Source organism: Diceros bicornis, chromosome X, assembly GCF_020826845.1.
Source record: "Diceros bicornis minor isolate mBicDic1 chromosome X, mDicBic1.mat.cur, whole genome shotgun sequence".
In the NCBI taxonomy this organism is placed as follows: Eukaryota; Metazoa; Chordata; class Mammalia; order Perissodactyla; family Rhinocerotidae; genus Diceros; species Diceros bicornis.
The window spans coordinates 72631479-72703567 of record NC_080781.1 but is presented as its reverse complement, the minus strand read 5'-3'; the positions used below and the strand labels follow the sequence as shown (position 1 = coordinate 72703567).

Below are 72089 nucleotides of genomic sequence, written 5' to 3'. Positions count from 1 at the left end.
CTGATCACATTATAGTTGGAATAGCTACTAAAGTACCTAAACAATGGGCTAAATTAGAGTATCTTTAGGATGCCTTCAAATCTGGGGACTCTGAGTCTTTTTTTTTTTTTTTTACTTCTGTATGCCATGTATTACTGTAATGTATTAACTTGAAATGGTGCTTCTTCAACTAAATAAAGCAGGCTCCCACAGAAGCTACTAACATGAGCTGATTCCTATAAAAATGACTTCCCAAAGTTTCATTAGATTATACAGAGAGTTCTCATTGATATGGTTCATTTGACTTTTTAGTCTTACACATCAGTAAAATTCTAGATCTAATTTCTCTGGTTATGAGATGAACCAAATGACTTAATTATGATTATTATTTTGCCCATTTTTTATATGCTCTGACCTCAAAATGAAATTCTCTCATTGTTTATTGACCAATTAGTCCATATAATTCTAGCAAACATCAAGGAATTATTTCATGTTTCATACCTCTTTTCTTGCTTACTCAATTTGGTGCTTTCCTGGTCCTATCTAGAAAATCAAGTCTCAGGTTCAGCAGACTATATGCATCTATATCTCTATAACTTTTGGACTTTTTCAGCAAGAACCCTGGGTTTTCCACTATTCTTTCTAAATTTAAGACTTTCCATATTTTTCAATCTTATTTTTTATTTTAGCCTGAGTACTTATAACTTGGATGTTTTCCATTTTAATTTCTATCCTGCTCTTCATGGGTAAAAACACATAGCTACTTCTGAATACTTCTTTGATTTCCTATTGATACTCTTATCTTTGCTGTTGTTGCTATTCTAATAGTAAGTGGATTCTCTGATTTCAATTTGAAATTTTTTAATCTTTTGATCTCTCTAGACAGTATCAATCTTTACCACTATTTTTGGCCACTTTGAAAATATTGTTAGGTACCTGTATTTGCCAAAAAATGTAATAAAATACTCTTCTCATTCTTTTTCTTTTTTAAATAACAGTCTTATTTTAGCAAGTGTATCCTTCAAATCCCTGCTATCCTCAACTCTTCACTGTCACACTCTAAAAGTAATCCATAGTAAGGGATAATTATAGCCAACAAAAATACAGTTATAGAAGCTTACATTTAGTCTGAGAATCCCTTTTTAGCTGCTACTATTATTAGCCTTTATAATCATGTTTGTAATTGAGTATATTGTATTGTCAAGCAGAACAAGGTACCTTAATCAGAAAATATAGAATGCCAGGAAATTAGCATATACCTTAATGACAATCTGACCTTGAACAATTTTTTATACCTCAAAGTTAAATTACTGGGTGGGGTAATGTTGGTATGGTGCAACAATAGCAAGTATATTAGGAAGCCAGAAAGCATGACAGACTAAATACGTATCAGAGCACTAGATATATTTTTGCATTTAAATGAATTGTCTAGAAATTTGTATTGACTTTTTAAATCCTCAGTAATCAAAAGAAAAGCATGTTAAAAGAGTTTATATTTTTCTTAGATGTACTTTTAGCCTTTTTTATTTTATTTTATGATTTCAAATTTCAAGGCCAGGAAGGATAAAGAATATTAGGAATTCATTCATATTCTCTCCCTCATACATTTTTTATATTTTATACTGAATTTGTTTAATCTTTGTGCACAGACATTTAGACTACCATACATAACACATTTAACAATATTGGAAAATACTGAATAGCCTTTAAAATAATCAATAAAATATTTTACAAATCAAAAGAACCTCTTGATATATTTGAGAATCCTTCTGGAACCATTTTTTCTTAAGGTATTATTAATCTCTGTACTATGTCAAAATGAACTAAGGAATATAAACTCAGAATTCTAATCAGAATTGAACTGTTAATGTAAGACAAATTTTAAAATTCACAATAAAAGGGATCGTGTTATATTATGATTAGCAACACATAAAGAATTATTAGATTGTGGTCATTTCTCATTAGCTAGCTAGGTTAAAAGGTGTGATAGGTTTCGTGCTCTGGAGTTACTAGAGTAATATAGATTCAAATTCCAGCTCTGCCATTTAATAGCTATGAAGTCATAAGTAAATTACTTAAATGCTTAAAGTCTTAGATCTTGCATGTATATTTCTATCCACATGGATGCCGTGAAAATTAAAATGTACTATGTAAAGTGCCCAGTATGATACCTCAAACATTACAGAGTCTTCAATAAATATTGAAAGCAAAGTGATATAGTAGAAAAAGACTATGATAGTCTTGGAATCCCAACACACCAGGGCTTGGATCTGAATATCTGTAATTTATAAACTATTTTACCACGAATATGTTACTTAGTCTTTGTACCTTAGTTTTTTCTCATCTATAAAAGGAGGATAATAATGATAATACATTTCATATAGCTATTTGATGATTAAATGAGAAAACGAATAGTAAGCATTCAATAAAACATCCATTCTCTTATCCTTTCCTAAAAATGAAACAGAATATATGACTCTATCTTTTTAAAAAATGCATATCTGGTATGTCACTATAAAAACATTTAGCTTTTGTGTCTTATGTGAGACAAAGGATAACTGAAGTCCTTAACAAGAAAGTTAAATAATAAACTATAGCCCAAAATACTGTTTTTTACTTTTTTCGGGAAAGCATTACTACTTTAAGTGCATTCTAATAAAAGGGCAAAATCCTAAAATTAGTAAATTTTAGTAAATACAGTAAAAAATATTAAGATCTATATTAAAGCCAAAGTGCTAGAAAAATAAGACATTTTACTATTTTCTCAATAATAACACTTATTCCATTACTAAGACTTCATAATACATTTGTGGAATAAATTCCATAAAGAATACATACACACACACACGCACACTCTCTCTCTCTCTCACCCACCACTAGAGCAATCTATTTAGTCTTATAAATAATGGCATTGACAATACTTTCAACTTTTCTTAACATACCATGAGAAACCATTAAATAGCACAAGTGAGACTTTTGAATTAACCAGTGAACTAAATGTCTACTAGGAGAGATTTCACATTTGCTACAACATATTGCTATGACAAAACAAAGTATGGCAACAAGAACAACAAGTACTACTATTACAATTACTCTATTACTGCAGCTGCTGCTCTTAACAATAAAATAATGACTCCTGTCTTTTATTGAACATTAGTTGTGTTTCTTGTGGTCTGCTAAAAACTGTTAAGTATATTATCTCATTTAATCCTTACAACAAATGTATGAAGATGGTATAACTACCCTGATTTCATAGATGAGGAAACTAACTTGCCAAAAGTCACAGGTGGCAAAGTCAGGATATAAAAACCAGGTCTAACTCTAAAGCCTGCACTTTTTAAAACTACCTTTTACTGCTTCCTAATATCTCTAGAAGCTTTAGTCTTAAACTGCTACAAATAAATAAATAAATAAAATCCCATAAATCTTGTTTCTTACACAAACTTTTAAAATGAAAATACATGAAACCATGAAATGCAGGAATATTTATGCAGTGGGTAATTCTAATGGTTCTTACATAAAAAATGAGCAGAATACTTACTCTGTGTCAGGCGAGTTTCCTTAATATTAGGAACACTACTAATTATATCATTTAAAAAAACAAAAACAAAAACAACAAAGTACTTTGAAAACTTGGAAATATAATTCCTGGTAATCCTTTCTGATCCCACAAAATTCTTGTTATAAAGTATACTCTACAATGTCTTGGTAAGTCCAAATTTGAGTCCCAGCATCTAAGTTTCATACTCCCCAATTCCCATGAAAATAGCCAAAGGAATATGTAAAGAGGAAAAAAACAAACCCTGTGTCATCACTAGAAACTCTGGAGTGAGGGATTTCTGTTCGATATAGAGTAAATGAGGCCAAGCTGAAAGAAGGCACCAAAGACTTCCTGACAAAGAAAAGTGGCATCAAGAAGTGAGGACCTTGCCCCGTGGCTTAGCGGTTGGGTGCACGCGCTCCGCTATTGGCGGCCCGGGTTCGGATACCGGGCGTGCACCAACACACTGTTTCTCCGGCCATGCTGAGGCCGCGTCCCACATGCAGAAACTAGAAGGATGTTCAGCTATGACATACAACTATCTACTGGGGCTTTGGGGGGAATAAATAAATAAATAAATAAATCTTAAAAAAAAAGAAGTGAGGACCTTGAACATGATGTAATCTATGCAGAAATAGAAGTATAATGTTGTACACCTGAAATTTATACAATGTTATAAACCAATGTTACTGCAATAAACAAAAAATTAAAAATAAATAAATAAATAAATATAGAACTAAAAAAAAAAAAAAGAAGTGAGGACCTTGCCACAGACTTCACACACGGAATTTCCCATTTAAAAATAAAAGAAGAAAGAAAGAAAGCCCTCTTGGAGATAAAGTATAACTATATATTTATAGTTTACAAAGAGAATCTCTGCAATGATATTTAAAAGTATCAAAAGTAATAGGTTACCTATTTGTGGGTGAGGAAATAGAGAAGATCAGGCAGTGAGGGACAGGGATGGGAGGGAAACCTCAGTGTTTTGGATAAGTAGATAGACAGACAGACATATATATGGTGTGTGTGTGTCTTTAGATTTTTGAACCTATTTGTTCAAACTAAATAAAACAAAAACAAATAAACAAGCGGCCCCTGATCTCTCATCCTCCTCTGCAACCACCTTATTCATTCACTTTTAACTCTATTCAATCTGGCTTCTATCTCCCCCATCCTAACTGCACTGAAACTCTTCTTAAGTTCATGCACAGAGTACATACTGAGAAACCTAACAGACACTTTTCAATATCATTTCATTTCAGATGAAGATAATATAGATTCAGAAACATTTTTGGAGTAGAGTAAACAAGACTTGGTGACAGATTCAATGTGGAATATAAGAAAGAGGAAGGAGTGAAGAATTAATCCTGTCTTCTGGCTTGAACAATATGGGCGAACATTGGTGTCATTTACTGAACTGGAGTAAAGACAGGAAAAACAGGCATGTGCCGTTTGTATGCGTGTGTGTGTGTTAAAGTAGGGGGAATTGTTAGTTCAGTTATAGACATATTAAATATGAGATGCCTATATATGAGAAGCTTATAAAGTAGGCAGTGGAGTTTTTGAGGCTAGAGTTCAGAGGAGAGATTTAGTCTGGAGATCTAAATTTGGGAGTAATCTGTATATAGATGGTATTAAAAGATATAGAAATGGAAGAACCGATCTAGGAAGAGAGTATATAGAGAGAAGAAGAACCAAGACAAATGCTTTATGAACTCCAACTTTAGAGGGCAGATACATAAGGAGGAGCCAGCAAAGAAGACTGAGAAAGAGTGGGCAAAGAGGCAGGAGTAAAGCAAGAAGAATATGTTATCGTGGAAACTGAGAGAGGAGAGTGTTTCAAAAAGAAGGATGTGGCCAGGGCCAGGGCAGTGGCATAGTGGTTAAGGTCACATGCTCTGCTTCGGCAGCCCGGGGTTCGCAGGCCCGGATCCCGGGCGCAGACCTATGCACACTAATGAAGCCATGCTGTGGCAGGCGTCCCATGCATAAAGTAGAGGAAGATGGGCACAGATGTTAGCCCAGGGCCAATCTTTTTCAGCAAAAAGAGAAGGATTGGCAACAGATGTTAGCTCAGGGCTAATCTTCCTCACACCCAAAAAAGAAGGACGTGGCCAAATTTGTGGCATATTCTAATGAATAAACACTAGAAAAACGGTCCATCAAATAAAACATTAAATTAAGGCCACTAAAACTTTTTGTAAAAAAAAATATAAATTAAAACTACATACCTTTTGAAGGCACTATTGGTAGAAGAGTTTAAAACAAATGATTAACTTTGTAAAATTCATGACATTAAAGATAAAATTTTAATGTTTATCAAATTCTGCTCTAACCTGGATACACTCACGAAATGACTACTATGCCCCATTTTGTGTTAAGGATGTTAATGCAACGGGAAACTTTGGTTTTATATTCAATGCCTTCTAAGTTAGTCATAAGTTATAAAAATGCAGTAATTAGTACATTATGAAGTTAATAATTATGTCTTAAAATGTTATGGTATTTTAAGATATTCAATTAACAAAGAACCTATTCTAAGCCTGTAAAGAACACAGAAAAGCAGTATTATAGCTGGTTAAAAAAATGTTAAAAAAGAATCTTAACGACTTCTGTCTCCTTCATATTGCCAATGGTTTAGTACTGTTTAACACCTCCAAAATTCCTGATTATAACTACAAGGCATTTATTAAATTAATAACAGCTTAAGCAAAATAAAAATCTTACCAGATTGGTTTAATAGCAATACATGAGACTTTTCCATGTGTTAATATTTCTTAAAACAGGTTTGTAATTTTTATATAGTCTTATTTATCCTTTTATATCTACCTTTATCTAGAAATGCTGTCATTTTTTTCTGACGATGAAAATAATATATGAGGGCACGGACACTGATTAATTGCATATAAGGATTGATTAAGACATTTGGTCGATTCATGTTCTATTTCATAATCCATAACAAATGCTGTGGCAATTTCTTGATTGAATGGAAGAGAATCCTATTAGAGAGAAGGGGCTCTTACACCAAAAAGAGCTATATTATTATTCCTAGTCTTTAAGGTAGAGATTCTAGGGAGGACAGGATCAGTTGACAAGGAACTAGTTAGATGGGGAAAATTGGCACAAGAGAACTAGAGTGAGGGAAACAAGAAAGCCAAGGGAAAAACTCTGAAATGCTGGTAGCCAGCTTCTAGGGAGGGAGTAGAAGAGAACTAAAATATTTACTTAAAAAATATGGCGGAGGCCGGCCCAGTAGCGCAAGTGGTTAAGTGCACGTGCTCCACTGTGGTGGCCTGGGGTTTGCTGGTTCGGATCCCGGGTGCGCACCTACGCACCGCTTGGCAAGCCATGCTGTGGCAGAGTCCCATATAAAGTGGAGGAAAATGGGCACGGATGTTAGCCCAGGGCCAGTCTTCCTCAGCAAAAAAAGAGGAGGATTGGCAGATGTTAGCACAGGGCTGATCTTCCTCACACACACAAAAAAAATATGGCTAAGTGGGGGGCAGGCCGGTGGCATAGTGGTTAAGCGCATGTGCTCCGCTTCGGCAGCCCGGGGTTCACAGGTTCGGATCCCAGGTGCAGACCTGCACACCACTGATCAAGCCATGGTGTGACGGCATCCCACATACAAAATAGAGGAAGATTGGCACAGATGTTAGCTCAGTGACAGTCTTCCTCAAGCAAAAATAAAGGATTGGCAACAGATGTTAGCTCAGGGCCAATCTTTCTCACCAAAAAAAAAATATATATATATATGGCAAGGTGAATTTTATTACTGCTTTAGACACATGCCCAAAGGTTGTCTCTACATTAGATGGCACTGAAATATTAAAAACATCTGACAAAACTCAGCTTACTTACATGGTCACATAACACTATAAATTGATATCTTTTTGGATAATTTGTATTTAATTCCACAACAAAGACATACTGAATAAAGTGTTCATCGAAAAACAGTTTCAACCTGAGAACACAAAATATAAAATGAAGAGAGAACTCCACAGATGTACTCAAGATTCAGAGAAACTATGCATCATTAATTGGCAAGAAATGATAAGAAACATACAGAAAAGAAGACTCGTTTCCCATCAGACTTAGAAAGCACTACAAACACAGTAAGAATATATACAGTCAATTCTTGTTATTTGCAGTAGTTATGTTTTATAAAGTCACCACAAACACTGAATTAGCGAGTACTGAACCATTGCTCCTAGGGGAAATACAAGGTTAGATTCCTGTAAGCCTCTGGTTACAATATTTTCATCGACCAATTGATACATAATGTTGTTTGGATGTGTTTCTGTTTTAAGACAACTTATTTAATATATATATATATTTAGTATAATATATTTTGTTGATTCATTGACTCACAGCCAACAGCATTATATAACCAATGCCTGGATAAAGCTTATCTAACACATGTATTTTCTCCATAAGGTATATTACAGCTTTCTTGCACTTAGCAACACTAGACAGCACTTTAGCACTACAGTTGGGGGCCATTTTAAACAGAAAAATCTAAAAAAAAAACCCCACAAAAATGTGACACCAAATAGATGGTGAAAAGAACACTTGTTTACAGTATGAGAACTTAATAAGACAGAGCATCACTTTATTTGACCTCATCTGGGAACCTGCATTTTGGGCAACCCAAATTTTTCACTGCATGTGACTATGCATGTCAGCAAAAAAAAAAACAAAAAACAAAAAACTGCAAGTATTAGTTTGAGGTTACAAATAGATTGTAGTGAGTAGGCGAATTTGCAAATATGAAATTCATAAATAATGAGGGTCTACTGTACCTGGAAGTCATCACTCTATTTCACTAAGGATATGTAGGGTTATATGCTATACCTAAACCTGGAATCTCAGGATAGTAGCAGGTTTATTAAAAAATTCTTTGCCTAGGACTTACACCCAGTTAATTAGTCCACACATGAAATGCCCACTGTCATATTTAAGGTCTTCTACAGAGGGTGCACACTATTAATACAGGCACTTATCAATACATATATCAATTAAAAAAAGATACCAGACAATACTAAGTTTTTTTCATTGTTCAATTATTTCACAAATCAATGTTGTAATTAAAAGTAGATAACTTGATTTTGCAAAATGAAATAAAACCTTGATTATATATAGCTGCTCTGAAAATATGTGCTCACTGCACTGACATTAGAACCAAGGGAAAAAAACAGGAGAACAAAACCATTTTAAACATATATATATTTGCCTCTATAGAATTTGTCTCCTTTTTGCTCAGTTACTCATTAAATTAGTTCATGCTATTCAGTTATAGACCATATCATAAGATTTTATTTTCGAATTATATTAGAGTCTATAAAAACTACATATGAAGTCCACATGTAGTCTATGAAAACTACATATGGTTAAAATATAAGGCAATCTATTCCAGCCAGGAAATGGACTATTTTTTTTTTTTTTTGGTGAGGAAAATTGGCCCTAAGCTAACATCTGTTGCCAATTTTCCTCTTTTTGCTTGAGGAAGATGGTCCCTGAGCTAACACCTGTGCGAATCCTCCTCCACTTTGTATGTGGGATGCTGCCAAGCATGGCTTGACCAGCAGTGTGTAGGTCCACGCCTGGGATCTGAACCCACAAACCCCAGGCCGTCAAAGCAGAGTGCACGAACTTAACCACCACACCACGGGGCTGGCCCAGGAAATGGATTTCTTAAACTTAGATAGACCACATGTTCTCCTTAAAAAAAAAAAAAAAAAGGAAAGGAAATAAAAGCAGCATATCTGAGACCTATTTTGCTAGACAGAACTGAAATTCAGTAACCTTAGTTATTTCTGTGAAACTCTGTTGTAGAATACCCCTTCTTTCAACGCTTTGCTTATGCAGTTAGATTTCTCTTTCACCTTGAGGAGCAGAAGTATGCACTCTAAGAGACATAAATTTTTCCCTTTTTGGAAATAAACTTTTAATATTTTTATAATAAATGAGATAGAGGGAGTTTGATGTAACATATCATGGGGGGTGGAAAGAGAATTCACAGCAAACGTCAAAAAATAAAGAGTTTAGTGGTTCATTCCTTTGCAATATCAAAGTAAAAAAATAAATATAAAAATACAAAATATAACTACAGGCTCTTAATAACAAGCAGCTACTCCAAATATATGTTCAATCTAAAATTCGGAAGTTGCCCTGTCTGCTGTTTGGATAATTTCTTCCGTTAAGCCCTGAATAGTCAATTCTCACCCACTTCTATTACTTGGAAAAAAGTCATTCATATAGTGTTACATAATTCTTTGAATAGCATCCCCATCCTTTCCCCTGAACCTCCTGCCACACAGCTTGAAAAAAACAACAGGCTATTTTTGAGACAGTGCTTGTAAGAAAAAATTTTGCTTGTTTAAATGGCTTGGGCTTCTTTTACTCTTAAAACCTCACTTATCTCTTCTCACATTTGTGAAGGAAATGAACTTTGTGTTCAGTGCCATACCACTTCCACTTCCCATTTCCACATATTACTTTCTTTCAATGTCCCACTCCTACTCCTAGGGAGATACCAAGGTGTCATTTCCCTCCCAGGCCTGCCCTTTCTGGGCACCACTGCATATCCCAGACCTTTTCTTTTTCCTTTCTGTATCAAAACTTAGCTGTGCTCCATCTCCTCTAGATTTTGAAGCTTTTAGCCCTTTATAAACCAACTCATGTTAAAAAGTTGCTGGGTATAATGTGTTATCCCCTTTAGGGGATATTAAAACAGGATTACATAAGAATCACTAATATTGGCGATTTCTGGTGTATGAGAGGACAATGATAAGATTTAGTGGGGTTAGCATCTTTTTAACAACAACCTTCAAACCATACTGTGTCTCATATAGGCAATATATTACAGTAAAAACAAAAAGACTAGATTGAAAGGGAGGCTATCTAGATTTTAATACTGACTCTAATATTGTGTGTGGGACTTTGAACCTCAGTCTCCTCCTCTGTAAAATTAAAGGATTGGACTAGATCATTAATAGCCTTAGCATCTCCAACTTTATATGATTCTATTCTACATAGACAGAGGGCAGCTATACTGAGCACACTGCACAAAACTACTTTGCTTGACTTAGAATTATCTTCATTATAGTATTCAATTTTGTTTCAATAGGTAGAGTTATCAGTGAAGAGTTGTCTTGGTTCTTCCAATATACATGCCTTTATCATAAATATCCAGAGAAGCTGAGCTACTGCTCTGTAACCTCTCTGAACACAGACTATCAAATATCACACACCATTCTTCTCTCATATCATGTGCAACCAACAATCTGCAATCCTCCTGGTAACTTCTACAGACCAAGAACTTGAGTTGAACTTTATTCTGTACTTTAAGAAAAAAAATTATAATTTACTGAAACCTATTTTCTAGTTCTAGTTTATATAAAATCCGAAATTAATTTTGTTCATACCAAAATTCCACTTTAAATCACATACACTTGACCAGTCTGAACAGGAATCAATGCTATCAATTTCTAAAACAAATGATTCAAACTATCAAAATATTCTTCAAATCTTCCTGAACCAAAACGGCATTTCTTTTGGTTCAAAGCCTAAATTGGGTTCTTCTTCACTCTTCTATTAGAATTGCATGGTAGTTGATCTCACATTCAATAAGACAGTGTTAGTTTAAAATTTATTTAAAGGAACAAATAAAGAACACATCTTTCAATATCAACAACCTAAATTTTATTCACAATTTGTAAACTGTCTCATTATTTGTCTGCCCATTGAGTTCTTCAGTAATAATGAGATCTTATTGTAGCATCATTGCTTTTGTGTTATATTAAGTCCAAAGTGAAAAAAAAGATGATGTAACTATAGGTAGTACAGTAAAAGCTCTAATGATTTATGTTTTCCTATGTGTAAAATAGTTTAATGATGCCATAAATGTCAACCAATAAACAAAGGACAACTGATTTTTCAGTCTGATTCATCTGGTTCTGAAACCCATAAAACTATTTTAATATCATACAGCTCTGAATTATCTTTTAAAGATTGCCATCTTTAATTTCTTCTACTTAGAGTTAACTAGAGAAATGTTCCTAAGATATTTTCCTTAATATGCTTATTTGATTGGTAGTGTTTTCAGTCAGTGAATATATGCCATGTAATAAACAAGAAATACATTACTTAATTATATAAAAACTAGAGTTTCATAGTCTCCCAGTTAGGATTTAAAGGAGAGTTATTGACTAACCAACACAGGCATACCCCCGGAGTAGAAAAAGGTATTAATCCTTACCCCTGTGTCTTCGATCTTATCAGTCACCCTATCTGGAATTACTTTCCTTTTCCCCTGGGCTTATCATTCTGGGTCTAAAGTATAGAAATCTGGGTTGAGCTTGCAATTCCTTGGTCAAGTATGATTTCAAAGTATCCAAAAGGGTTGTACTGAGGATGAATATGAGAATTAGTAATGAAAAAAATAGAGAAAGACTAATAAGAAAGGAGAAAAGAATACTAATAGAGAAATACTACTGGTTTCTACAAAAGAAAGAAGAAATGTAAAAGAATAATATAATGAAGAATGTGCTTGCAAATTTATGTCCATAATCTTTTTTTCCTTAATCTATCCAAAGTTGAGCAACTGTTTATTAAATCCATACTTTATTTATTAATATAATTGTCAAAGGCAATTTTTAAGACAATCCTTTCTACCCTGTTCATAAATACATCTTAAATGACGGGTTATCTGAAGGTTGAAATAAAAATGAAAGGCTTAATCACACCAACCTGATGTATCGTCTTTAATAAGTTATATAACCCCTCTTTTTTCCTCCAATTTATAAATTTGTGTCCCTCTAAACTTTATAGCTTACCTCCAGTTAGTGAAATTTCAGTTAGATAGACGTGAAATATTGGATGATTTCGTTTTACAAGGAATTAAATCTGAAAAAAAGAAATAGAAGTTTATTAATTTTTGTGTAGTCTGAATCATTACCTAGTTCTGATTAAGCTTCGGCTTAGGATCTGACTTAGAAATGGGTTAGTTGAATTAAGTTGCCATAGAAATTCACTGTTTTGTTCTTAGGCAACTGAGACACACAAGGTCTAGAATAATTTGTGAAATAAAATTTTAAGCCTTTTTGGCCAAATATGGAATTTGAGACGTGTTGTAGTCAAAGTGGTTATCTCAATGAAAAATTCAATGATAAAAAGTCTGATAAATATCATTTGAATAAGTTGCTGCCAAGAGTGCCCACAGGATTGGCTTCTCATAGTTATACAACATTTTTCATAAATTATTATTTTTTCTATACATTCTTTTCAAAATTTATCTTTTAATCGACTGCCTCTTTTATTCTAGTTTTATAGTGGATCAAGTGATATATAAGTATATTTCCTTCTATATCTTCACATGCATTAGTCAATACTCATTTTAGGAAATAATTATATACACTGAAATGTTAACTTTCAGTATATCTCAGCTACAATGGACCAGCCATGGTCTTTAAAATTGTGAGATTCAGAGAGGACGAAAGCATATGACAAGCCCTCTAGACCATAGCTATGCAAATCAAATAGGCAATTAACCTGATATACTTACATTTTATAGACTTTTGCCTGATACATTGATCTTGTCCTGTAGATAGTCTTTCTTTCTGACTGAATCAGAGTATAATAAAAGCCCTTCTGGATCAGACCCATAGTCCATCCAGCTCAGTACTCTGTTTCTGATAATGTCAGCTGTGCAGTGCTGAGCACACAATAGGCAATCAATATTTCATTGAACTGTTCTTGAAATAAGCAGGCATGTCTGACTTCTAAGTCAACAATCCCAAGTGAAAATCAGCTCTTCCACAAAATACATGCAAATTTAACTCCTTTTAGAATCTTCATTTTCAGTATATAAAACCTTTTAACATATAAAATAGTACCTCCTTTATCTTAAAATAGCTATTTCTACCCTATGTGCCAATAATTCCACTTCCAGTATACACCTTAGAGAACTCTTGCAAATGTGTACAGCGAAACCCAGTGAGTCACTGCAGCATTACTTGTAATTGAAAAAAAAAATGAAAGCAACCTATAAATGTCCGTCAAGAAGGGAATGGATAAATAAAATGTGCCATATTTATATGATGGATTATTAAATAAACAAATGTAAATACATCAACATGGGTAGATCTCAAAAAAAAATGTTGAGTAAAAAGTATGGAACATTGAAGAAAATTTAAAGGAGCAGAAATTAATGAAATAGAAAGCAAACATCAATAGAAAAGACCAGCCAAGCTAAAAGTTGGTCCCTAGAAAACCAAGAAATTTCTTAAATCCATGGTGAGACTGATCTAGGAAAAAAAGAAGGAAAAAAAAGTATGGCACCTAGATATATACTAAGTGTAATATTTATGTAAATTTAAAAACACATACAAAATATTGTATATTATCCATGAATGTATATTTATGTATGGAAAAGAATACACAGTACCTCATGAAAGCAGTTATATCCAGGAGGGAGAGCAGAGAATAAGACTAGTGAGTGTGGTCAAAGGAGACTTCAGCTTCATCTACTGTTTTATTTATTTTATTTTAAAAAGGACTTGAAAAAATGTAACTACATATTAACTGTTGTAAATATTTGGAGAAGGTGGAAACATGGATGTTTAATATATTATTATATCTATTTTCTACATTTTAAAAATTTCTCATAAAAATAAAATTTCTTATAAAACTACAAAAAGAATCATGTAATATTGAGAGAATATGCTATTAAACATATTAAAAACAAAAAACAATGAATACCTCCTTCTAACATTGAGTAGGCTGAGTCATAGGAAGATCACCTACTCTTAGTTACTCAAGATTCTAGGAACAAAATTCATATTTACTTTACCCATATACTCCATGATAGTGTAAACTGATTCAATCAACATTTACCCATGCTTTCTATACAGAAGAATATAAAACAGTCTATTCTGATCAAAGCCCTTCTAGCACTTGTTATAACTGTCTTTCTCTGGCCCCTCTCTTGACGTTAATTTTTTCTTAAGAAATGGTGAATAGAAATAACTAAATTTTTCCAAGCACTAAGGTACCATGCTTTTATATCAGTATGGTTTTCTCTTTTGTTTCAAATATCTTTCTTGATGATGTTTACCTCTTTGTTGAGGGTTTTTTAGCTGCAGAGGACATTACTTAGCTACCATTTCTGAGAGCCACTATTTTAAGTATTTATTCAGAATAATCTCATTTAATCCCTACAATAAACATAAGAAATAAATATTATCTCTGTTTTTGCAAAGGAGGAAATCGAAACACAAAGAGGTTAAATAACTTGTCCAAGATAATCAGCTATTAAGTATGAGAACCAGAAATTCAAATCCAGTTCTAAATGACTCCAAATGCCCTGCTCTTTCCACTGCCTCCAAAGTGAAAAATTCTACAATGACTTCAAAAATTCCTTTCCTTGATCCTAACTTTACCAATTTTAGTAAAGTGATTCAAAATCTAGAGATGTTATTGTTGTTTTGCTCTTGCTATGGTTATGCCTAAAAAAAGAGTAAGCTGAAAGATGTTTTTGTTGCTATTGTTGTTGTGTCTGTTGGTTTAATATAAAGGTAGTGCTAGATGATCCTAGAGCTAGAGCAGTGGTTCTTAACTGGAGGTGATTTTATCCTCCAGAGGATATTTCGCAATCTCTGGAGACATTTTTGGTTGTCACAACTTGGGAGGGTAAAGCTACTGATATCTAGGGGGTAGAAACAAGAGATATTGCTAAATATCCTACAAGGTACAGGACAGCCTCCCAAAACAAATAATTGAGCAGCCCAAAATGTCTATAGTGCTGGTTGAGAAACCCTGATCTAGAGGCAAGCATTGTGGACCACAATATAGCTGATTTTGAAAAAAATAATATTCAAAAGTCATTGAATGTGTGTACTAAAATATAGAGGATTCGACAAATTTACAAAGCATGCTAACTCTGTTCTAACCAATTACCAGATAAAGTTCTAAAACCATGGGAATGGCTTTGACAGAATTTTGACTTGAGATTCCAGAATCGATCTAGGAGAAAGAGTGGTATGAAAATAATAGTAAATAAAAGCAGTATGGAACTAAGGGTGTAGGATCTGTGCCCAGTAAAATGGCATACAGGAGTACAGCATAGTAGTCTTTCAAGACTTAGTGATTTTGTTTTTTACCTTGCCTTCACTTGCTCTTCTGAAAAAAATCTCTTATTTTTGCTCTTTCTTCTCTAAGGAATTTTCTCCAAACAGCTCCTGGACAGTAAAACAATAAAGAAAAGGTTTATTAAAAATGAGTTTCTCTATGAGCACTTATACCTATATTAAAGAATTTCTGTATCACACAACTCTCAAAACTAATTTGGAATCATCCTGAAGTGGGAAAGTATCTCTAATAATAGCAAATTCTTAAATGAGTCCTCCTTACTCTGCTATATGCATTCAAAAGTACTGGATTAGATGGGGCTGGCCCAGTGGCATAGTGGTTAAGTTTGTGCACTCCGCTTTGGCAGCCCAGGGTTCAGGGGTTCGGATCCTAGGCGCGGACCTACACACTGCTCATCAAGCCATGCTTTGGCAGCATCTGACATGCAAAATAGAAGACTGGCACAGATGTTAGCTCAGGGACAATCTTCCTCAAGCAAAAAGAGGAATATTGGCAACAGATATTAGCTCAGGGCCAATCTTCCTCACCAAAAAAAAAAAGTACTGGATTAGAAATCAGAGTCCTGAATTGAATACAGACTCCATTTGCTCAAAACTTGTTTGGGCAAATCATATAATGTCTCTGAGCTTTGTTTTTTTTTCCTTTTTTTTAATTGGTAAAAAGAAGATTATAATACCTGCCCAGGTTGCCTCACATTACTTTAAGCATCAAATGAAATGATGTATAAAAAGCATTTTGTAAACTATGAAGTTCCAACCAAATTGAGCTATGTTAGCCAATATAAGATTTATATTACTCTATATTAGAATATTCATTTCCATTATACAAATTGAGGCAAAATATAGACTTCTGGGCCCCACTCCAAACTTATTCTTTCTATAGAAGTGAGGTCCAGCCATCTGTATTTTTAACAAGGACACCAAAGTTGGAGAAATACTATATAATACTGTACCATTCTCATTTCTGATGTACTCCGTTCTTTCTACTTCAATGGAAATTTAACTGTCATGTACCATTTAAATTTCTAATCATCTTAAAATCATTTGGTAAAAGACAAAAATGTGTTGTCACAAAACAACTGAAATTAAATTTTAAAAATCAGGTAATTTAGATTTCAACTGCAATTGTTTTATAAGTGTTTTTAACTTTAAAAATCAAAGCTTGCTCTTTGTAACACAGTGGATTGCAAAATATTTAGAGACCTAAGAATGATTAATCATAAAAATAACTTAATTTCCTGGGGGTATTATTATAATTTACCACATTAGCTTTATTCATGTCAAATTTTACCATATTCAATAGCTGCTGAGTTAACTTAAGAGACTGTATTGGTTCTTTACATCTCAATTATCCAAGTGAAAATTCACAGATCTTTTAAAACACATCTTTCTATGTAAACATAAGTGAAATTTATCATATCTGAGTTTCTCAATATGTGACTGATGTTGCTTCAGTTAAACCTTCATATTTAGAGTTAACTAAGTCCCAAAAGAACAACTTGGGAGGTACTATACCTATCATCGTCATCATTATAGTCTTGTTCTAAGGGTGAAAGGAGAAAAAGATTGTTGCCTATTTAGGTGAGACAGGGTAGGAGGCATTACTGAATTTGGTAGAGTGGAATAACAAAGCCAAGATCCAAGATAACTCCCCAAAATAAGAAATATGAATAAATACAATAAACAATGAATGAATAATTGTGACTAGAATAAGAGAGTAAAATTACATTTTTAAAGATTACATCTGGCTTTAAAAAGGTTAACCTTAATCATCACTATGATAAAATAAGCATTTCCAGATTTCATCCTAATGTGTTTAGCAGACTAAAATAAGTTATTGATCTTAACTGTTTAATCAGAATATGTGTTAATATAACACTAATATATTCTTAGAGGCTATATTAGCCTGGAAACAACCCAAATATCCATCATCAGAAGAATAGACAAATAAATTATGATATATTCATACAGTGGAATACTCTGCAGCAGTGAAAATAAATGAACTATGGTTACGTGCAATAACAAAAAAGGGAACATTATGATGAGTTACAAAAGCAAGTCAAAGAAGAAAAAGAAGCATGATTTCATTTACACAAAGTTCAAAAACATGCAACACTAAATAACATATTATTTATGGATACAAATATTATGGTAAAACTATAAAGAAAAACAGAGGAATTATATATAAATTTGAGACAGCAGTTGCCTCTAAAAAGGGAAGGAAAGGAACGTGATTAGGAAAGGTGTACACAAGAAATTTAAAGGAAATGGTAATTTTCTTTTCTTAAATTGGGTGATAGGTCACAGGTGTTTGCTGCATTGCTTTTGTTTATTCGTTACTCATGTTTTATAAATATTATTTTATAGGTATTCAATATTTAATAAAAACAAAATTTGATGTCTTTCCTTTTTATACTCGCTCTGTAAAAAAAAACAGGTTTATGATTTTAACAGATTTCAATTCCTTGCTTTCAACAGCAGCAGTAATAATTGAACATACATATACTTTAAACAGTTCTATACTGTGTCTAAGATAAAAAAAAATTCTAAATCTAACTTTAAGAAATAAGATATCCAAGAAAAAATATGAGAGCAATTTTTGGAGTCGAAATTAGCTCAGAATTCATAAAAATAAAATCAACTTAAACTTTTAAATAGTTAGTAAATCAAAGATACAGGCTATGTCTTTTTTTCACTTAAGATGGACATCAGTAGTAAAATTTCCTAACAAAAAAAATCTTCAGATCTCAATTTTACTAAAACTCTGATCCTATCCTAAGGATCTCCCTCTTAAGAAGTTCTACAACATGCAAAAACATTTTAAAAACACTTTTTAAAAAAGGCTTATTCTTATAGATCACCTACATATAACTAAAAAATCTTTACATAAAACTTGGAAATGCTTAAGCTTTAGTGGATTGTTCTGGTCTACATGTAGATTTATTGAAAGAGCTGTGTAAATACATATTAAGCACCTAGGGAAGAACTTTTTTTAAAAATATTTTTTACCTTTATACCAAAAAAAAAATTCTCAAATAGTGAAATACAGTTGTTTATCTAGCATGGAAAGTGAGGAAACGATGAAATCTGCCAAGTTTTATCTATCTCTATAATAGTAAACCCTGCATCTCAAATATATATAGAGAGTAAGATCAAAAAATAAAAATAACCTTTACACAGCTTCATCTGTGAAAGTGGTCTCCAGATTGTACTTTACCAGCATCTTATATTCAAAAAGGTTGGTTTTTCCAGCATGGAGGGTGTATAATTAGGTAACAGTCTGAAGCCTACCAATCATCATTAACACAAAAGAGTAAAACAATAGCTTTTAGAACCCTTTTGGTTCAAAACGAAACAATCCTAAAGATAAAAGAAGCTTAGCCAATTATACACTCATTTCCATCACATACTGAAATTTTAAAGATGAGAACAATTTTAAAGCCAAACTTATAAAATTCCTCAGAGAATAATTATTCTATTTTTTTTTCCAAAAGTAATATCTCTTAGCTCTTCCTTGGAATTTCCAAGAGTTTTGAATCGAAATTCAGCGACACCAACGCCAAAGATCTCCTCCCTTCCCATAAATCTAGAGATGGTATCTAATAAATTACCTTTGGATATTTTAATAAGTCACAAATAAAACGCCAACCAATATTTAGTATTTCGATTAACCTCACCGCCCATTTTAGAGAGATTTCGTAGTAATTTTCGTATTTTACACCATATATTGTAAACAATTATAATAACCTATTTATTACGAATATATATTTCACAGCAACTTCGCCTGTTACACCTAGGGTTATTTTTTTTTGTCCTCCCCTTTTAACCTAAAACTTTACGGATCATGATCCTTTTTAAAATTTCAACCGAACCTCACAATTCAAAATTACCAACCCCGCTAACCCCTTACGCCCTTATTTCATAAGATTATAATTTTTTTAAAAAAAGTACTTTAAAAGCCCTATACCTTTTTCCTTCATCCGTAAGACTTTTAAGCTCTGAGAACAGAAGTGAGGGGTCAAGGATAGGGTGAAATCTGAGGGAAAAGGTGGGGCGGGAGGTTCGGAGTACGACAAAAGTAAAAACCAGGTTAGTTGGGTGACGAGAACCGTTAGGCGCTGGGTTACACTAGGGTGCACGCGAAGGACTCGAGGGGGAGGGGCGTAACCTCCTACCCTCGAACCCCCTAACGCCCCCAAGCGACTGCAGCACTCCCTAACCGACTCTCGGAGCGGCAGCCATTTTGGCGTTGCCCCAGCCACGCCCCTTGGGCGCAGATGGCTCCACCCCCCGGCAGGCCGTGTGCAGAAACAGGAAGTGGGATTGCAAACCTAGGAGCTGGGCGGTACTTTGAGTGCCTTCCAATCAAACCTGTGCTGCTGCCTCTGGCTGTCTGCCGCTGAGAAAAGTCGTGGGACCATGTCGACTATGGAGAGTATCCTTTCCGGTCTGAAAAGCTGCTGCTACGGCTTAGAGAAGGGGGGAAGAGCAGGGACTGGGGCCCCTGGGAGGCGCCTGGTGGTGGTGACCTTTTAGGTTTAGTTGTGGAGGGGTAAGGGCGCTGACGCCGATTGGTAGGCGCCGGCAGCTTGTTTTGTTTTGTTTGTTGTTGTTTTTCTGGTAGCCGCCGCCATCCTAGAATCAGGGGACGTGAGACTGCGTTGGCAAGAGTCAGAGTCGTGGCGGAACTGGTTTGAGCAAGATTCTTGAGCGCGAACCTCACCTCGTTGAGAACTACTGTCACCTGTCCTTTCAGTGAATTTTTCCACTTCTTAGAAATAGAGGGGGAGTGGTTCGGAAACAGAGACGGCAGGAGTTCGCTAGAGATTTGGGGCGGAGGTATAGGTTTTGAATGCAGTACAAGGTCAAATAGCTTTTGTGGAACTTCTTCCTTTTTCTGAATGAAGGTGACTGGTAATGAGGTAAAATGCTTAATACCATCCCTCCAAACTAAGTTGAGTGCTTGCTTGTTGATAATCAGATTTAGCACGTAAGGAAACTCATATAGTTCTCTAAAGCTATAAAAATTCATCAATTGCACCTGTGTTCCCACTTAAGCAATGAGATCGGGGTTAGGAACCAAGCTGTGTGAAGCCCTGAATTGAGTGATGAAATTGCTTTTCACAACTGAAATAGCGTCGCAGGATTTCCATGTCGCTGTAATTCCTCCTTCTTCCAGGAGTTGGCATTACAAAAAATAGAGTGGCTTGGTATCTTGCCATTGAATAAAACTTGGCAAAATGACAAAATGTGGGTAATGGTGATTGTTTGATAGCTCGTGTTAAAGCTCTTTTGCCTTCATTAGTTTGTAAGTCTGAAACATGGAAAGACATTTGGTGAGAGGATTAAATTATACAAGCCATACTGGTAATATTGAAACATATCCTGTGCTGAACTGGCCAAGATAAACCAAGAATAAATTGTGAACCCTTGAGGAAGTGCAAAAATAGGTCATTTCATGAACAGAGTGGATGACTGAAAGGCCCAGTTATCACTACAGTTTAAAGGATATGTTTTATGGAAGTGTAGTTGTGTTAGATGATTTTTTTTTAAAGCAGCATCATAAAGGAAAGAGCACTGGATTGTGAGTCAGAAGATCAGTTGCTAATCCCAGTTCTGTCACTTAAGAAACATGTGAATGAGGACAACTCATATAGCCTCTGTCATGCAACGTTTACTGATCTGTAAACATACTAACCTGCCAACCTTATAAAGCTGTTCTGAAGATAAAATAAAATGGAAGGGCTTACTAAATTGTAAAGTTTTGAACATGCTGTTAAGTATTCAGAAATTTTAGTACAAATTGCTCTCTCTTTCCCCAGAACTTTTGAAAGGATTTGAATAGCTCTAAAATTGCTTTTGTTTCCTACTCTAATAGTGCAAGTTATTTTTCCTCTACCTAAGCCTACCCTATGTGATTTCCAGTATCAAGATAATTGGTTACTAATTTCCTTTCAGTGAAAAGTATGTATGCCTGACTATACTTAAAATTAATGGTACTGTTATCAATAGTTTAATACCTAACAAAAATGAACTGTTAGCTACCCTTCAGTCTATCAGAGGAAGTGAGGAGGTTTAACTTGATTCATACCATTCGGCAGTGATCACTTCTCCTGGTTCCTTTTTGTAGAATCCAGACCTTTTCCTTGGAGCATAGAGGAGCAGAATGGCATATGGACTCAGACCTGTCCTACATTAAAAAAAATAACTTGAACTGAAACTTGAGTAACATTTGTCACCTGTATAAAATGCAAAAATGTCATTGTTACAGTATATAAGAAGATGAAATGTGCTAAAAGTTGAATTAGCATGGCAGTTGTGACTTCTGTCTTTGGACAGTTAAACACACTGAATTTATCATGGTGGATTAGATCAAATCTCAGTTCAAAAAACTCGATGGAATCACCAAATTTATTTGTTGTAACATGTTAATATAGGTGTTTACAAGTATAGAATTATTAGTAATATATGTGCAATATTAACACAGTGTGTTTCAGGAGTAGTATTTGATTATAGGAATGAAACAGTAGAAGAGAAATAACTAAGGGATGCTCCTCGATTCCATGCTCTTTTTTTTTTTTTTTTTTTTGCTTCTCTGTTTCTACCCTTCTTTTGGCATTTTGTTGTTTTTGACTTAGCTCAAGCATACTTCATTTCCAGGAAGCTTTCCATGTCATATTCCTAATCTCCTAACCCACCATCCCCAATAAACCTAGATATCTGAGAGTGCCAGTTCCTACTCTGTGCTCCTTTCCTCATTTATTTTCCCCTCCATTTTAGCCTTTTTTTCACTATTGTAATCATATGTTTACTTATCTATCTCTTACATTAGACTGTGAGTTCCTTGTGGATGGGTTCCTTATCTTTCATCTTTGAATCCTCATTTCCTTGCATAGCACTCAGCGCATAGTGGACACAAAATGGCAAATGACTTTCTATTAAGAATTAATTATTAACATATATTGAATCTGAGTCTCTAGTATGGGCTGAGCAATGCACCTAAGCTGTCGATACAGAGGGTTATAAGACCCATTCCCAAGTTGGAGTAACTTTTGATATAATTGAGCCAGTACACACATGGGTGGGGATAAATACGTAGCAATATTTAGGTAGAGAAAGGTAGAGAAGTACAGTTGTGCACCACATAATGATATTTCAGTCAACAGCAGATCGCATATACAGTGATGATCCCATAAGATTAGTACCATATAGCCTAGGTGTGTAGTAGGCCATACCATCTAGGTTTGTGTAGGTACTGTAGGGGAGGAAGAAATTTTTCTCTACCCTTCTAGGTTCTTCTGGCTGCTCTAAGAATTAAAATGACATGAGACAGATTAACAGGAGAAAAACAAACAAAAGTTTAATAATGTGTATACATAGGAGAAACCCAGGAAAACCAAGTAGCTTACCAAAGTGGCCGAAGCCCTCACCTTAAATGCCATCCTCAGCTAAAGACAAAAGAGGATGTTGGGGATGGGGAGAGTCAGGGACTTCAAAGGGAAGGAAGACAATTCACAGGTGGGTGAAAAGAAACAAATGTTTGGAAAACAAGTGTTTGGCCACAGGGAAATAGAAGAACACAGAGGGGAGCCCAACAAACAAGCCTTTCTGGGTTCCTCCCTGTCTATCACCTAGTTCGTGTTATGCTAAAATGATAGCTCACTTCCTGAGACAGGTTTTTTATCTGAATTCTTTTAGGCGGGTAAGAAAAACTTTTGAGTCTTTGGTTTCTTTTTTTTTTTTTTTTGTGAGGAAGATGGGCCCTGAGCTAACATCTGCCAATCCTCCTCTTTTTTGCTGAGGAAGACTGTCCCTGGGCTAACATCCATGCCCATCCTCCTCCACTTTATATGGGATGCCGCCACAGCATGGCTTGACAAGCGGTGCGTCGGTGCGTGCCCGGGATCCGAACCAGCGAACCCCGGGCCACCGCAGCGGAGCGTGCACTTAACCACTTGCGCCACCCCGCCGGCCCCGAGTCTTTTGTTTCTTAAAAATACTCATCCTAAAATAAACCTCATGTTAAACAGACACATTTTAGGGTGGCAAATTTTATTCATCTTTAGTACACTCTATGATATTTGCACAATGACAAAATTGCCCAACACCACATTTTTCAGAACGTGTCCCCCTTCTTAAACGATGCATGACTGTAACGAAATAGATAATAGGTACTGTAGACATTCTGAGAGTAGAGAAAGGGATGTTGTGAACTGAATTGGTTTCATTATCTCCTTTTGTAGTCACTCAGACAGATGAGACTGTGTTATAGGCAAAGATTGCCAGCTACCTTAGAAATGTCTGTTTGCCATTTATGAATGGCTTTATATCCTAAAGCAGAACTAATTACATATCAGAGTCTGAGGTTTTGCTAGTGTTCACAAATGCATTGTGATTTTTGTTTACCAATTAATAATATTTCAAATGTGCTTTTTAAATATCATTACCTGGCCTTAGACTTATAATTTATGGCCTGCCTAGCTAGTAGAATATGGTGTCTTACAAGAAGTGTTGCATGTAAAGATTACTTATGGTTCATCATTTGATACAATTTGAGGACCAGTTCTGAGCAATTCACTATGAAAGTTAAAATGCAAAGAGGAAAATAAGATTCGATCTGGATTTGAGTTCCTTCTTGTTCTTTTATTCAGCAATTACTCCACAATTATAGATCTCTAGGCTTCAGTTTTCACATCTGTAACGTGAGGGATGTTGACAAGTAATTTCTAACGTTCCTTTCAATTCTGATGATTTCCCTGTGTTTATGTGATCCCAGACTACCTCCCAGAAATACACAAGGGATGATCAAGATGCTGGGAGCTGAAAAAGGGGAAAGTTGGATGCATAATGCCACTCCTTCTTATCAAATGTATGAATAAACAATCTATCGTATTGGTACCACTGCTTTATTCTGGGGCATGCACGTGCTAGTGGAACATTTTTATTTCCTCCTTCTTACCTCCATTTTCAACCTCTACTTCTCTGTGCCCAAAAGATTGCATAATCCTACTGTTGTCACTTGGAATCAAATAGCTTTCTGCCCTACTATGTTTGGACTTTGACTTGGTGTTGCTACACCACTTCAGAGAGGCAGTCAGAACATGCGATTTCTACTATGAAATTCTGCTAGTAAGCTGACTAATAATTTTTCTTAGGAAACAGATTGAAATCTTAAAGCAAGGCTTCCTTCTGTATGCATAATGAATGTGTTGAGCCCTGATTCTAATTTAAATTTCAAAGCAGTAATCTATTAAGACATAGTTGATTTCTGTCTTGCCTATCAGCAGTGTAATTGCAAATAAATTAAATCACACAGAATGTTTTAAAGAGACAGTGGGACTTTTTATTCCCTGACTAACCATATTGCCCAATTAAGATAGGTGACTTGCGGCCGGCTCCGTGGCTTAGCGGTTAAGTGCACGCGCTCCGCTACTGGCGGCCCGGGTTCAGATCCCGGGCGCGCGCCGACGCACCGCTTCTCCGGCCGTGCTGAGGCCGTGTCCCACATACAGCAACTAGTAGGATGTGCAACTATGACATACAACTATCTACTGGGGTTTTGGGGGAAAAAAAAAAGGAGGAGGATTGGCAATAGATGTTAGCTCAAAGCCAGTCTTCCTCAGCAAAAAGAGGAGGATTAGCATGGATGTTAGCTCAGGGCTGATCTTCCTCAAAAAAAAAAAAAATAGGTGACTTAGCAAAGTCATGAAGTGGTAATGACAATTTATTGAACACCTACTATGTGCCAAACTTCGTGTTGGGGTTTTTGTATATATTATCTCAAACCCTCAAAACAGCAGTGGAAGACGGGTGGTAGTATCCTCATTTTGTAGAAGAAGTAATTAAAGCTGAGAAAGCCACAGAGCCTGTAAGTACAGGGTAAAGGATCTGGGCTGGGCTCCATAGTCTCTGTTGTGTTCACTTTTCCACAGTGCCTCCAGAACTTACAGCTCAATTTAGTTATGTTTGATGGAGTCCTAGGGTTATGCAGAGCTACTTTTTCTGTATATTGACATTTCACTTGAGATTTTGTGCTAACAAGAGTTTGAAAACCATGAATCTACAGTCACCTTAGGGAAAGCCTAAAGAGTCTCTTGAAGACAAGTCTGGTTCATAGATATTTCCTATTAAAAGGTACATCTATATGATGTAATGTTTTAATTTTAATTTTCTAGAATTGGAAGATGGGGAATTGATACTTTATGAAAATTTCAGATAATGAAATGTTCAGATGATTCTTTGATTTCCTTATTTATCAATCCCGAGGGCCAAGTGAGTGAGTTTTTTTTTCACTTTTGCATAGATTTTGGCAGGAGGAGGGAAACCTATTGCCATTAATGGAGATCTTTGAGACCAGTTTCTCCGAATCAGTGTTACTGTTTATGTTAGCCAATAAGCAAGCATTGTGGTGTGTGCTGACCTCACAGGAATTAAGAGAAAGGTGATAGGGAGGAGGAAAGAAGGGTATACTAGGCAAAGGAACTGTATGTAAAGACAGAGTCCAATAACTGGTGGAGGCCAACATCCCTGAAGCACAAGGTGCTGGAGCCTGGGATTACCCAACACCTAGTTTAGGGCCTTATGCATCATTCTATACGTGTTAATAAGTATTACTGTTCAGTCTTTCTAAAGTTTTAGTCCGTCAAACACAAAGTATTTCAGCCATTGTCTTTTCAGGGGGCAAAGCAAAACAAATGCTGTCTTAATAGCAACCACCTTGCCACTTTGAATTTATGATTAGTCAATGAAAGAGGTTATTCTGCCAGTGTTATTTTTCCAAATAGAAAAATACTCCAGGGATTTATAGCCAACTGAAATATCTAAAATATTACACAGTGTATCAGTTCTGTTAGCTCAATTTAGTAGTTGAATTGATGTCATTATTTTCCACACCAACAATTTCCCCACTTCAATATAGTAGCTACTTATAGTAGCATACACAGAGGGTGATTATTTGACTAGCAGACAACTGAATTTAAGAATTTCATACTCGAGTTGTAGAAAGTACCCAATAGTTAGAGGCAAGTTTTTAAACCCAGGGATGTTTTGATTTCTGGCCTAGAACAAAAGATTCATCATCAGAGAAACACTGGTGTTACAGGTTGCCTGGGCTACATAGACACATGAATATATTTGACAGTGCTGGTAGTCTAAGATGGGTAGACTGTGGATTCATGTGCTTATTTGTACTAAAACTATTGGTAATCTTGTCTGTCTGCCATATTCTAGTTTAAGGTTGAGGTCAGGGAATTCATCTCCTTATTCATTTCTGAACGTATATAACTATTTGGAATAGAGACTGGTAAAAATTCACATGCCCTTAATGTACATCTAGCCTTATGATAGTTAACATTTCTTAAATTGAAAAGCACTTGTAGAGTGTGTATGTATGCACATGCATTTTCTGCTTCTATGGGACTGAATTATTAACTCTGAATTTATTAAAACAAGTGTAATAATAGGGCTGTAGTTACCAGAACTGGTAGTAATTATGATTTAATCAATAGTCTCATGCTTTATTTCACTCATTGTTGCATTGTATTAATTACTTTTCATAGTTAAAATATTCCTCTTGGCAGCTAAAAGTAAATTACTTTTTAAAGTATTTGAGTTACTTTAAAATTTAATTTATAAATACTCAAGAGTATAAAGTTTTATACTGTTTACTAAGCCCCATCTCCTTTCAAAGAGAAAATATTCCTGACACAAACTTATAAATAATTTTATTATGCAGGAAAGTAACTGTTTGCATAGAGCTCCTTTCCAAAAAGAAACATTAGAAAAATGCCTTATTCCTCATTCTTAGGTACTTTTATACTTTTAAGGTGTGAACATTTTAAACAATAACCATTCCATATAATGAGTGGTTGAGAAAATTGCCATACACAGGGAAACAGGTTTTGTTTTGAGTTGCCATTTTTTTAATATTCAAATCAGAATTCAGACTTCTCTAAATTTTAGAAAGGCAATAAGGCACATATGCCATATATTGCATTATATCTTGGTGGCTTGGGGCAGCACCTCATAATCACATGCATTAATATTTCTACACTGAAACATGTGAACATTAAATGGGATAAATTAAAGACTGTATGTAACTTGTTAGTTGAGATCAGGTTTTGTCGTCAAATTTGTTCTGGTCAGGTCATGTTTTGCTAACAAATGTTATATATAACTTTCAGTTTTCAGAACTTTTTGGATTTTGGAATTATGGATAAGAGATCATAGATCTATATGTATATTTATATGCAACAGAAACATTCTAATATGTATGTGTATCATAAGAATCAAATACAGATCCATAACATTTTATCATGTTGCTTATGATAGCAATAGAAACATTCCAATATTTCACTTGTCCTGTGGAAGAGGATACTAAATCAGTGGTTTCTAAACCAAACTGTGCATAAAAATCACCTGGTGAGATTTTTTATAAACTACATATTTCTGAAACCCATGCCAGATCTACCAAACTGAAAATTCCAGAGATTTGGGTCCAGAACTCTGTATTTTTTAAGAGCTTTATTGGTAATTGTGATACTGCTGGTCTGTGATGAGGTTTCAAGATCAAGTCAAAATGAGAAAAATAAAAAGGGACAATGTGAAAAGTATTTTTCAAAGCTAAATGTGTTCAATTTTAAAAGCTGTCCTTTATTCTGAGACTCTCCTTCCTACATTTTTGGTGTCGATATATTCTTTCTTTTAATTATACCAGTCCATGAAATTAAAAAAAATTGGGATCTGCTGTCACATTAGTTTTGTAACTCTTAGCAACAGATCCCTTTTTTTCTGAATGAAATCTTATGTGGAATCCTAACATATAACGAATAGACAGCATTGTGTTAGTATAAACTTACTTATAAGCTTAAATGTGTAATTGAGTCCTCTTGCCCAACATCAGTGGTGCTTTTTCCCCCAATATATCATGTACCACTGCAAAACACTTTTCTACTAGTATTTATTCACTTAAAGCTGTTGAGAAATTCTGTTAAGCACTGCACTAGGCTGATAATATAAGGATGATTAGGACTCATCCTTATTCTCCGGGTGTCCATAGTCTAGTTGAAGAATCAGACATGTAAACAAAGAGTTATAATGAAGTGAAGAAAAGAACGTGATATATAAAGTAACATGGGAATACAGAGTAAGTAGCTACTGATACTATAAACTTAAAATTAGTGTTTCTACAGAGTATACTTCAAGTTTAGGAACAGAATATATGAAAACAGTCTTGGACAGAAGCTATTTTATATTAAATTTAAAGCACAAACAGGTTCAAGTTATCCAAGTTATACTATTACTACACATTCCTAACAGCATTGTCCATATACTAGTATTATTTAATACATTTTTGGGTTTTTTTCTTTTAATTTTTGAACAACCCTCCTTTTTAAAAGTTCAAAGATACCATCTCATGGAACCAGGACTATAAACTCTTAAATTAATCTAACTTTTTATTTGAAATGACTTTTTAAAATCATGTAACTTTAATCCCCACCCCTGAAAACACAAAAAGGAATAAAATACCAGTTACCTACCACTGGGCTTAAGAAATAAAACATTATCAACTCGTGTCCCTTCTTCATCCACCAAACGTAACCACTCTAAAAGTTCATATTTATCATTTCTGTGTATTTCTTCATATTTTACCACATGTACATTCTTAAGATATAGTTATATCTTGCATATTTTCCAATTTTATATGTGTGATGTCATATTGCCATTTTCATTTTCATTCAAGGTGATGTTTGGGATTCATTCATTATGTCATTTTCATTTTCATTTCTATGTAGTTTTTCATTGTAGAAATATCCCACAATTTACCCATTCTGTTAGTGATGAACATTTAGCTTGTTTACATTTTTTTCTGTAACGACAAACAATACTGCTATGATCATTCTTTTACAGGTATTCCTCATTTTATTGTGCTTTGCTTTATTTCACTTTGCAGATACTGCATTTTTTTTTTGAGGTAACATTGGTTTATAACATTGTATAAATTTCCGGCCTATAGCATTATAATTTGCCTTTTGTATAGACTACATCGTGTTCCCCACCAAGAATCTAGTTGCCGTCTGTCACTGTACAAATGTGCCTCTTTACCCTTTTCGCCCCACTCCCTTCCCCTTTGGTAATCGCCAATCTGTTCTCTGTATATAGGTGTTTGTTTATCTACCACATATGAGTGAAATCATATGGTATTTGTCTGTATATAATACACACACACACCCCCCACATCTTCTTTATCCATTTATCTGTGGATGGGCACTTAGGTTGTTTCCATATCTTGGCTTTTGTGAATAATGCTGCAATTAACATGGAGGTTTGTATATCTTTTCAAATTAGTGTTTTTGTGTTCTTTGGATAAATACCAAAAAATGGAAAGGCTGCATCATATGTCAGTTCTATTTTTAATTTTTTGAAGAATCTCCATACTGTTTTCCATAGTGGCTGCACCAATTTACATTTCCACTAGCAGTATATGAGGGTTCTCTTTTCTCCACATCCTCTCCGACACTTGTTGTTTCTTGACTTTTAAATAATAGCCATTCTGATGGGCGTGAGGTGATAGCTCATTGTGGTTTTGATTTGCATTTCCCTATTAGGGATGTTGGATATCTTTTCATGCCCCTGTGGCCATCTGTATATCTTCTTTGGAAAAAGGTCTGTTCAGATCTTTTGCCCATTTTTTTTATTGCATTGTTTTTTTGTTGTTGGATTTTATGAGTTCTCTATATATTTTGGATATTAACCCCTTATTGGATATATGATGTGTAAATATCTTCTCCCAGTCAGTAGGTTGTCATTTTGTTGATGGTTTCCTTTGCTGTACAGAAGCTTTTTAGTTTTATGTAGTCCCCCATTTGTTTATTTTTGCTTTTGTTTCCCTTGTCTCAGGAGACACGGTATTCAAAAAGATACTGCCACAACTGATACCAAAGACTGTACTGCCTATGTTTTCTTCTGGGAGTTTTATGATTTCAGGTCTCACATTTAAGTCTTTAATCTATTTAGACTGAATTTTTGTGTATGGTGTAAGATAGCAGTATACTTTCATTCTTTTGCATGTGGCTGTCCAGTTTTCCCAACACTATTTATTTGAAGAGACTTTCCTTTCTCCATTGTATGTTCTTGGCTCCTTTGTCGAAAATTAACAGTAAATGTGTGGGATTATTGCTGGGCTCTTGATTCTATTCCATTGATCTGTGTGTCTGTTTTTCTGCCAGTACTATGCTGTTTTGATTACTATAGGTTTGTAGTATGTTTTAAAATCAGGGAATGTGATACCTCCAGCTTTGTTCTTTTTTCTCAGGATTGCTTTGGCTATTCAGAGTTTTTTGTTGTTCCAAGTAAATTTTAGGATTCTATGTTCTATTTCCGTGAAAAATGGCATTGGAATTTTGAAAGGAAATGCATTGAATCTGTAGATTGCTTTATGTAATATGGACATTTGAAATGCTTTCTCTCCATCTATTGAGATCATCAAGTGATTTTTATTCTTCATTTTGTTAATGTGATGTACCAATATGTTGATTTATTTGCAGATGTTGAACCATCCTTGTATCCCTGGAATAAACCCCACTTGATCGTGGTGTATGACCTTTTTAATGTATTGTTGTATTTGATTTGCTAATATTTTGTTGAGGATTTTTGCATCTATGTTCATCAGTGATATTGTCCTGTAATTTCCTTTTTTTCTGTTGTCCTTGTCTAGTTTTGGTATCGGGGTAGTGTTGGCCTTGTAAAATGAGTTAGGAAGTGTCCCCTCCTCTTTAATTTTTTGAAAGAGTTTGAGATGTAGGTGTTAGGTCTTGTTTGAATGTTTGGTAGAATTCACCAGAGAAGCAGTCTGGTCTTGGACTTTTGTTTTTTGGGATGTTTTGTATTAGTGTTTCAATGTCCTTACAAGTTATCATTCTATTTATATTTTCTATTTCTTCTTGATTCAGTTTTGGGAGGTTGTATGAGTCTAAGAATTTATCCAAATCTTCGAGGTTATCCAATTTTTTGGCATATAGCATTTCATAGTATTCTCTTATAATCCTTTGTATTTCTGTGGTACCCATTGTCATTTCTCCTCTTCCATTTCTGATTTTATTTATTTGAGCCTTCTCTGTTTTTTTCTTACTTAGTCTAGCTAAAGATTATCAATTTTGTGTATCTTTTCAAAGAACCAGCTTAGTTTCATTGATCTTTTCTATTGTCTTCTCAGTCTCTATTTATTTCCACTCTGATTTTTATTGTTTCCTTCCTTCTACTGATGTTGGGCTTTGTTCTTCTTTTTCCTAGTTCTTTTAGGTATAGTGTAAACTTGTTTATTTGAGATTTTTCTTGTTTCTTAAGGAAGGCCTGTATTGCTATAAATTTCCCTCTTAGTACCACTTTTGCTGCATTCCATAAGTCTTGATATGTTGTGTTTTCATTTTCATTTCTCTCCAGGTATTTTTTGATTCCTCCTTTGATTTCTTCAGTGATCCAGTAATTGTTCAGTAGCATGTCATTTAGTCTTCATATATTTGTCACTTTTCCAGCCTCCTTCTTGTCGTTGATTTCTAGTTTGTTACCATTGTTGTGGGAAAAGATGCTTGATATGAATTCAGTCTTAAGTTTGTCGGGACTTGTCTTGCTTCACAGCATATGATCTGTCTTTGAGAATGTTCCCTGTGCACTTGAGAAGAATGTGTATTCTGCTGCTTTTGGATAGAATATTATATGCATCTGTTAAGTTCATCTTGTCTCATTTAAGGTAGATGTTTCCTCATTGGCTTTCTGTCTGAATGATCTATCCATTGATGTAAGTGGAGTACTGATGTCCCCTACTATTATTGTGTTGCTGTCAATTTCTCCCTTTAGATCTACTAGTAATTGCTTTATGTATTTTGGTGCTCCTATGTTAGGTGTATATATATTAATAAATGTTATGTTTTCTTGATGGATTTCCCCCTTTATCATTATATAATGTCCATCTTTGTCTCTTGTTAACTTTTTTGGCTTGGAGTCTATTTTGTCTGATATAAGTATAGCTATACCAGTTTTCTTTTGGTTGTGTTCTTTCAAAATGTGTTGAGATTGTCATCTGTATTTTCTTCTTTAATCTTCTAATTTGGTTAAAAAACATGGATAGTTTTTTTTAATGTTAACCATCCTTACATTTCTAGGATAAACCCATCATGAATATGAAGTACCTTTAATATTTGCTTAATTGCTAATATTTTGTTTAGTATTTTTGCTTCTCTGCTTATAAGTGAGTTTGGTCTGTAATTGTCCATTTACATATAGTATCCTTTTTTATTTGGGTATCAAAGTTGAGTGTTCCTTCTGTTTTCTATTCTTTGGAAGAGTTTGTATAAGATAGATATTACTTTTTTCTCAAATCATTGATATAATGTTCCAGTAAAACAATCTGGGCCTCTGTCGTTAATTAATTAATATTAATTTATATGTTAAAATGTTTTAACATTGAATCAGGAATTTAGAATTATTCGATTTTTTATTTAATTTTTAATTTGTTTTTATAATATTGTTCTAGGATTGTCCGTTTTGTCTAAAACTTCCAATTTATTGGCATAATGTTCATAATTTAAAATATCTCTACTGTGTCTGTAGTTATTTCTCCTTTTTCATTCCTACACTGTTTATGCCTTCTCTTTTTCCTTGATCAGTTTCTACAGAGATATGTGAATGTTATTAGTCTTTAAAGAGAACTCAACTCTGGACTTTTTTATCCTTTCTATTATATCTTTGTTTCTATGTTCTTCCTCTGAGATTTTTTGCTTTCCTTATGCTTCTTTGGGTTTATTCTGTACTTTTCCTAACTTTGTGAGATGAATGCTTATCATGTTAATTTTTAGCCTGCCTTCTTTTCTAATGTGAATTTTTAAGGCTAGAAAATTCCATCTGAATATGGCATTAACTTTGCATCCCACAAGCCACATTCCACTCATTTCATTGTCATTCAATTCTATTTTTTTAATTTTTCATTTTAATTTTTCTTCATTCCGTATGTAGGTAAAATGTTTTTTTAATTTCCAAATGTATATTTTAATAAACATTTTATCTTAGAACAGTTTTAGATTCTTACAGAAAACTTGTGAAGAGAATCCCCATATTAATTAATACATTCATTATTTAGTTGTGATTAGACTGCAAATTTTTCTGATATCTATTATTTCAAATTTGCTTTATGGCCCAGTGCATGATCGGTTTTCATATGTCTCATATGCTTAAAATGATGTGTATTCTCAAATTATTGGGTACAAGATTGGCTATAATTCTCTATATGTTTATTAAGTTAAGCTTTTTAATAGAGTTTCATAACTTCTATATTCTTACTTAGTTTTGTCAGTTACTGAGAGTGTTGTTACAATCTCCCAAGAGTGATAATTTTCTCTTTGTCAGTTTTGTAGACATATACACAATGACACTTTGACAATATATAGAGGTTCATGGAAATTTAGAATTATTTCATCCACTTGTGAATTTACTTTTTATCATTTTATAGTGACTTTTTTTAAATTCCTAATGCTGCTTTAGGAAATCTGATAGATCCTAATAAAGTTACATCGGCTTTTTTTAGGTATTTGTCTGTTATAACTTTTTCTGTCCTTTTACATCCAGACTTTCTGTCTTTATGTTTTAAAGTCCTGTTTAAAGCACATGGTTCTAATTTGTTTCATTATTTTTTTAATCCATCCTGACATTTTGAGGATGTTTCTATCCTTTTACAGTCATGTGCTGTATAACAACATTTCAGGCAGTGATGGACCTCATATACAATGGTTACAATGGTGGTCCCTTAAGATTAGTACCATATAGCTTAGGTGTGTAGTAGGGTATACATTCTAGGTTTGTGTAAGTACACCCTATGATGTTTGCACAACAACGAAGTTGCCTAATGATGCTTTTCTCAGAATGTATCCCCGCTGTTAAGTGATGCATTGACTGTATTTTATTATTTCTCTTGATCCTGTTTTCTCTGTGATTCACTTCTCTTTTGCTATCTTCTTTTGGATTTGTCAAGTAGTTCACCTCATTTTTTCCTCTACTATTTTGGAAGTTACATTCTATTTCCTTAGCAGTAACCTTCACATTTTAACATTCATAGTTAATTTATTATCTAAATAATCAGAAACTCTTTCCTTCTCCTGAATAATATAAAGATTTTTAAACATTTAATTTCAGTCATCTGTCTTACATGTTTTCATTATCTAGTTATGTTTCTTCTGCCTTTTTATCTCCAAAATTAGACATTACAATTATCTTATAGGTAGAATTTTTCTGGACTTACCCATGTGTTTACCAGTCTCTGTGCTCACTAAGCCTTTCATTATGTCAGTCCTAATTTTGTTTCTTACGAAATGCAGTCAGTCATCATTATTAAGTCGTCATTATTTGCAGATTCTGTATTTGCAAATTCACCTACTCACTAAAATCTATTTGTAACCTGAAAATCAGTCCTTGCTATGCTTTTAGTTTTAGGATCATTCACGGACATGCTCAGGCAGTGAAAAATTTGAGTGGCCAGAGGCACACATTCCCAGCTGAGGTTGAACAATGTGATGCTCTGCCTTCTTATTTCAGCTCTCAGTACTGTAAATAAGTATCTTTTTCACTTTCTATCTAGTGCCACAATTTTTGCATTTTTGTGCTTTTTGTTGGTGATTTTGCTGATCTCCAAGGGTAATGTTGAAGGGCTGTGTAGTGTTCCTAAGTGCAAAGCTATGATGTGCCTTATGGAGGATATATGTGTGTTAAATAAGCTTCTGTCAGACATAAGTTATAATGCTGTTGGCCATGAGTTCAATGTTAATAAATCAGCAATATATATTAAATAAGGTGTGTTAAAACAGAAATACACATAAAACAAGGTTATGTTTTGGTAGGTTGATGAAAATGTTATGAACAGAGGCTTGCGTTAATGTAACCCTGAATTTCCGTAGGAGCAATGGTTCCATACTTGCTAATTCACTGTTGGCAGTAACTTCATGAAATGTAACTACTGTGAATAATGTGAATTCACTGTACATACTTTGGAAGTTACTGTAGCATTTTGTCTGAAAATTCTGCTCAGTCTGATTTTACTTCTTTTGTAAGTAACCTGAATTTTCACTATGGCTTTTTTAAAGTTATTTTGGTCTCTGGTATTCTGGGGTTTACTATGATGTATCTAAGTGAGGATTTATTTTTATTTGTCCTGCTTGGGATTTTTTTTTTTTGTGCTTCCTGAATCTAAAGATTTTATATCTCTCATTACTCTCAGGCTTTATATCTTTGACTATAACCCTTAACACATTCTCTTTATTATGTCTTTATGAGATTCCAGATATTAGACCTTATTATTCTATTTTCTTTATCTCTTATCCTCTCTTTCATAGTAACCTTATTTTTTCACTCTAATCTTAATTCAGATCTATATTCAGTTTGCTAATTTTCTCCTCAGCTTTATGTAATTTTCTTTATCTACTTTGCTCCACACCTAGCTGTGAGTCAAGGCCCATAATGACCCTTAACATTGTCATCTCATCTTCCTTTGCCAGCCATGAGACTTTTTTTCTATCCCACCCTTATGATAATATTGTAGCCTTCAAGGGTTCTAGCTTTATTCAGAAAGTTCAGATCCAGCACCTTACCTTGTGTGGTCCCAATAAGGGGCTTTGGCTTCAGTGCTTCCCTACTACTGATATTTCCATTTTCTTCTTTGGTTCTGTCCCCTAAAAGGATTTTCCTTCCCTGTTTGCAAGCTGAGTTCTGTATTTAAAAGGACACTTGTAGTTTATTCAGTATTTTGAGGTGTTTTTCTAAATCTCTAGACTTCCATATTTATGGAAGTGGTTCTTGTCTTTTTAGGATAAAAGGGAAAAAAGCTTTATAGTGTTAAATGAACTTTTATAATGAATCTCCTATTGTTTTTTGGCCAGTATTTTATACCATGATCAACCTTAACTTAATATTGAATACAAATTGGCTATAATAGGCATTCAGCAGTCAGTCCTCAGTATTTGCAGTTTATAGTAAATTTCAAGTTTAAGGGAAGATGAAATAATTCTTCAAAAACAACAAAGAATATCTTATTTACATGAATTCATCTAAAATAATTGGTTTCTTAATTTAGCTTTTAACTATAGTGACTAAAATATCACTACAGAGACATTGATTCTATTTGGGAGATGATTTGGGAAATGAGAAACTATTTCTTGTCCTTTCTTTATTTCCATCTATATCAGTGATTCAGATTCTCAACACAGTTCAATTTTGCTCCCCTTTCCAGGTGATATTTGACAGTGTTTGGAGACATTTTAGGTTGTGGCAATTGGGGAGGGAGGGTGCTGGTATCATCTAGTGGTAATGGCCAGGGATGCTGATAAACTTCCTAGAATTCACAGGGCAGCCCCCACAACAAAGTATTATCTGGCCCAAAATATCAATAGTGCTTAGGTTGAGAAACCCTATTTATAAAAGGAGCTATAACTTTCTCAGTCACCTAGCTGAAATTGATAAATCTTACTTCTAAATGTAAAATATATTTTATATTAAAATTACCCAGAAATTCATACACATACTTATTTTCTTAACAATTCTAGGTGTATCTGTTGTTGATGAAAAATACTCAGGATAGCAAAGTCATCCCTTTCATTATCGATAAATCAGGTGTCAAATTAGAACCACGAAGCCATTGAGAGATGAACAAGGTAGCTTAATTTATGATTTAGTTTTGGTAAATAAAACAAGTCTTGTTTTCTGATAGTGATATAATCAATCCAAAAGTCAGCCTTTTAAACTATATGACGTATGTGTACCTTTCAAAAAAACTAACCCTACATCTTTTTTGTAGGTGTCCTGAAGAAATACAGAATCAAGTTTTAAAAAAGTAGATTTTACCTTTTGCTAAAGGGCAGAAAACATACAGAATCTTCCTAACTAGTGATTTAATCATGGTACAAACCAGTTGGTTTTGAAATAATCTACATTGCTTTGTCATGTTCATGTGCATATACATCTTATTTGTGAAAGATTTGTGGTATTGCTCATTGTGGTCTTATTGAACAGAGCACTTTTCTTCCCATTTTTTTTTAATTTAAAATTTTTAATCTTACAATAGTTTTAGACTTAATGAAAAATTGCAAAAATAGTACAGAGAGTTCTTTTATACCCTTTACCAAGCTTCTCCTAATGTTAACATCTTACATAACTATAATATAATTATCAACATCACTACAGTATTATTAACTAAACTACAGATGTTACTTAATTTCACAAGTTTTTCCACTAATGTCCTTTTTTCTGTTCCAGGATCCACTCCAGGATCCCACATTGCATTTAGTCGGCATGTCTCCTTAGTATTCTCCATTCTGTGACAGTTCTTCAGTCTTTCTTTGCTTTTCATGAACTTGACACTTGAAGAGTACACTGGTCAGTTATATTGTATAATGTCTCTCAGTTCAGTACTGTCTGATGTTTACTCTTGAGTAGACTGAGGTTATGTTTTTGGCAACAATACCATAGAAATGATGCTATACCCTTCTTAATTCATCATTTCAGAAGGTAAGTGATGTTGAAATGTCTCATTACTGGTGATGTTATCCTTGGTAAGGTGGTGTCTGCCATGTTTTTCTACTTTAAAGTTGCTATTTTTTCCCTTCATAATTAATAAATATCTTTCTTGCCATTAATTTAATTGAGTTTTTAATGGAAAACAAATGTGGAAGAGATAAAAATTGTTTTCTTTCCTCAAACCCTTTGTGAAGAGTTGGTTTAAATACCATAATCTTATGTGATAACTTTTATAATTTAACACCTTGTTTGCAGGTAGTTAGGTTGGGAAATGACTTTTTTGAATAGCCTTAACATATATTTTCAGAACACCTATTTAACTTGAAGTTTGCTGCAAAAGAACTTAATAGGAATGCCAAGAAATGTGATAAAGAAGAAAAGGCTGAAAAGGCCAAGATTAAAAAAGTAAGCAATTTTTAATATTTTTACTTTTTCTTAAACTCATGAAATGAGCACAATTAATCATGGAAGAGTGGTTAATTGTTTCAGTTTATTTTACATTGAAGAAAGATTGCTGGCTTTACCATTCTAAAGCAAATATCTATTTAAATAAATTATTTATTATCCAACATAGTTAATAATGACTCTTTTTTGTTTATTACTATTGGTATGTGTAAGTATGGCTCACAAGACAGAGTGTAACTGTTCTGTTACCTTACTGTTCTGTTACCTACATCTAAAGACTGTCTTTTGGTTTGTAGCCAAAAGACTCTTACTGAGAAGTATAAAGCCTATTACTGAGAAGTATAAAGCCTATATGTAAGAATAATATTTAATGTTTGTTGGCCCCTTTTTAATTTTTACAGTCTCTAAAGTTTTATATCTAAACAGTGCATAGCATTAATGTACATTGTGGTTTGTGTATTGTGTATTTGCTAGGAGGATTCACAGGACTCAGCATAGTGTTGTAATCATGTCTATGATGTATTACACTAAAAGGATACAAAGCAAAATCAACAAAGGGAATAGACATATGGGGCAAAGTCTGGAGGAGTCCAAGCTCAAGCTTCCAAGAGTTCTCTCATAGTGGAGTCACACAGGGCAAGCTTAATTACTCTAGCAACAAATTATGACAAGATGTGTGAACTGTTATGTACCAGGGAAGTTCTCCTGCACCCAGGAGTCCAAGGCTTTTATTGGTAGTCATGGCATCCTCTGCCTAACACACACTAAAATTCCAGACTCCCAGAAGGAAATTTGGTACTTAGCATAAACACCACATTGTTTGTACCAATAGTATAAGCAGAGTGAGCCACTCTTAACAGTTCTGCAGATGGTGGGAACCTGCCCTGAATCCAAGTTCCTGGATCCCAGCCAATTGCCAAACTTGCAAGTAGACTTTTCTAATGATAGAGTCTGCACGTGTTATTTATATACCTATTTTTAATATTTTATTACCTTAGTTATTCACATCTGTTGTAATAGCATATATCCAATCCTTAAATTGAGTCACTTTGGGTATTTTGTCTCTACCCTTAAAAGGGAAAACTTTAAGGGAAGAAAACTTCCAGAAAATGAGATGGAAGTAGTTAGGCTGAATTAGAAGAAAAAATAAACTTAGAAATGATGGATTAGGATTATCCTTTTTTAAAAAACATAAGCCCAACTAATGCAAGGAAAGAGAAAGCATGAAAATATTTTTGGTCTAATATTTCTGTATATTGAGATTAGAAATAACGTAAAAATGATTTTTGAGGTTTCAAATGTCAGGAAAGCACAGCAGTATTAAAATGTGCGAAATCCTAACAAACAAAAGTCCAGGACCAGATGCTTTCACTGGTGAATTATACCAAGCATTTAAAGAATTAATAGCAATCCGTCTCAATCTCTTCCAAAAGATAAAAGAGGAGGGAACACTTCCAAACTCATTTTATGTGGCCAGCATTACCCTAATACCAAACCAGACAAGGAAACTACAAGAAAAGAAAATTACAGGCCAACATCGCTGATGAACATAGATGCAAAAATCCTCAACAAAATATTAGCAAACCAAATTCAACAATACAGTAAAAGGTTCATACACCATGATCAAGTGGGATTTATTCCAGGGATGCAAGGATGGTTCAATATCCGCAAATCCATCAATGCAATACACCACATTAACAAAATGAAGGATAAAAATTCTAAGATCATCTCAATAGCTGCAGAAAAAACATTTGACAAAATTCAACATCCATTCATGATAACAACTCTCAACAGAGTGGCTACAGAAGGAATGTACCTCAACATAATAAAGGCAATAAGTGACAAGCCCACCGCTGTCATCATACTTAACAGTGAAAAGATCAAAGCTTTTCTGCTAAGATCAGGAAAAAGACATTGATGCACACTCTTGCTACTTTTATTTAACATAGTATTGGAAGTCCTAGCCAGAGCAATTAGGCAAGAAAAATAAATAAAGGCATCCAAATTGGAAAGGAAAAAGTAAAACTGTCACTATTTGCAGATGACATGATATATATAGAAAATCCTAAAGATGCCACCAGAAAACTGTTAGAACTAATAAACAAATTCAGTAAAGTTGGAGGATATAAAATCCATATACAAAAATCAGTTGTTTTTATACACTAATAACAACCTATAAGAAAGAAATTAAGAAAACAATCTCATTTACAATTGCATAAAAAAATAAAATACCTAGGGATAAATTTAACCAAGGAGTTGAAAGACCTATACACTGAAAACTATAAGATGTTGTTGAAAGAAATTGAACAAGACATAAATGAAAGATATTCCATGCTTATGGAGTGGATAATTAATATTTTTAAAATGTCCATACTACCTGAAGCAATCTACAGATTCAGTGCAATCCCTATGAAAATTCCAAAGGCATTTTTCACAGAAATAGAAAAAACAGTTCAAAAATTGGTATGGAACCGCAAAAGGTCCTGAATATCCAAAGTAATCTTGAGATAGAACACAGCTGGAGACTTCATGCTTCTTAATTACAAAATATATTACAAAGCTTTAGTGTGCAAAACTGTATGGTCTTGGCATAAAAACAGATACATAGATCAATGGAACAGAATATAGAGCCCAGAAATAAACCCATGCATAGATGGTCACTTAATTTATGACAAAGGATCCAAGAATATACAATGGGGAAAGGACAGTCTCTTCAATAAATGATGTTGGGAAAATTGGACAGAATGAAACTGGACCACTATCTTACACCATGCACAATAATTATCTGAAAATGGATTAAAGACTTGAACATAAGACCTGAAATCATAAAACTCCTAGAAGAAAACATAGGCAGTAAGCTCCTTGACATTGGTCTTGTCGATGCTTTTTTTGGATTTGATACTAAAAGCAAAGGCAACAAAGGCAAAAATAAACAAGTGGGGCTACATCAAACTAAAAAGCTTCGGCACAGCAAAGGAAACTGTCAACAAAATGAAAAGGCAGCCTACGGAATGGGAGAAAATATTTGCAAATCATATATCTGATAAAGGGTTAATATCCAAATTATATAAAGAACTCATACAACTCAATAGCAAAAAAAGAAACATTCTGATTTAAAAATGGGTACAGGATCTGAATAGACATTTATCCAAAAAAGACAAACAGATGACCAACAGGTACATGAAAAGGTTCTCAACATCACTCATCATTAGGGAAATGCATATCAAAACCATAATTAAGTATCACCTCACACCTGTTTGAATGGCTAGTATCAATCAACCAAGACAAGAAATAAGTGTTGGAGAGGATGTGGAGAAAAGGGAACCCTTGTGTACTGTTTGGGGGAATGTAAATTGGTGCAGCCACTGTGAAAAACAGTATGGAGCTTTCTCAAAAAATTAAAAATAGAACTACCTTTTGATTCAGCAATTCCATTTCTGGGTATTTATCCAAAGGAAACGAAAACACTAACTCATAAAGATATTGCACTGCCATGTTCATTGCAGCATTATTTGCAGTAGCCAGGATGTGGAAACAATGTAAGTGTCCATCGATGGATGAATAGAAAAGGAAAATGTGGAATATATTAAAAGATGGCATATTATTCAGCCATAAAAAAAGAAGGAAATCCTGCCATTTGCAACAACATGGATGGACCTTGAGGGCATTATGCTAAGTGAAATAAGTCAGACAAAGAAAAGCAAATTTCATATGATCTCACTTATATGTGGAATCTAAAAAAAAAAAAAAAAAACTCATAGATAAAGAGAAAAGATTGGTGGTTGCCAGAGATGGGTAGTTGGGAGTGAGTGAAATTGGAGAAGGTGGTCAGAAGGTACAAACTTACAGTTATAAAATAAATAAGTCCTGGGGATGTAATGTATAGCATGGTTATATATGTGGTTATATACATATAATGTACATTATAGTTAATAATACTGTATTGTATATTTGAAAGTTGCTAAGAGAGTAGATCTTAAAAATTCTCATCACAAGCATAAAAAAAATTTTAACTGTGGTTATGGATGTTAACTAGAACAAAAAATCTTGGGAAGTGTGCGAGGTTGCAGGTACTAGTATATTTATCATATTGGTGTTTATATTATTGAAGAATTGGAAACAAATATCCAGCAATCAGGGATCTTAATTGATCCATGTTCTCAAAATTCAGTCACTTCCATACCTTCTTGGTTTTTCTCTAGTGGAGGACCATCTGAACTATTTAATATTTTTCTTTAAATTGACTTTTAACTTAAGCCCTGGCCAAAGCTATGATGACAGGAAAAGCATGGATCTGTGCTAATTACATCATTTCAAGTATACGTTTAAATAAATTCATAATTAAAATGAAGATATGTATCAGTAGTGTTTGTACCACACATGAGGAAAGCCCTGGTTAGTGGTACATCCATACAACACAGACTTTAGAGATGATGATGTACTTATATATTTATTGACTTTACAAGATGGCTTTTTTAAAGTATTAGGTGAAAAAACTATGCTCTATACATGCACTTTTGTAATAAATAAATTTATATTGTAATAATTAGGTTTATGTGCTTGGAATACTAACAGTGGTAATGGCTCAGTGATGTGATTATGGGAAATTTTTTAAACTTTATATTCTAATTTCTTAAAATATTAATGAGCATATATGTTCTCATCATAATTTAAAAGTTAACTATAAATTTTTATTTTCTAAAAAAAATCTTAAAATCTCTTAAATATTATTAAAAATAAGTTAATTTGGCGTTGTTTTCCTCTGTTTAAAATATCCGTACTTTTGCTCCCTTTCTTCGCCAATATTTACCTTTGCTTTTTGTCTTTACTTTGTCTTCTTTTGCTCTGTTTAAAACAGGCCATTCAGAAAGGCAATACAGAAGTTGCAAGAATACATGCTGAGAATGCAATCCGCCAGAAGAACCAAGCAATTAATTTTTTAAGAATGAGTGCTAGGGTTGATGCTGTGGCAGCCAGAGTTCAGACTGCAGTAACAATGGGCAAGGTAAGGCTTAATATCTGTAAATAATAGAAACTTGTGATTTAAGTTTAATGAGAGTATTAAGAGTTGTTAGAAATCTAAATCTATTGCAAGGTGCTACAGGGTGCTGGTAAAGGCCTTTATGGGCAGGAGAGACACAGTCAAAGTGCTTAGTGAGGAAAATGATTCTGGCATTGGATTTTAGACTAAGGTCTAATTAAGTTATCTTCCAATGAATAAAAGATAGTCAGTGCCTAGACCAGAAATACATATTATATTTTTCTGTTAAGGAAGGGGTAGATAAATTTCATTAGTTGATCTATAAGTAATATATTTAAGAGACTACTAAATTTTGAGATTACTTATATACTTATTCTTTTTTTATACTTCCAATAGGTAACCAAGTCCATGGCAGGTGTAGTTAAATCTATGGATGCTACATTGAGGAGTATGAACCTTGAAAAGGTAAAAAAAAAAAAATTATTTGGTGTTCAGATAGCATCTTTTCAGTGTAAGTTTTTCTATGACTATATTTCTTTTTACAGATTTCTGCCCTGATGGACAAATTTGAACACCAGTTTGAAACACTGGATGTTCAAACACAACAAATGGAAGACACAATGAGTAGCACTACAACCCTAACAACACCACAAGTAAGAATGGTTTCTGTACTTAGAATAACTTTTTGAAATTACCCAACGTCAAAATATAATGGCTTTGTGAGCCTAAATCATCTCTAGAATGCGAAGTAAACACGGCATATCCCTAAAATGCAACTAGAAAGTTATGCTCTGCCCCTGGATTCCTGAGGACATGTTGGAAGATGACATTCCCTATCATGTTTTGAAGTTCTAAGAAATATACTAGGTCACATGTCTAGAGAGTCTTGAACTTGGTATTCTGCCTTGCTGCCAGTGGTCCTTATTGATGAAGGCATTGCACTGGAGGTTCACTGAGGCCAATGAGTATTAGCTATTATCCTAAGCCTCAGCTAATTCATCTCATTGCAAATATTCTTCTCCTTCCTATCTACTCTTTTGGTGTGTTATTTATGCACAAATCACAGGTGAACAAATAGTCAATTACAAGCTAAGTTATTTTTCAGAAAACTAGGATGTTTTCTAACCCTGCAACTTAGGCAGAGATGTGCTACAGGGAAAATTAAAATTTTAAACTAGTTTACATGACACATGAGCCAGAAGTAAAGTTTTGTGAAATTTAAATATTCAGATAGAAAATTATCACTCTTCTCTTTGATCCCAGCACCTATCACATGGTTAATCAAATGAACAAAGAGCCACTACTTTGGATGCTAATTTGGAAAAATTATAATTTACAAAATAGGTCAGGAAGAAATCAACAACCATCCATCAAAATTTTGCTGCAGATAACTTTTCACGAAGAGGTAAATAATAAGAGAACATGCTTTTATTCAGGTTTTAGTGTTAAGAAGAAAGAAAGAATTCATGTGTATGTCTTAAAGTGAGCATATATTTAGCCATTACTTTTTTACATCCTCAAGAATGTAAAAAAGTGCTTGCTTCCCAAAGTGTGGTGCAGTTATCAGGAACATCTGTATCATCTGGGTGCTTATTAGGAATGCAGAAATTCAGACCCCATTTACAGGCATACTGAATCAGAATCATTTTAACAAGATTCTCAGGTGATTTTTATGCACCAAGTTTGAGTAGCACTGTCCTACAGTTTCTGATTCTTATTCAAGCACCTTAGGTGATCCCCAGGTGATTTAATGATCAGTCAAGTTTAGGAAATACAAGTGAATTAGAAAGAGGACTTGAAGTCAGGACACTTGGATTTCTAATCCCTACACTGCCACTAATTAGCTTTGGGACCTTCAGATACCCACTACCCTGGGCCTCAGTTTCCTTAGCTATAAAATGTAGAAGTTGGGTTTGATGATATCTAAATGCCTTGTAGTTATGAAAAATCTTGAGATTCATTCACCCAACGTTTGCTGAGCACCTTCTCTTGTTTCAGGTATTGTGCTAGGTGCTGGGGACATTCAAATATATATAAACATTCTTCATAAAAAATCAACCAGGGGCCGGCTCCGTGGCTTGGCGGTTAAGTGCAGGCGCTCTGATGCTGGCGGCCCAGGTTCGGATCCCGGGCACGCCCCAAGGCACCACTTCTCCGTCCAACGCAAGGCCGAGTCCCACGTACAGCAACTAGAACGATGTGAACCTATGACATACAACTATCTACTGGGGCTTTGAGGGGAAAAAAATGAATAAATAAAATCTTTAAAAAAAAAAATCAACCAAAACTTACAGAAAATCACTTACAACAGAAATGGAGAGAGATCTGGTTGAACACACTTAGTTGTCCAAATTCTCATATCCTGCTAATGAGTAATTAGAATTTAAATTGGCATATCCACTTTGGAAAAGCAATTTGGTAATATCTAGTCTGTTCTTAACATAGGAGGCAGAGTGATCTTGTTAAAACAAGGCAGATCATGTCACTCTTCTGCTTAAAACCCTTCAGTGGCTCCACATCTCCCTCAAAATAAAGCCAAATTCTTTACAAAGGCCGATAATGCTTTATAGGATCTGCCTCACCCTGCCCCTCTGACCTTATCTACTATTATTGCTCATCACTGTACTCAGGCACTTGGCCTCCTTTTTATTTCTCAAACACACCAAGTATATTTCTGCCTCAAAGCCATTTCACTTGCGGTTTCCTCTGCCTTAATGTTCTTCCTCAGCCTTGCAGACATCCTCATTGCTCACTCCCCCACCTCCTTCAGTTCTTTGTTTAAATGTCATTTTCTCAGTTAGGTCTTTCCTGACTCTTCTACTTAAAAGTACATCAACAGCACACCCACCATGCCTATACTCCCTATCTACCATCCCTGCTTTATTGTTCTCCATAGTACATGATATCACCTTCTAATATACCATATAATTTTTTAAAAATTTTATTTGCCCCCCCTTTCACATGCACACGCTAGAATGTAAGGTTAATGAAGGCAAGGATTTTTATCATTTTTCTTCATTGATGCATCCCTAGCACTTAAGACAATATCTGACATAAAGTAGGTGCTCAATTAATATTTTTCAAATAAATTAGAGTATATGAAAATGCATGTAACCTATAACCTACTTCTATTTCCAAATTTATACACAAAGAAACCCCTACTTGTGTGTATAAAGATACTTATACATGAGAATGTTGATTGCACCATTGTCTATAATCAGGAGAAATTAGGGGAAAAAGTCTAAATGTCCAGAAATAAAATGGATAAATAAAATTGAGTGTATTTCTATACTGCAGTATTATGCAGGAGTGAAAGTGAATGAATTAGATCTCTAGATCTCAATATAATTAGATCTTATAAGGTTGAATGAGAAAAGCAAGTTGTAGAATAGTGTACATAATATAAATACCATTTAAGTAAATTTTAAAATCACAAATAATGCTATTTATATATGAAGTAAAGACAACAAAATGTAAATGCACATAAGTATTTGATGTATTATTTTCTGAACTTTTCTGTATTTTGGAAATATTTTTAAGGTGAATGAAAGAGAACAAGAGAACTAAAGCCCAAGAGCTTGGTTAGTGATTTGCTTAAAATCATACACCTTGTTAATGATAGAGTTGGGACTATGTCTTAGAACTCCCACCTGAATGTCCAAAATATTTTAAACAACTAAGTTGAAAACAAGAGTTTTTTTTGATTAGTCAGACTCGAGTCCCTGAGAACTCCTGTACTGTAGTAAAATCTCAATATTTATATTTTAATCATCTCTAGATATTTTTTGAAGAATAATCCTTAATATCAAATTTTCATCAACTAGCAGAAAGAAAAAGTATGATTAATCTAAAATTTAAATCTATTATTCTTTAAATACAAGCAAAGTGGGTTAGAACAGAGCTTTATAAATTGGTTCGCTCTGTTAAAGAGAGCTACATTACTCAGATTCAAATTATGTGTGAATATCGCTGCTAATATTTTTCACAAACCTCATAGTTTAAGGCTTTATAATTTAACATTATTCAGAAATAAATCATTTTATGAAATAATTCAGCTCCCTCTGGTGGTAAAAAAATATTTTTTTAAGAAAAGCTTTTTTTAAAAAATTGTAGACCAGTTCTCCTTTTTTTTGTTTTTCGATGAGGAAAATTAGCTCTGAGCTAACATCTGTTGCCAATCCTCCTCTTTGTGCTGAGGAAGATTGGCCCTGGGCTAACATTCGTGCCCATCCTCCTCTACTTTATATGTGGGACGCCTGCCACAGCATGGCCTGATAAGCCGTGCATAGGTCCACGCCCAGGATCCAAACCCACGAACCCCCTGCTGCTGAAGCGGAGTGCACGAATTTAACCACTATGCTACCGGGCTGGCCTCCAGTTCTCCTTTTTAAAGCAAAATCAGAAACAAAAAACACCCAAAAAGCAAATGCCATTAAAATATAAGTTTTCATTTTCTTATTCTAGAACCAAGTGGATATGCTGCTTCAAGAAATGGCAGATGAAGCTGGGTAAGAAATTATTCAGGTGCTTTTGGATAATCTTGATTTAATATCTAGAGATCCTAAAATTATGTGATGTGCATAAAAATATTGGTCTTTACCAACAATGGTCAATTAGGTTTTTAACCCTAGAATTTAGTGTTAGAGGCCCTTTGGAACAGTCCATTCAGCTCTTTGCCATGCTCATAAAAAATGTAACTTTGTTCAAATCATCCTGATAGTTTCTTAAAAATTTCTGGAGATACATTCATTTAGTGTGTGATAAGAAATGGAGGAAGGTGATTGAGGGAGGTGGGAGTGTTTAAACATTTCCTCAATACCTTCTGTGTTCAGCATATATGAAAAGTTTGGAATTTTTTTTAAGGGATCTTCCAAAAGAATTCTGCTGTGATCAGACGATTAAGTCTTACGCCCTGTTTGAGTCCTGCAAACTGAGCCATATGTGCAGAATGTCCAAGGAGTTCAAAAGATGGCAACATTGCATCATTGCCGATGGTCATTTGTTTTTTAAAAAAGTAAATAATTGACACCCTTTGTGGTACTGCTGTTCGAAATAGGGTGTCTGTTAATGGGCTGCTTATTTCATGCTCTTCATGTTTGAAGATAATGACTTGACCATAATAATGTCTGTGCTACACAAGTCATGTTATATCAGTATTCTTTGGTATATTATTTAGCTAAGGAGAAAATTGTAGGAAAGAATAAAAATATATTTTTTCAAAGATAAAGATGAAAACTGGGTTATACTAAAGTTTTATACTTTCTCTTCAGAGGTAGAGTAATTTGAAATAGGGTTCATGTACTCTATTCTTTTCTCCTTGAAAGAGAAAATTTGAAGACATTTAGAAAATGAAGTTGATGAATACTATTCTAGTGTCTAAACTAATACCTGATTAGAGTGAACAATTTATCAGCTCTTTAGATCACTAAAGTATCATTAGTAAATTAAAACCCAGGTTAATAAATCAGGTTTGCAATATTTGAGAACAGGGCTGGAAGTTAGGTTGTACACTATTTTGCTTTAGTATCCTGATGTAGCCCACATACCAACAGGGAGGTAGCAAGAAAGGTGATTTTTGCTAAGTATTATAAAAGAGACCACGGCATTGTGTGTCAGAAGACTCCATCTTAGTAATATGAGGCTAAAGACTTGTTTCTGTTTTTACCAAAGACAAAATAAGAAGATTGGGCTTGAAAATACTGCAAGGGAAGTCTTGTAAAATGAATATCACCACATTACAGTCTTGTGGAACCTCAGTGGAAATCAAGTTCAGTAGACAACTTTTTGATAAGATTTAGAGCAGGATTTCTCACCCTTGACACTATTGACATTTTGGGCTAGATAATCCTGGAGGCTGTCCCAGGCATTGTAGGATGTTTAGCTGCATCCCTGGCCTCTACCCACAAGATAGTAGTAACACCCGTCACCCCAGTTGTGACAGCCAAAAATGCCTTCAGACATTTCCAAATGTTCCTTGGGGGTGGTGGGCCAAAATCGAGAGAGATTAGTTATATCAATAATGGGTGGTGACTGGAGCAGTAGAAACAGGTAGAACAACTGATGGCAAAATACTGATGCCCATCCTTATAGATGTTTAAGTATCCGAATTCTTTTTGAGTTTGTGATTCCCTCAACAAAATTTTAGTATAGCATATATTTACCTTTTAAATAACAATCTGTCTATGGAATCTCCTAATGACTGGTAAAGTTATTATATTCCCTGTAGTGTTTTCAAACTAGAATTAGCTTTAGCATACACTGGTCTAGAGATAGGCAGAAAGGCCAGTTTATATCCTAGAGGAGTAGTTATAATGGAGATTAAAATCACAGGCCTTAGAGGTTGACAAGCCTGGGTTCAGAACCTGTCTATCACTAGGGTCATCCTGGACAAGTGTACTTAACTTTTCTAAACCTCAGTTGTATGGGTGGATGCAAGTAATGATTCCTACTAAAGGTAGCTCAGGAGCTAGACACTGACCTTGAAGTTAGCTCAAATGTTAGATATGGATCCTAAGGCTACATTTATCTAGTCTGGTTTATCTGTTTTGGCATATTAATTTTCCTTCCCAGTAGGAGACATATAGTAATCTCCAGTAAATTGAATACATTGGATGACCATTGTTTTGGTCTTTTGTTCAGATGACCAGATCATTTTCCTGTCTTTTATTAGTTTTTCTATCATAAACTTATCGTCCACGTGGGTCATCATTAGGGCTCAACAAAAACACTTTAAAATTAGTAAATTCATGTATCCTAAGGTGGACACTCAGAATATATTTAAGTTCTATTTACATTTATAAATTTGGACCAGTTTTATTTTTATTTAAATTAAGGTAAATGGTATGTGGAATATTCAAATTTGCAATAAACCTATTTTATTGCTTATTATAATTAGATAAGGAGGAAAATGCCTATATTAACATTCATTTATGCTAATTATTTTTAAATTGTAGCCTTGATCTCAATATGGAACTACCACAGGGTCAGACAGGTTCTGTTGGCACAAGTGTTGCTTCTACAGAACAGGTAGAGGTTTGATTTTATCTTGATTAGTATGAACTTTATGTATGAATTAAATATATATTATATGTATTTATATATACTTTATTATTTTATAGAGTATTTCTCTACTATAATATGACATCATAAATTAGCAAAATGTGATTAGCCTTTAATTCCGTAATGATGGACATTTTCTATTTGCATGCACATTTCATTTAGAAATTGAATTTGCTCCCCTTCATAGCTTCTGCTCTATTAAGCTCTTCATTTATTCTGAGATGTTTAAAAAGTAAACTGTAAATGTTGGTTTTTGTGTACATTTTTGAGCCAAGATTTTAAATTTTATTTAAAATGAGGGCTATTTAAAATATTAGTGATTTATATTTGTCACAGCTTGTGACTTTTAAAATTTGCTTTCTCCAGGATGAACTATCACAGAGACTTGCTCGTCTACGTGATCAAGTGTAATTTAAAGAACTCGTGTTTTTGTTTACTTCACTTGCTTCTGAAATACTTTGTGTGTATATATAGATAAATTGCACTCCACTTACACTAAGAACACCATATATTACAGAATGCTTAAACAGTATTTGTATATAATGCTTTCTTTTGCCTTTCTGTACTTTCCGATACTTGAAGATATTTCAGAGAGTTTCCACCTTGACAGATTTTACAGTTTTGTATACTGTGTTGAAAAGTATGAGGGACATTTTTTTTTGTAGTTGTCTTTGACTAAGCTAGCCTTAGCTTATTGTATATGAAACATCGTTCTCAAAAATTACATCAAAAATCTAGCACCAAAGTACTACAGGAAATAGTACTTTATACAGAATAAAGTATAGAATAAAGGTTTTGGTTTCTTTTTAATTCAAAGCAGTTTGAAATATCTGTCTGCATACACATGTGATGTGTGAAAATAAAAGAAGGGAAAACGTGTTTACTTAATATGTTTACATAACCAAAACACCTCATTTAGCATCATACAATGGGCAGTGCCATTTTTTGTGTTTTATGTTTGTGTTTGTTTTTGCTATTCAAGCAGAAATGCAGTTGACTTTTAATCTATATTCATTAGCTTTTAAATTTAGATTATTATTGGAATTTTTACCCAGGAATCTAATGACTATTATTTTAATTCTTTAAATTTAAAAAAAAATTCATTGATAATTTTCCCATATAACCAGTAAAAATCTGCAACATTAAAGAAATTAAGGTTTACTCATTTTTTACATTTTCTTTTTGCTAAATATCACTGTTGCTAAGACTCTCAGAGAAAGTTAACCTTTCATACTTTCAAATGAAATTGAAACACATTTTTAATGATTCTCCTATTTCTACTCAACCCTTGTTAGGCTGTATTTTAAAAGGAGATTAAGTTGCATGGCCTCAATATCATTTTCATTTTCCATAGGATTGTTGATTGGTTTTTGAGAATCTTGGCCTATTTTTTTAAACCAACCAACAAAAAATATCAACAAAGAAAACAAAATTGAACCAACTCAAATTACAACTACTATAAGTCCTGGTTAAATGTGTTCATTCTTTTATCTTAAATAACAACTCTTTAATAACTGGAAGAAATGAAGTAGAAACAAATAAGTTGGAATAAAATGTTTTATCCAGCCATGTGAATAACTTCCAGTTCAGTGGAAGTTGGGAGCACAACATAGGGCATAGAGGGAAAGAAAAGTCATAAAGTTGTAGAGAAGACTAGACTCTGGAAGGCCAGGATCTGTGGGGAAAAGCATTTGATGACCAGCTGTACTACTTGCCATCTCCTCAGGCATATCTATATTTTACCCAACTAAAATGAACAAATTAACATGTACCTGCAATTTTCTGCTATAATGGTCTCAAATGTGGAGAAGTGACCAAGTTATATTTTAGCAAGTATACTACTAATCTAGGTTACGTAGGTAAGGTGTTTTTCCTTACTTCATGATTGATCTATGAAATAATTCCAATATTTCATAAAGTTCTATTGAAGAGTAGATCTGTAGGGAAATCCTTTCATTGTAAGTCATGAAGGCATTCAAAGTGCAATTATGGAGAATCTTTTTTGCTGAGTATTCACCGTTCATACATGAGATTTCCTACTGTAAATGAGAGCATATATAAATGAAGATTATTTTCACTGGTTAATGAAATGAGAAATTATTCTTTTGCTAAGTTTGGGTTCAACCTGTTGAATTTTCTTGGTACTTGACTATATGTTGTGACCTCAATGTGGTAATCTTCCATTTTGTTTATAATTGATGCTTTATCCTTTCTACTTAAAGGGTAAATTTATTTGTTTGTATTGGAACATTCTGAGGAGCCATAGAAGAAATTATTACAGACTAAAATATCTATGAAATAGTTTTCTTATTTTGTGTTAGTGGGAATTGTAGCTTTTGTTCTTTTGACTTGAATAAAAATTGTTAAATTGTGAATACAGCTTACTTAAATCTAGAAATATAAGTGATTCTGATCTAAAGATAACTGCTCGTAGTTTTATTTAACAGACATATCAGATTGGTCTTGTAAAAATATTGTTCTCTGATAGACACCAAGTTGTACTTTTGGATTCATCTATTGTCTTGTAATAAAAATTTATTTCTTACAATTTGTTTTTAGACCAATATCCCCACAACCTGTGAACTCGTGTTAGTATAAATTACATTTCTAATTTGATAAGTCATTCGATAATTGAAAAGTAACACATCAGACTATACTATCATGAAAGCTAGACATCATAGCACCTTTTATTTACCTTCAGTTTTAGTTCCCTATCAATCTAATTTTCTCCTGATATTTTTCCTGAGTATTTGATTTATATCATTTGGTAGAATGTATAAAGTCAAATGCTCCAGAACATTTTGCTGCACTTTCATCCTTTAGACAATGTGGCTATTATTTAAAGAAGTCTTAAAATGCACCCCTGACAAAAATTATACCCCTGCTCCTATGCCTCGATGCCTATAATCTTTGACCTTCCTGTGAACCATCTTAGGTAAGCATTATGGGCTAGATTATTTTACCTGGTTAATTTATTACCAATCATTGTTACAGAGAGGAAACAGGAATAGGAGATAGAACAGATGATATGGTAAGATAAGAAGATGAGTTTGCTTTATAGTTTAGAGAGATGGGAAAAGAACCTCTGGATGAATTATCTGAAGAGAATCTAAGGGTACTAGTTATAAAGAAAATAAGATGAAAATGATTGATAGAGTGCCCAAGACAATCTTAGCCTAATTTTCTGTGGATTAACTGAAGTTAGTAGATAACAGCTCCAAGATAAAGTCTTAAATTGGCTGTAGCATAGACTGTAGAGGAAAAAGCTCTGGATCTGATCGATAGTGATTGATGTGGGTTTCTAGCCCTATGTCTGATACTAACTTCTAACTTGGATAATTCTCTTACACCGTTCTGGGCCTTAGATTCCCTTTCTACAAATCTTTTCAGAGTACATTGGTTGTGTAAATTGAAATTAGTTGCTGTAGTACAGTACATTCCTACCATTCTTTTCTGTTTTCTACCATTCCCCCAAAAGAATTCAAAGCGCAGTATTATGATGTTATAGGTCTTAGAATCTTTTGTCTCAGAGACCTAGAGAACATCTAGTCCACCCCACCACTCATTTTATGGAAGAGGAGACCAGAGAGATTCAGATCCACCAGATTTGATCTACTATGTGTTAGGAACGGTTCTGGGTACTTTGATATATTGTGGTTTATTTAATCCTCAAAAGAATCCTGTGAGCAGGTGGATGACTTATCTCCATTTTTAGAGAACAGGAAACTATGCTGATAGTTTAAGTAGATTGCAAAGATTCATACAGCTACTAAAAAACAGAGCTGGGATTTTATTACAAATATGTCTCACTTCAAATCCAGTGCTCATAGCACTGTACTAGAACCTGGATTCTAACTGGAATTATAAGTCTTGTTATACCTCATCCACATTCTATTCCCACTATATAGTTTTCTGAATTTGTTGCTGAGACAGACAGTGAAAGCTACTAATCAAATTCTTGACCTGGGGGTAGTTCATCCCAAGACACAGGTGTTGAGCAGAGTGTTTCTAGGTGAGGATTGGTTCTTTTTTCCTCAGAGTGAGCTATCAGAAAAATAAGACTTTATTCCGATTTGGAAATCATAGCTGTTTTTCCATAAGTTAACAAATGGAATCAATTTGTTACAAAGTTAACCAAGTTATATTCATACTCAAGATTTTCTTTTTCCACACTGGAAAATGCTCCCAAGCTAAAAGATATATTGGTAAAAATAATTCAACTGAAATTGCAAAAATAAAATCTATCCAACCTACTGATGATACTGTCTATATTCCTGTAAATATACTTCTCTACTGTAGTAGCAAATAAATGACTAATGTCTGCCAGACAGCTAAAAGCCTTCTAGCCTTCAGTTAAAAAAATCAAAATAGAATGTTAAAGGAAAATTTATGCCTAGTAAAATAAATTACTTGTTCTGTTTTATGTTTGGTCTCAAATTTAGTAAGGGAAGGCAAAAAGTCTTCATTTAATATGTTGCTTGGTCACTAAAATAAAGTTGGGTCCCATGTTCCAAATGATGGTTCATAAAATGAACTCTGTATCTGTTTCTTAGAAATCTTACTCAAACTTGATCATGCCAGAGCTTGACATGTTTAACTTTTCCTTTATGAAAATGACATGAAATCATTGAGAGGAAAAAGATTAAAAATTTTGGAAAACGTTACTGCACAGTAATTTTATGTCAATTCCATAAAGGGATTTGGATGTTGAAGTAATACAATAATTAACAAGGACTTTATATATATTTTGATCATTTCTTTAGATTCAGTCCAACATAAAATCTAACAACCATTCTGGGGTTGAATGAAAGATGTGATGGAGGATGCTTTTCCAGGTAATGGGAAGAAAAGCAAGATTCCCAATTACTAAAATCTGTAGAGATTTACCAGCTCAATATGCTTTTTTGAGGCCCTCCAGGTGGAATTGCCTATTTACAGAAGAAAGAAAATTGAATCCAAAGCCAAATTCATTATTCCCATTCGTGTTGCACCACTGTAAGCTTCATAAAGAATGGGCGTTACTTAGCTAGGGTGAGGATGGCTACACCATCCCACTTGCAAGGGACCTGAAATTATCTTGCTTCCTTTTAACTGACCAAGAAGGCCTGGACCTATGGTAAAACCTTCCTATTGCTATAAATCTCCAAATAGAACCATACCTGAGCCACCTCAATTCTTCTGAGGCTGGGTGTGAGGGTAGAGAGTGAGAAAGAGGTTCAGAATAGTAACCCTCGTTGAAGTAGGAACTTTACACATTAAATATTTATTCAGCACTTACTATGCACAAAGCCCAAACTTGTTTTCACTATACTGCCCAGATGTTTGATGATTCAAAATGTTTAAAGATTTTGTTTTTGAGGGAAGGAAGGCGATAACCAACATATATTAAGTACCAGTTGTATAGCTATGCACTATTTTTACCTGAGTTACTTCATTTACTCCTGCCAACAACTTCATGAGGTGAATATAATCCCATTTTACAGATAAGAAAACTGAAACTCAGGCTGTTACTTGTCCCAAGTAATTATAATAATAGTTAACACATTTTGAACACTTGCTCTATGCCAAGCACTATTCTAAATGTTTCGCATGTATTAACTCTTTTAATCCTGACAACTTCCATTTTATAGATGAAGATTAGTAAGTGGCAGGGCTGAAATTCACACCAAAATATTTAAATTCTTTCTGGTTGCAAGGAACCCAGATAAGCTCAGATCATGTCGGCTAAAGAAGATTTATTATAAAGATATGTAGAGAAATACAAGATCAAGACACCGTTTTGATAACCACACAACCAGTCCTCATAGAAAACTGAAATGTTTACATACTCAGGATACAATAGTAGCTCTAGTAGTCTGACAAGAGAGATGGATTATCAATACCTCTAATATAACTTCCCCTCAGAAACTATCTTTTGCTCCTGCCTCTAATGTTAGAGCATTGCAGTGATGTAATGATGACCATTATCAACTTACTCTACCTGTTTCTGCTGCTCCAGTAAGCACCATTGCCATAACAAATCTCTTTCTATTTTCCATGCCCCTAATCCCCCTCCCTCATCACCAAATTCAAGAGAGGATCTGATGGGCTCAGCCAGTCATCATCCCATTAGGCCCCCTGCTAGGGGAAGTTCTCCTGCTAGACTGTCTCATAGCCAGTTGAAAAGCCCATTATATGCACAGAGTGGGATGGTGACCTAAGGATAAGAAGGAAGCCCTCAGAAGAGTACAGTGAGCATGGGAAACACCTTAAATGCTCTGTCTTGTACATTGACCCCTAAACACATATATGATTATATATGTCACCTCTTTTATTATGGTGTACTAATATTTTTATGGCACTGGGTCCTTACACCTTTTCCATTATCTTGATAGTAGAGTACTGAAATCCTAGATCAGGCCCAGAAGGCATAAGTTTGTTTCCAGTGTCCCAGCTTTCCTTGTAATACCCACTGCCCTACTTTCAGCACCCTCCCTCTCATCATGTGTCAGAGCCCATTGCTTTCCTGAGAAGGAATTAACACATTGAGCACTTACTATGTACCAAGCATGTCACAAACATCTCTCTTAATTCTCACAACAGTCCCATAAAGTGAGATGTTATCCCCGTTTTACAATAGGCTGGGCCTGAGGCTCAGGGAAGTGAAATGACTTAGTTGGAGTCGCAGAGCTAGGATGAGAGAGCCCAGATTTAATCTCAAGTCTGTTTAAATCCAAAGCCCATGGTGTTTACCCTCTGCCAAACTGTCTCTGAAAAGGAGGCATCTGCGAAACTCACTTTGCGAAATCTGCAAAAGAATTTGGATTTTAGGTAATAAAATCTACCATTTTTCTTTAACATTTCTTATGTGTGGAGCACTGTGCTAAGCACTTACTAAATGTTATCTTTTTAATCATGGACAACATACATCCGAGGAAGGTACTATTTTTTACCCATTTTTTACAAATGAGGAAACTGAACTTAAGAGAAATTAAGCAACTTGCCTAGGATAAAGAGTACGTGGCTGAGTCCCAGTTGGAACCTTGGCTCTTAATCACTAGATGCACTACTTTCCATTTTAAGGCCGTAGGAAGAGGGCAATGCTTAACATAAGCACTGCAAGTAGAATTTGAGGCATGATTGCAAGGCTTACAAGAAGATATTTATTTTTTAATGGGAGATTATAGTGCATCTATTTATAAGGTTATCCCTGTCTGAAGCACTCCTCTTCTTGCTTTTGTGGAGATAAACATTTTAAAAACAGGCTCTCTGTTACCCACCTGCCCAACTCCATGCCCTAAATTAAGCCCCAATGGAACAATGGAACTACTCTTGATGCCCACGTTATGCAGGGATGATCATTGCCAATTGCAGCCCTCTGCTTTTTCTCCTGGAGCAAGTTGTGTTGGATTACCATGGAAGCTGAGTCTGGCTAGCTAGGATTAGTTGCTTTTCTGAAGATGGCAGGCTGTTAGGGCCTTTGGGGTTAAACACAAAGTTTCATTGTCTTAAGCCTTCTCTGCATGAACAGTCTCTGCTCATTTAATTCAGTACTTGGAGGTGGAGGCTGAGGACTGCAGATACAGGGCAAATACAGCAAGACTCTTTTGTAAATTAGCTGTTTCTCTTCCCCAGTGGGATGATTCAAAGAGAAGTGATCCTGGATCATTTCAAGTCCTTGGAATATTAGCTATTGGTTGAGCAATCATTTCATACTTACTGCCTCGAATGATGAGCCGGTGTGGACCAGCGTTTCGCTGTCTTGGAGTGTCTTTAGAACTTGTAAATCTTCCATTGAAAGCAGCTCGCTGGGAGGGGGCAGCAGCGGCCACTCAAGGTTCTCCAAGTGGCCTCCAGAGTACAGACCCCTGCAAAGGGTCGCTGTTTCTTCTCCGGCCCTTGGGCCTCCCCTTCTGGACAGGAAAGGAGGCTGTGGCAGCAGCCAGCTTCACCTCTGGCTTCTTTCCTCCCTATGAATTCCCAGAAAACCTTGCTATCTATGAATATCCAGGCCTCCTACCCCCTAATGGAACATATGAGGACATTGAGACCCAGAGAAGGACATGTCTGGTAAATATGCTGTCTCCACATCAAATCAGTTGGCTTTCTTGGCTCTAAGATAGGAGGAATGATAATATTAAAATTAATTTGCATCAAAAGAGTACTTTTTAATAATTCAGTATAACTTTTCTGCAGTGAAAAATTTACTAATATTCAACCTATTTTTCTGTCCCTTCCAAATAAGTTGATATGTTATTTGTAGAAACTCATATGGCAAGGATTTTTTATTATTTTCACCATTATAATCATTATTCAGTTATTAAAAATTTTTAATTTCTCTAACACCTACTAATTTACAGGGTGCTTTCACATGAGCCATGAAGATTCATTTTCACAACCCTAAAGAGGGAGGCCGGGCAGGATATTATTAACCTCATTTATAGATGAAGATATTGAGTGATATCTCCAAGGTCAAATCCAACCACCTGTGGTGCTGAGCTTCTAGGAGTCTCCCCACTTTCTCTGCTCTAGAGAATATTGGCACCTATTGATGAAATACCACCTAGCAAGCAAATTATCTTACCTGCTCCCAAAGAGGGAGAGGATATGATGTGATAAATTGTTCAAAGTCCCCCACCCCCACCATGTCACACACATATTAAAAACAAAACAAATCAAACAAACAAACAAAACTCTTTGCTATCAACCACAGTGCCTGGCTTCCCACTATTTGATGCATATCTTTCAGCTGCTACTTTTCATGCAAATTCCTTGAAATAAATATCCCGTTAAGCAGTATCAACCATTCACACATTCAGTGTGAATTTCTGTATCTAAATTCAGCAAGTCAACTGCCTAGCCCTAGCCAGATATTAGAGAAATAGAAATTAAGTCAAAATAGATTTTGGCTGGGGTGAGGGTTAACATGGATAATGCCTGCTGCCCAGAAATAGAGTGTTGGAGAATTGGGAAGCCAGCACTGGGCAATGTGAGGGGAGTGCCTGGCAGAGTGGCTAAAATGAGAGGTGGGAAGAGTATGCTGCAGACAAGCTTTGCCAGCCTCCCATTGGTCTCAGAGTCTGTCATCTCTCTCAGAAACGATGACTTCAGTAGCTGTCAGGACTGGGACACAAATTTGCCAGCGTTGGTCTATTTGTCATAACCTCCCCAGTCACACTGGAAAACATCTTCATTTTTCTGAAACTTTTCAGTGGGAAATAATCAGATGCCAACCATCTTGATGTGTTTTACAGACCTTAACATACGTTTAGACATGAATTTAATCCTTCTATAAATATGTGCCACTTTAATGGCGTCTTTTCCAAATTGGAGGAGAATGTGAAGGAGTAGAAAAGGCAGCTGTCATAAAATAGTACTTGAAAGAAAAAAAATCTCCCAAAGCTGTCTCTACTCTGTAACAAAAATCCCATTCAGAGCAGCCTCTGATCTGTCCACTGCTTTGGAAAACAGCACAGGGAAGCTGACAAGGACTCACCTTAAAATTAAATGGAGTAGTCAGCTTCCTAAAAGGGTTTCTCCTGCCCCAGAATATCTCCCCACTGTCTGTCAACTAAAGTATCTTAAATTCCACCATAATAATATCCTTGGGGTGTATTAAAGCATCAATACTCTTTTGGAGGGGAACCTTAAACTGCTAAAGCTCAAACAGTGATTCTCAAAGTGTAATGTTCAAACCAGCAGCATCAGCATCTCCTGGGAACTTGTTACATATGCAAATTACTGGTCCTACCCTAGACCTAAAGAATGGGTGAGGAGAGGCAATCTGTGTTGTAACAAGCCCACAGGTGATTCTGATGCATGCTAAAGTTTGAGAACCATTGCCTTAGTGGGATTTAGTTTATTATATACTTTTTATCCAGCATAGTAGCTTATCATTATAGCAGTTTTTCAGCACTTACTATATGCCAGATATTGGCCCATTACAAGACTTATCTCATTTAATTCTCAGAATAAACCCACAAAGTAAGTCTTATAATTTTCTTTATTTTTAAGATGAAGAAACTATGTCAATGAGATTGTTACTAGTCCAAGCTAGTAAGTGATGGAGTTTATAGTAGATCTCAGGAATTCTGACTCCAGATCCATGATTTTTGACTCTGGCTCTACATTGATTTCATTTGGGAATTTATGAAAATCCCAAGGTCATACCCCAGACCAATTGCCTCCGAATTTCTGGAGCTCGGGCACTTTGGTAACTTTTAAAAACTCTTTAGATGATTTCAATGTGCAGCCAAGACTGAGAACAAGTTGTTCTGAACCCTGACTGCACATTAGAATCACCTGGGAAGCTTAAAAATTGAATCTAAATTCCACCAATTGAATCTAATTCTCTGAGGTGAGGCTGTTTAAAGATTCCCTCCCAGCCAATGAGGACTGAGAACCCCTGTTGTAGAAACTGCTTAACCATCTCCTTGAGCTTTAGAGAGTAGGGCCTATGGAAATTAATCTTGATTGGTGCTAGGGGCCTATTGGAAAGGGAGATGTCAGGAAGCAACAAAGACAAACTGTATTCACAATTTTGCCGAGAGTCCAAAGCAGGTGTATAACCCACTCACCCACTCAGTTCTGGGTGTTTCTTCTCCTGTCCTTATCTCCTATTCGCAAAGGCAAGACTCCGTATGTGCTCTTATGAGAGAGGCAATATATGACACAATTGTTAAGTGCAAGGCTCTGAAACCAGACTGGTAGTTGCTACCTAGGTGACCATGGGTAAGTCATTGAAGCTCTTTATGCCTCACTGTCTTCAGCTGTAAAATGTGAATAACTGTATTACCTACCATAAAAATCTTTAAAGGGTCATTGAGAGAACTAAGGGAGATGGTCCATGTAACATGCTTAACACATTGACAAAGAGTAAGTGCTCAGTAAGTGTTAGCTAGCCTCTGAGCCTCAGTTACTACATCTGTCAACTGAGATTAACATACCCACTCTACCTATCTCAGAAGGCTATTGCTAGGATCAAGACACATTATATATGGGGAGAGGGCTTTGTAAGCTGAATTAAACCATATAGCTATAAGAGGTTATGAATTCTTATCAATTTCCTTAAGGTAAATAGAGTAAGGGTCCTTCTCAGAGTGATTAAAGGAGTACCTAAAATCGTTGAATCTTAGGGCTAGAAAGGCCTTTAGAAACCGTTAGTCCAACATGTTCATTGTTCAGATGATACAAATGGAAGTCAGAGGAAAAAAGACTTCTCCAAGGTCACAGAAATTAGTGGCAGGGCTAAGAGGAAATCCCAGGATTACCGATTCTGTGTCCTAGGCTTTTGCCACCATTTCACATTCTCTACCTCTTTCTGTCCTTGGTCCCCTGCCCCCCACCACCACACCCAGCTCACAAGCCCTACTCGTCATGTTCTGAATTGTAAACACAGAGGCTGAGCTGCCATGCACCATTAAACAGCAGGACTGCTTCTTTTTAGAGGCCATAGAATTAATGTGATCAATTAAGATCGACCCTCACAGGCTGTGTACAGCACAGTCTGTGTGTCAGGAACTTAGGGATCCTTGTGAACTGAGGAGTGAAGGTGGCATATTTCTAACAGTCTGTACTTTTGGACCTTACTCAGCTAGTACACACTGGTCTTGAATCCCTAACACACTAAATAGAAAACTTGCATACTCAGATCAGGACTGATCTCCCCTCCCTTACCTAGCTTACAGATGAGACATGATAGTCTTTGTTTCTGGTCATTTTAGGTGATAGTTTAAAAATTTCACTGTTTAGAGGTTAGAGGTGGGTTGGGGGGAAGGTGGTGTGTTGAGTGCTAAAGTTAAGGCTGGCCTTATGCCAGATAGGGCAAAGGAATTGCAGGATTATGTATGGTCACTTAAAAGTCACACTTCTGAGAAATTATCTCCCTGACTTAAGATATGGTGCCTGAAATCCCACCATTATCTATTTATTGTTACTACCCCATTTTATACACGAGATTGCATGTGTGAAAGCACCTAGCACCTATCTACCCATAATTTGAAAAGAGCAAAAATCAAATCCAGCAGCATCCTCACTCTCTTTCCCTGCCACACACACTAAAAAAATAATAATAATAAATAAATGATGAATTAATTTAAAAGTCAGTATCTATCAATATTTCCTTTAAAAATCATCATGAGAAACCTAATTTGCCCTCCAACAATGTTACACATTAGTTCCAGTCGGTTAAAAAAGACTGAGACAAATTGATATGACCTGGAAGTTGATAAAATCCATGACAGTTACACTAACTTTTCTTTCAAAAATTTAACAAATAGAATCACTTTGAACATCCCAAAACACCTGTCCTCTCATCTTCTGCAGGCATACTCAATTTCCATGGTGAAATGTTAATGTCCTACTAGATTTCTATTGATTCAGGCAGCAGGTGCCTGGCTTTATTAAGGCCAAAAGAAAAACTAAATTATTCAATAAGGAAGAAGGGGATGTGGAATGCTCCTAGAAATCTTCTTTCAAAGTTAGAGCATGTCCATTTATAGCCCCCAGATCATATGTGTGCCCTTTAATTTTTGTTTAAATTGCAAACAACAGTTCTAAATATCTTTGCTTCAAAAGAGAGCCACTTGGCAGGAATAAGATAACTATATGCCCACATTTTGATAGCTTAGAATCGGTTGTATGATGAGGCTGGCTGGGACTGGCTCAGGAGAGCCTCTTGTTAAGTTTTCAGAAAATTTGTGAGCTGGTTGACTTCAGGTAGCTTGAAATTGGCCATAATAGGAGCACATACACCGAGACAAATCAGGACTTTTTCATTTTATTTGTCTTCAGAGAGCCAGTTGTTCAAGTTGTGTTAGCTTCTACTACTGCATGTAATCAAAATGGCCATTTTTCTTATTGACATGTACAAGCAAACATTGTGAAAACAGATTTTTTTCTGTTTCCCCTCTAAACAAAGCTTGTATGATATTGACAACTCCAGTTTTCATGTGATTAATGACAGCACGGTATTATAGCTTGACAGGTTTTTTTCTGCACTTTAAAAATGTTACTCTACTGTCTTCCTGCTTGCATTGTTCCCGATGAGAAAAGTGCTACCATCCTTATCTTTGTTCCTCTGTATGTAATGTCTTTTTTCTCTGGCTGATTTCAAGATTTTCTATTTATCACTGTTTTGTTTCGTTTTCTTAGCAATTTGATTAAGATATGCTTTGGTGTAGTTTCATTTTCTTCATGTTTCTTGTGCTTAGGGTTCATTGAAATTTTTGGATCTGTGGGTTTATAGTTTTTATCAAAGTTAGTAACTTTTCAGCCATTGTTTCTTCAAATATTTTTCTGCCTCCTCTCTTTTGGGTACTTCAACTACACATATTAGGTCTCTTGAAGTTGTTCCAGAGCTTACTGATGTTCATTTTACTCTTTTAAATTCTCATTACAGTCTGTGTTGCATTTTGCATTGCTATGTCTTCAAGTTCACTAACTTTTTCTTCTGAGATGTGTAAATTTTGTAATTTGCTGTTAATTGCAGCAAGTGATTTTTATTTTTTTATTTATTTATATTTTTTTGTGAGGAAGATAAGCCCTGTGCTAACATCTGCCAATCCTCCTCTTTTTCTGCTGAGGAAGACCGGCCCTGGGCTAACATCCGTGCCCATCTTTCTCCACTCCATATGGAACGCCACCACAGAATGGCCTGCCAAGTGGTGCGTCGGTGCGCGCCTGGGATCTGAACTGGTGAACCCTGGGCCGCCGCAGCAGAGCACGTGCATTCAACCGCCTGCACCACCCGGCCGGCCCCAGCAAGTGATTTTTAAATCTCAAGCATGATAATTTTCATCTTTAGAAGTTTGGCTTGGGTCTTTTTTATATCTTTCATGTCTCTACTTAGCTTGTTAAACATATGGAATATAGTTACAATAACTGTTTCAACATCCTCATCTACTAATTCTAAAATCTGTGTCAGTTCTGAATCACTTTTGATTGATTGATATTTCTCATTATGGCATGCATTTCCTTGCTTCTTTCCATGCCTGGTAGTTTTTGATTGGATGTCAAATGTGAATTTTACATTTTTGGATGCTGGATATTTTTTGTATTCCTATAAATATTCTTGAGCTTTATTCTGGACTACAGTTAAGTTACTTGGAAAGAGTTTGATCATTCCAGATCTTCATTATAAGATTTGTTAGGCAGAATGAGAACAGCATTTAGTCTGGAGTCTAGACTCAAGACCCATTATTCCTCACCACTGAGGCAGATGCTTTCTGAGTACCTCTTTGCCTGTAAATTATGAGCTTTTCCAATCTGACTGGTAATAATAGGCACTAATTGTAGCCCTGTGTGAGCACTGTTCTTTGTAATCCTATCAGATACTTATTTCTCCAGTAGTTTCCTTACATGCATTCACTGACGAGTACTCTGCTAAATACTCTTTGCTACTCCCCAGGATTCTTTCTCTGTAGCTCTCTCTTCTCTGGTATTTTGTTTTGTGAACTCTAGCCAACTTGATCTCCCTGGACTTTCAGCTCCATTTCCTTAAAACAGGGCATTTGCTCTGCCTGGTCTCCTCTCCTTGTTCTGTGGCCTGGAAACTCTCTCAAGACAGTAATCTGGGACAATCATAGGGCTCATCTCATATGTTTCTCATCTCTCAGAGATCACTGTCCTTTGTTGCCTGATATCCAGTATCTCAAAAACTGTTATTTTTTGTAGTTTGTCTGTCTTTCTTGGTTGTTTCAGGCAGGAGGGTTAATCTGGTCTCGGTTGCTCCATTTTAGCCAGAAGTAGAAGTTGAGGGAACTGAATGTGATCTGATATTCAAGATTGTTGCTTTAAGATATTTCCCTCCATGGTTATGCAGGATATTGTCTTCAGTGTGCATGTGGATTTGAAGTCAATTTAGGATGATACTGATTGCAGGAGACTAAGGATATTGGCTATGATGTCTTCCACATTTATAAGGGAGGATATGGCTTACAAAATGTCAGTATTACTTTTCTTTCTCATCATCCATTCCTTCTTTTTATAGTCACATGTATTGATTTCCTCTGGGGAAATTTCCCTTACTCATTTTCAGTCTATGAATTCAGTAGGACTGACATCACTCAGCAGCAAGTAGAGTCGTCACATGATCCAGATCTGGCCAACCAGAATCACTGCCACCTAAACCATAGATATTTGGTTTAGGAATGGATAAGTTGATCTAAGACCTAACTCCAGAATGTTTGCTGGAACTATTGGAAAGAGACCATTTCTTTCCACTGGACTTGCAGTTGGTTAGATGTAGAAACAGAGCTGCCAAAGGCTACCCTCTCCCTGCCGCCCAGAAACATACACAAAAAGAAAAATAGAGACCAACTCCTTGTGACATTTTTGAGCCCTTGATTCTTCCTAGAGTTTTCAATCATGAATAAATTCCCTTTATTGCTAAAACTAGTTTTAGTTGGATTTATACCAATTGCAAATAGAAAGTTTTGACTCATACATTCATAAGTGATTATTGTCACCAGGGGCTCATTGTAAGGCAGATAAGTGATTTCACAAATAATTAAAATGCAAAGTATAAAATGTTCAGCCCTAAGGGTACAAGTAGCATGATTTCAAAGAAGGGATAAATTATAATAAAAATATAGAACTACCATTTATTGTGTAATAATACTAAGTATTGTATATACATTGTCTCTTTTAATCCCCATAAGAGCCTTATCAAGTAGACATTTATTCCTATTTAACTGAAAAAACTGAACCTCAGATAGATTAGGTAACGCTCCCAAGATCAGGCAGCTAGAAAATGGCAGAGGCAAAGGTGTAAACTCTCTGTCTCACTTCAGTGTTTTTACCACTTCATTATACTGCAGTTGTGGCTTTGAGGAATCTGAGAAGCTGAGAGGGCTTTGTGAAGAAAATGCACCTTGGAAGATGGGTGCTGGAGGAAAGGGAGGGTATTTCAGGTAGCAAGAAAAGCAAGAGCAAAGGGACAGAACATATTTGAGGATGGCTGGCTCTTCAGGGGGAGAAGCAGAAAATGATTGAGAAGTCTTCCTGGTTCTCTAAGGCCAAGCTTCTTGAACTGCCTGATGGCATCTATTCCAGACCCTCCTTGGCTGATGAACTTTCTGTTCATCTATTCTTTCCATCTTAGTCTCTCTTTTTCAGCTTTGTGTCTTGATCACCTTATCCTGGTTTTGTTTTGATTGTCATCCAGTCAGAAGCATAGGAAAGCCTGAGAGTGAGGCAGGGCCCACACCATTGACTAGTGAAGGAGCTAACACACAAAACAAATGTTACCTTTTACTAACTTCTTTGCGTGCTTCATACTCTTGCTTTTACTTGGTATCCTCCAATATGTTTTCATTATGTTTCTAACAACTGTCACATCAATGTTTGCTTTAAAGAATTTGGTTCCAAGAACATCAGTTATTTGATTAAGAAAGATCTGGATAGTTCTTTCTATACCAGGCACTGATCATTTTATAAATATTAGCTTATTTAATTCCCATAATGACCTTATGAGATAAGAATATGCTATTATTCCTATTTTGTAGACAAGGAAGCTGGGGCACAGAGATATTAAATAATTTGCTCAACATTGAACAGCTAGTAAAGTATGGAGCTGGGATTTGTACCCAGGCAATCTTGGCTTCACAATCCATATGTTTGACTACTACACTGCAGAAAGTGCTGGAGATGACTACCCCCATAAGGACACATGCATCCAGGCTATGATTTGATTTCTCATCTTTGGCTTACAGGCATTCCCAGAGATGTTTCAGAGACCCTCCCAACATGACTAGGCCCTAAAGATGTATGTCTGGTTGGCAGTCTCCCCACCACAATCCCATCTATCCTGGTCTTTGGGGTAGGATCCAGACAGTATTGATCCTTGGAGACTTTGGAGATTTTAGGAGGTGTGGTTAATGCCCAGATGTTCCTCCCACTCATTTTCCTTTTTAGTCAGTTACATTTATGGGATGTCTGAGGCAGTGATACACATCAGCCCCCTTTGGCACATCAGTGCATTGTGCAAACACATCAGGCATCTGCCGGTATTGTTTGGGCTCCTATTCTAGTTAATGTCACGATTTAGATTGTTAATCTCCTTAATATTGGATAAAAACGTGGAAGTGATTGAAAAGGCAATGGTATACTTTGGAGTTGAAGCATTCAGTCTTTGTTGTTGATCCAAGAAGGAATCTGCATTCTTCATTATTTTCATATGCTCTTAAATTGCTCTGTTTCCATGAATTCTTAATAACAGTGTGGTTAACTTTAAAATTGTTTTTGAAAGTCCAGAGTCCTAACCACAAGATGGTAAATTTAATGTTATATGATTGTAACTACAATTAAAAATATAATAAAAATTTAAAAAAGAAAAATAAAATTAAGGTTTCAGCAATAATGGTTTTATCTGATACCTTTACTTCATCAGCAGTTGCCCCTTTCCTTGCTATAGAATCTCACTCTAGCTTATGGAGAAGGGGAAGGAAGAAAGTAAAAGGGAAAGAGGAACAGCTGTCCAGGGCATCATACTATGGGGAGCATTTTAAATGAGGGTAAATTGAGACAAACAGAAACCTCTCAGATTCACACAATCCTTACGGCAATATTACCTGCTCCTCTGACCTAATCATGCTACTCTTTCCTTCTATTTAGGTCATTTTAAAAGTGATCCTGCCAACAATTAGCAACATTTGAATATGGGCTGTACATAGGATACTAGAATTGCATCAATATTAAATGTTCTGAATTTAATAATTGTACTATTGTTATATAAGATACTGTATTTGTTCTCTGGAAATACACACTGAAATACTTAGAGGTGAAGAATCATGATTTTTGCAACTTACTCTCGAATGTTCAGTAGGGAAACAAAAGAGAGATAAATAAATTAAAAAAAAAAACTTTTTTTATCTGAAAGAAAAAAAAGTCACTCTTCTTTCTTCAACTGAAGCAGTTGCTGTAACAACAGCTCATGTTTACTTGCCTCAGGGCCATACAGCTGGAAACTGACAGGACTGGGACAAAAACCTATGGTTTCTGCTTCTAATTCTATTGTTTAAAAGTGGGTGTGATGGCATCTAATCTTAAGAAATTTCTTTTGACTTGTGACCTATGGAAAATGAATCCTAAAACTGAGGTGAAAATGCTCTTGATATCTTTTCTTTAAACTCATATTTTGTTGACAAAATAATTCAGTTGAAAGCTTTGCTAAATATCTCAAGCAAATACAGTTTTCTCCTTAAACTAATTCACAATGCATCTGACTACTCTCTAGTGTAAGTGTGATGCCAGATGTTGCCAGACATGAACTGTCAAAATATGGTGTGTCTGCTTCAAGGGAACTCAGTGAGTCACAATTTATTTGTTTAATCTTTCTTTTTTCTTTTAAGAGATGTTATAACATTCACCATCACGTAGAATGCACAGACTGTTGTTTGAACAATGTCCAATAAGGGAGCATTGAGAATCTCAGACGTGGGTAGACAGAGTATATATTTAATTTGGGAATGTTTTCCATATACAATATTATTTGAAAATCCAATTGGACACATTACAAATCTATGTCACCTTAGTTCTTTATAGAGAACCTTGGGAATCAGGAAGAGCTGCAGATTTATGAAATGCTTTGGCAGCAACCAGAAAGCATGAAATATGTCGACCAATGTTCAGATGCACACTGTTTAGTCCATGATTTGGTAATAATGTGGTGTTCATTAAATTGTTTTCAGAGTTTGCTTTTGCTTTAAATAGGAACTCAATCTCCTCTCCCTTTGATCATATTAATGTATGGCTCTCAGATGCATAAATTGAACCATTTTCCATCAGGCTGGTGAAAAAAGGAAATTGAGAGAAAGAGAAACAAGGAGAAAAAGAAACAACTTGGAAGAATTCTTCCATTATTCTTGGACCTCCCTGGGTATCCAAGGACTGGATAGTCCAGAAATTTCAAGACAGCTGGTAACTATATTGAACATTGGAGAGTTTGTCACACTTATAGTGTGTTTAATTGAATTACCTTTGACAGTGAGCGGCAAACCTGGTAGGTGACCTCCTAAACGGAACTTAAGAATGGGCTCTTGCAAATCAATTATCGTTTCAGTGTTAGTGAGCAGGAACACATCTTGCAGGTCTATGGGAACAGGCAGCAGGGTGGACTGACAGCAACAAATGGGAACTGGGGGGACTACTCACAGCTTCTAGGGTGATTGACCTCTGCTACCCCACATGAAAGCCAAAAAAGAGGCAAACAGGAGCTGAAAGAATCAGACAGTAAATCACAGAGCTGGATTATGCAGCACTGCTATAGGATGCTTCCAAATGTTTGATTAATGTTACGTAGTATATTAAAGTAAGACACAGCGAAGTAGAAGGACAGTCATGAAGCCCATCTAGCGTGGACTTGTGAAGGCCGACATCTGCTTGCTTTAACTCCATTGATGCGTTACTAGTGGGGGAAAGAAAATGAACTTAGTATAGCATATACTCTCTACTCCTTCCCTCCGGATAATTGATCACTTGAAAATTCTCTCTCTTTGGCTGGCTATTTCCTATGTGAATTACATATCACCACCCCTTGGCCTCATCTTCAAAAAAAAAAAATTAAAAAGAAGAAGGGAAGAAAAAAATTGTGCTGCGACCTCTGTCTGATTGCAATATGATTCCACGTGCCAAAAAGGAAAACCATGTAACAAGGCCCAGATGCTATTAATAGGACAATTGACCACCCGTATAAAGTCTAGATAATGTTTAAGGAGTTTAAGATTGTGCTTTAAATGGCAAAAGTCAGAAAACTCAAGGTTTGGGCTGATTTTCTTCCTCCTCTGGTATTTGGAGAGTAAAAAGAACAAGGGAAAGAAAATGAAAACAGGTGAAAGAGAAAAAGAAAAGCACCAATCAGAGAAAGGAAAACCTTTATTTCTTTGTCATTTTCTGCTACTCAATTTTACCTACTGAAAGTCACAGGCCATTTTCTTCCCGGACAATCTTCCTATTTCCACGCTGCTGAGAGATACTTTTGTATGCATGGTGTGCATGCTATCGCTCAAGGACTTGAAACTGATCAAGAAATGGATAACAATGAGTTAAACTATATTTGTGGTTGTACATTATGTTGAACATGAAAAAAGAAAGTTATTGGCAAAAGTAAGTCACTTGTATTTTTCCTTAATATAGAAAAGACAAAGTGATTTTGTTAAGGAAACAAAAGGGAAGGGCCACTGGCAGAGGATGAAAAAGTACGAGAGGCTAAGGCAGCAAGCAGAGGAAATAAACAACTTTGATCTATTCAAGTCCCTTAGAGCTAATTTGGTTGAGAGGAAAAACACCAGCCAGGAGCCCTTGGTCTCCTCTGCTCTGTTGCTCAATGAACATGTGACCTTGGATACATCACTAAACTGTTTGCAAAGGGCCTCAGTTTCTTCATATGTAAAGTGAGGATAATAATCTATTTGTCTAGTTCAATTGTGTGGGACCCAAAAATATTTGTGAACACTTTGTTGAAAACTTAAAGACATACAAATGTTAGGGTTATGCTTATGACTATTATTTTATTTTATTTTATTTTTTTCTACCATATTTGAGTAGCTGATAAAGCTCCTTTTGTTGGTGCAGGAGGCCAGGGCTTGCCCTCCACTGGAGCCAGCAGAAGCTAAAATAAAATAGCTAAAGTTGTTTAAGCACTTGCCATGTGTCAAAAACTGCACTATGCCCTTAAGGGCATCAAATCATTTAATCACTACAACTTCCTTGTAGAAATAGTTATCCTCATTTCACAGATAAGGAAACAGGCTCAGTGATTTTCCCAAGGTCATACAGCTAGGAAGTGTCAAAGCTAGGATTTGAACCCAGGGCCTGTCTCAGTTATCCCAAGCTTGCCACTTCCAAATTGAGCTGGAGAACCCAGGTTAAATCAGGTTCTCTGAATGGGGTGCACTATATCATAGTTGGCCTAAAGAAATAGTTCCCCTTTGGGAATTTATGCTTTCAAGCATTCCTATCAGTATTAATGAATATGATAAACACATTCATGCTGAGGTGCTATTCCTTTCAAGAGTCTAGAGAGGGCAATGCTTAACCCATAGAATGAAGTAATAGCAATGGTATTAAAGACCATGTAGTACTGAAGTAAGTGGAGGGATTTTGTGGCAGGGCCTCCTTCAAATCATACCTTCTATACAATTTCCTTCTTTGTCTACATTTACAAATGCTCTTAACTCTTCAGAACATTGATAACAATGCTTCCTTAATTTTCAAGGGTGCAGCAAACACACCTGGGTTTCTTGAGTTTAGGCCTTCTTAAATGCAAAACAGAAAAAAATAATATTTACCTCACAGAGTTGTTTTGAGGATTAAATGAGACAATGTATGTCACAGTGTCTGTTTCATAGTATTGCTCCAAAAATAATAAGAATAATAGCTAACAGTTATATAGTATTTACTATGTTGCAAACATTGTTGTTTTTTTTGTGTATGTGTGAGGAAGATC

At 35.1% G+C, this 72089-nt stretch overlaps 1 protein-coding gene and 1 long non-coding RNA gene across 3 annotated transcripts; one reads left to right on the top strand and one right to left on the bottom strand.

Moving 5' to 3' along the window:
* Positions 1 to 12363: 12363 nt before the first annotated feature.
* LOC131400529 (uncharacterized) lies at positions 12364 to 19718 on the bottom strand. The gene is made up of 3 exons (XR_009217368.1): positions 19637 to 19718; positions 15682 to 15759; positions 12364 to 12427 (listed from the first exon to the last, which is right to left on the bottom strand). It is a non-coding gene; the product is annotated as an uncharacterized LOC131400529 (long non-coding RNA).
* Positions 19719 to 20000: 282 nt separating this feature from the next.
* On the top strand, positions 20001 to 53213 carry LOC131401181 (charged multivesicular body protein 1B2). 2 transcript variants are annotated; one of them, XM_058536249.1, is made up of 8 exons: positions 20001 to 20104; positions 38528 to 38625; positions 43484 to 43630; positions 44003 to 44071; positions 44152 to 44259; positions 48071 to 48114; positions 50560 to 50632; positions 51032 to 53213. In XM_058536249.1, exons 1-8 carry the CDS (start codon positions 20089 to 20091, stop codon positions 51074 to 51076), a joined length of 600 nt encoding a protein of 199 aa, XP_058392232.1. In that variant the 5' UTR covers positions 20001 to 20088; the 3' UTR covers positions 51077 to 53213. The 2 variants fall into 2 exon arrangements, with proteins under 2 accessions (XP_058392232.1, XP_058392233.1); XM_058536250.1 differs by lacking the exon at positions 50560 to 50632.
* The last annotated feature ends 18876 nt before the right edge of the window (positions 53214 to 72089 follow it).

What these genes read in the sequence shown, in the direction of transcription:
- LOC131401181 (XM_058536249.1), top strand. An exon ending in AAAAGGCCAAGATTAAAAAA is followed by an intron (nt 38,626 to 43,483) that starts GTAAGCAATTTT and finishes TGTTTAAAACAG; the next exon opens with GCCATTCAGAAAGGCAATAC. An exon ending in GAAATGGCAGATGAAGCTGG is followed by an intron (nt 48,115 to 50,559) that starts GTAAGAAATTAT and finishes TTTAAATTGTAG; the next exon opens with CCTTGATCTCAATATGGAAC.